A 72,089-nucleotide genomic window follows, 5' to 3' on the forward strand; every position below is an offset into this window, starting at 1 on the left:
AATTGATGTGTATGTATAATTAATGCTTGAAGAGAATTTCACAATTTGTAAAGTGCTAATACAAATTATATCATGTAAGGATCTCTCCCTATTTTATCCCAGGAAGCTGTATATTGGAGTGCTGCATTTCACTGAAGACAATGAACCTCAGAGAAGTTAAATAATTCAACCCATGTCATGTGTCTGGGAGGTAAAGGAGTTGTAGTTTGAGCCCTGCTTCCTGACACCAAATTGGGTACGATTTCTAACACCCCTTGTGGCCGCGTGAATGGCCACAGAGTTTGGTATTTGAGAACACAGACTATCGGTGTGAATGTGGGCAAGTTATTGACATTATCTGTGCCTGGTGTGCATACCTATTAAATAACAGAATCCACTTCATGAGTAGATTTTGAGGACTAAGGGAGATCACGTGTATAAAGTACTGGAAAAATACTTGATGGTGGCGCATCATAATTCCACAAGAAAAGTTAGCTATTACAGCCCTATAGCAATATATGTCATTTAATACTACATATGATTTGCGCTGAAAATTTGTCTGATGAAAGGTCGTTGTTAGAGTTGTGTGGTTAGAGGAGCGGTGGCTGTTTATGAACCATTGGTTACCAGTCTTTAACAAGATAAAATTTAGAAACTTTTATATCAATTTAGTATTGCTCCAACATCCAACAACATAATCAGTTAGTGCATTTTGTTTCGATTGTATTATTTTGATTTACAAAAGTATCAGTTTGTGGTAGATGGCAGGAAGAAAGTTTCTTCACCACAAGATAGTTTGGGAAACACTGGTGCAGGGAAACTCTCTCATTTTAGGGGACCCCCCAAGATTCAAGCTCCAAAACGCAAGAGAAAAGGGAGAAGTAGGAGTGAAGAGCCAACAGTAGCAGGGGATGCATTTTGAGGGGCACTCAGAGGTTTTCAGTGGAGGTGTATGTCAGGAGATGCTTTAAATTGCGGGTCACAGACTGAAACCCCCAAAGCAGCCAGACGGGTAACATAAATGCATAAATGTGTCTAAAAATAGTCCTCTTTATTTTCGTCTGAAATGTGTAGGAATATTTTTCTTGTTTTTCTCCAACTCTATGGCCTTTCCTCTGATCATTTTCTCAATTTTTAATAGAAATGTTTGCATAGAAACAGTTCAATTCCCTCTAAACTCCATTCTGAAAAAGTTAAGAGTGTTATGCTTGATAATAAATGACAAATTGGCTCTCAGCCAAGCGCAGTAGACAGGATTCTGGTTTCTGCCTCCTGTTACATGGTCTGGATAATCTCTGGGACTGTGATGGTGATGCGTCATCACTCTCATGATTAGGTCATGTCCTACAGCACACCTGACTTTAAGAAAGGGAGAGTAACCTGGGTGGGCCTGAAATAACTAGGTGAACTCTTAAAGGGGACAGGGTTACCTCTGGCAAGAGATCAGAGGCATGAGTGGGATTTGGTGTGTGGCAAGTTCTCCGTTGCTGGCTTTGAAGAGGGAGGAGATCACGTTGTGAGAGATGCAGAAGGCCAATAGGAATTGAGAGTAGCCCTGCTCAGAACCAGGAAGGAAATGGGGAGCTCAGGCCCACAAACACAAAGACCTGAATTCTGCCATAACCATATGCTTGGAAGAGGATTCTCAGTTCCAGATGGGAATGCAGCCTGGCTGACACATGGTTGTCGGCTTTCTAAGACCCTGAGCAGAAAATGCAGTTGTGCCAGGTCTGGACTTCGGACCCACAGAACTGTGAGCTAATCTGTGGGTGTTGTTTTAAGCTTCTAAGTTTGTGGTGATTTGTTACATGGCAAGAGAAAACAAATATAGCTAGGAAAGAGATAACAGAGTCATGAGAAACACTGAAGGGCTCTTGCTTTGTCCGAAAGGAATAGCCACCATTTGATTTCAGCCCCATGTTGCATGTGAAAATATGGATGCAGTGTTGGCAGATCTTCTGTATGCTCCAGATAACCCAGGGATCTGGATTTTTGTAAGGAAAAGTGTGAATGTGAATATGGGCAGTTCTTGAAACACACACACACTCACACACACTCACATACACACTCAGGCCAAGCAAAATATGTTCATGCCCTGAATTTGCAGGTGAATTTCTCAGTGGTGTTGGTATGTTTCCTTAAAGTTTCAAGTTTCTTTTCAATATCATTAATAGCCAAATAAAATTCAAGATCTGACTTTGAGAAAGGCTTTAATATAACTGGTTCTTGGTATCTGTTGAAAACTTTCTTGGCTAAGAGGTCGGTTTTCATTTCCTTTAGTTTAAATGTAAATGAAGAAAAGATGTCTCAGAGAATCCCTTCTGCCCATATTATACTTTAGTCTCAAGAATTTGTACTTAAAGTAGAATGCGTGAATGTGTGGAGTAAAATAATGCCTCTAATAGATCCACAGTACTTTAAAGCTAAGCTGAAAATCGCTCAAATTCTTTATGTTGTTTTAAAGTCTTTGTGAGGCTGTCATTTGTTATTAAAATAGCTTTTTACTTCATCACCTTGTAATATCATTATTTGTTATTACATGCTGCCCTCTAGTGAAATAGCAAAAGGGCTGTGCTGGTGATTTCAGATTCTGTGCTTTTTGCATCTGAATTTTGGTTAAGTATCACGATTCTCCCTAATTATATAGAACTTTAGACTAAAAACATTGCTACAGGAAAGATTTCCTATAAATAGAGGGTCTATATAATAGACATTTTAAAGTCTTTTTTTAACACATAGGAAGTTGCTTTGTTAGATTTTTGGAAGACTAAAATAAAATTCAAAAGCATGTTATATATTTTTAAATGTTTTATACTTATACATAGCTTGCTTTGTTTTGAAAAATGGTATGTTTCATTTGTTAGAGATATGGAAGTTCAAAAAAAGGGGATTTTTCGGGATAAAAGTCATCATTAGTTTGAGTGTTTGAAGAAAACTGTTCCTGCTCCACCAGGCTCCATCCTAGAATTTTCTAACATCCATTCCCTTGCCATCATTACCCTTTACCACACCTTCTTGTGCTCAGTTCTGGGGATTTGTTTGTTTAATTTCTCAGCGAAGTACTTAGGATTTGAAACTCCCAACATGAAGAGCAGGTCACCTATTGCAATAAGATTTGTAGAGTCATAGCATTTTCCTCAGCTAGAAATGATCTCAGACTTTTACAAAATGTACCTCCCTCAGTTTATAGCACAATCATACACCCAAATGGGCCATGTGGTTTCCCCTGGTCTCTGGGCCTCTTCACAGCTAAGCTGAGCTGTGCTGAAGTATCTTGATGGCCACTGAGCATCCTAGACACTAGGACGTGTTCCTTGTCCTGGAGAAAAGAGCTTGATAAGGCTGAGCTGGGATGAGAAAGAGATGCGGTGCAGTAGGAGAAGTGAGATGACCCTGGTCAGAAGAGGGGGACCTCAGCTCTGCAGCCTCTGGAATGGTCTGTGGCCAACGAAGAAGTATGTATTAGGAGCATTTTATCCACCTACCCTTGCGGGGCCACATCCTCACCTCCACCCAGGGCATGCAGAGCAAGGGGAGAAATGACTGAAATTACGGGGCATGCATCTGCTCTCTCTCTCTCACAAGTGGGGCTGGCTTCGGCAGAGGGATGCTGATCCCACAGACTGACAGCTTGCTTGAATGGGGTTGAGCCCAAACCACTCTCTTTGAATCCTGAAATACCTTTTTCTATACAAGCCAAAATTTTAAAAAAGTAGTTAAAAACAATTTAATATTAGCTTGATTATTACTAGTAATTATGGATTGTTAATATATGCTTAAAATATATTAATAATTGATATTAGCTTTTTCACAGCAGTAAAATCACTGTAAGAGATAAGAAGGTCATCACCAATAAATTAAGCAATTCACGGGGAAACTAAAATAGTTCTGAAATCATCTGCATCTACCAGTGTCATTTTCAATATATTTAAACCAACATTGAAAGAATTTCAGGGAGAAATGGGAATATTCTTACTAATCACGAGAGAGTGTGACATATCTCTTTAAGAATCTGATAAATAAGGCAGACAGAATTTTTTTAAGGATTAAGGAGATTTGGACAATACAATAAAGTAAGCATAATAAAACCACCCTGATCCCATCAATTAAAGAATTAATATACACAAAGCCACAAAGTCTCAGCAAATACCTGAAAACGAATACACTATAGACCTTGTTGTTCAACTAAATGCAATCAAGTTAGCAATCAATACTATAAACAATCCTTATAGTTTTAAAAATGAAAAAAAACAATAATGATATGTATCTCAAGAACAAATTATAATAAAAATTACAAAATATTTAGAATTGAATAACAATTAAAAACTACAAATAAAGGATAATGGGGTTTAATGATTGCAATACTTTAATTTATGGAGTTAACACATTTATTAGACAGAGAAATATAAGAAATTATAAATAAAGCTATTTAATTCAACAAGCTAGAAAAAGAGTGGCAGAATAAGCCCAAAGCAAGAGAGGAGGGTAGTACCAAAGATAAGAACAGCTGCCCACCACCTAAGATGAGTTATTCTAGAAGATGCTACCAGCACTTGTGTCCTATGCAGCCCTTGGTGACTGGACCACCTTTTGGTATCAGAACATGACTGGGCAAGCTTCTCTTCAATCACCACTGTTTCTCTGAATCAGACATGCATTGAAATATGCCAGTGCCTTGACTATATCCACCATTGCCACACCTGACCCAAGACATTTGAAGGCACTGGGGAGTCTTGAATGCAAAGCACCATGTGTGTTGGAGCCTGGGAGGGAGACCCATGGACTCATTTCTTGCTGTTATTAGCAGCTCGGAGCGCAAGTGTCTCACTCAGAGTACTGACAGTGGCATTATCTTCAAATCCAGAACTGTGTAGAGGATTAAATTTACTAAGACACCGGTGGGCTCTCAAATATCCCATGGATCTGGCTCCTGGGATGTGGTTCAAGGTAATATGCATCAAACTCTGGCCACCTTTGGAGAGCCTAATAAGTGCTCTGGACAGGTCTGGGAGGGTGGAACCAAGAGGTAGCAACAGCAGAAGCAGGTCCTGATTGATACACTCTGGGACTCGGGGAGGCAGGAATGTGCCCCAGGACTGGGCTTCCTTGGAGACCATCTGAGACCCTGTCAGGGGCCGCGGACACTTAGGGTCCTGGACTGGAGACTCTGCTGTCAGGCAAGCAAGCACCTGCAGTTTTGCCATAGGACTTGGGTTCCCTGAGCCAGTAGTGCCTGTGGGAGCAAAGACCCATATGCCCTCACTTCTGTAATTTCATTTCTTGGCAGGGTGTGGGTAACCTCAGGAACAGTGGTCCCACACTGTCTACCTACCTACTTTAATAGTCATTTTCCTTTGGTATTATGTAACTGCATCCCTTTCCAACTGGAACAAGGACACTACAACCCATGTAAGTGGGCTCTAAATAAAGTTCTAAAGGAGAAATTCCAGAGCAGACGAATAAAATAAAACCAAAAACAAACAAAAAAACACCCCATCAAATTTGAATAATGGCAATATCATGGGGTTATTTGTAGCCCCAGGGGAACTACTTTGGATGCTACATAAAACCTTGTACACAGATGTCAAGAAAGTGTATTAAGGCATTATGTTTTAAATCTTATTTGCTTGCCCACATAGGCTATTTTTTCAGAAATCTTAATGTTCACATTTTACATGTTTACAATGCTTGCCGGTATCAGACTCTGCTCTAGGAAATCCACACATATGACACGTTCATTCTCCTAGCAACCCTAGGAGGAATGTATTCTTGCTCTCTCCATTTTCCTTGTAAGCAACTTGCCAAACGCCATACAGCTCTCAAGCGGAGGAAATGAGGTTCAAACCCATGTGGTCTGTGTTGGGAGCTTGGTTCTCCAGCAACTACTTGCCCAGCTCCTGGTGATGTCACGTACTCACAGGATATTTCCAAACTTAAACTGATACACAAGCAATCTTTAGAAACAGCTCCAATCTAGGAGAGGATAATGACCTTCTTTTCACCCCCTCCACTGAATGCCATGTAGATCTTACACTTCTCAGGAGAAGTGTATCAAGTTAGGTTTCCTTTTGGGAAAGCCACAGAAACAAATGCTGGTTAAGATCATCCAGAAGGGGAATTTGTTGGAGGGATTCTCTGTGGACCAGGGAATGGGAGTGAAGCTGGAAAATCTGGCCCAAGAATAGGATGGGAGGAGCCACAACAGAATCCTGTCTGCTGGGGGGTGGGGGTGGGGAAGCTGCTGGCAGGGCTCAGAATTCAGGCACTGGTGCTGGGAGAATGGGCTCCGTTCCACGTGGGTCTTGGGAGAGTAAGTCTGACTGTCCAAGCTCAAGTCCCGTGCCTTCCCAGTGGCTGTGCAGAATGGGGAGGGAAAGGTTTGGTGAAGGAGCCTTTGGGTACTTCCCTCGGAGGTAAAACGTGTGGGACTTAGCAGGGGAAGGCAAGGGCCTCATGAGCTACCACAGCACGGAATGGGGGAGAGGTGAGCACGAATGGGGAGGAGGAGGGAGTCAGAAGAAACTGATCTGAAAGCAATCATAATAGAACAAGTGGGCGGTAGTGTAGCACTTATACTTGGGCAATGGGAGAGAGACTGGGGAGACAAGAAAGGTTTTAAGAGGGTGACCGACCAGGAGTTTTCTTCTTCTTTGTCCTCCCCTGTACTTCAGGTTTTGAGCATCACCTCCTGCCCCAGGTCCATTTGGGCAACTCTGAGAGTTAAAGCTCATCTATTTCCACATAGATCTTCTGGCCCCGAGACCCTCAACTGTTGACCCCTCCCCTCAAATCCTAAATCTCATCTCAGTATCATTTTGTTCCCAGTATTTTCAATCCAAAGTCATTTTACATCTGATAGAGACCACAGCGAATATGGTTTATGGTTTATCTTTTTAATGTAAATGTAATTTCAGAAGCAGACCATGCCCCTTGATTATAGGCAAAATCAAACCTAATATTAGTTTGGATTTATTTTACTGTAAATATTATTTACCCTCGAAAAACAGACTAACCCCAATTAGCATTGTGAATTGTCTGCCCTATAATGACCAGATATCCCATTCTATTACATTACTGAAATCATTTGCATAGTAATTATGGTTTAGCTTTATGTGTGACTGGAATTGTTTCCCTCCTGGTAATGTTGTGGTCTCTCATTAATCACATGGAAAACCTTGCCAGATGGCAGAATTAAGGAAGTAGTCATACACCCCCACTAAACTCATGGTCATTGTAGGTTATAAACCAATGATTCAGTTTGCTCCGCTTTCTTCCCTCTTTTTTTTTAGTTTTTAAACCACTCCTGCAACAGGAAAACAATTTAAATTGCAAATGTGATAGATCTACAGAAATTTTATTTAAAAATTCAAGTGTGAATTACCCATCTTGTTCCTTCCCTCTTCTAGATTTCTCCCTCCTCTAATATGACAAATGAAGCCTGAAAACCAATATCATAAGATATTAAGGCAATTGAGACATATTTATCTCTGCACGTGTGTGTGTGTAATCTGTGTTAAGTAAACTAAATGTAGTGTAGGAAAACCTGGACTTGCATAACAGAACACAACAAAACAAAACTGGAGACGTAAACTTCACTTTATAAAAGAATTCTTTTAAAGAATAACTTCAAAAAATATTTTCAAATCCTAAGTGCCCCTGGTGCAATTAAAATATTAATCTGTAATTTTTTTTTTTTTCAAAAGGTTATTCAATGAAATAATCTAAATTCATGTGCACCCATATACACGTGTGTGCACACAGGCACACACACTCCCACATGCATATCCATCACCTAAACATCTGAGGCAAGATGGTATAGTGGAAAGAATGCTGGTGTAGAACCAGGGAGAGCTGGTCCATCTGTGGCTACGATTGCATGTAAGTCTATCTATCTGAGCATTAGTTTCCTCATCTGTGCAACAGCATTAAATAATACTCTATCGGTATTAGCTGGGATACAGCTTGATACTTGTAGCAAAGGTGTCGAAGCAGAAAACAAGACAGAGGGATGTCAGGCTCCTCACAAACAGCTGAAGTCAGAAACTCATGCTCTCTCTATTTGTTGCTCCTTGTCTCTGGGTGGGGGTGGTACTCTTGTTCACAAGATCCAAAATAGGTCACCACCACGTCTATATTCCAGCCTGTAGGAAATAGAAAGTATTAAGAAAGAAAGATGGAGAGTAAAAAGATGAAAGAAAGAAGAAAAAGAAGAAGAAAGAAAGAAAGAAAGAAGAGAAAAGAGAAAGAAAGAAAAGAAGAAAAGAAAAAGAAAGAAAGAAAAAGAAAGAAAGAAAAGAAAAAAAGAAAGAAAGAAAAGAAAGAAAGAAAAAAAGAAGAGAAAGAAGAAAGAAAGAAAGAAGAAAAGAAAAGAAAGAGAAAGAAAGAAAAAGAAAAGAAAGAAAGAAAGAAAGAAAGAAAGAAGAAAAGAAGAAAGAAAGAAGAAAAGAAAGAAAGAAAAAGAAAGAAAGAAAGGAGGGAGGGAGGGAGGGAGGGAGGGAGGAAAGGAAGGAAGGAAAGGTAAAGGCACCATGAGCTTTGAACAACCTGCCTGGAAGTTGCACAGACCACTTCTCTTCACACCCATTGGAGAGAACTTGGTGATGTAGTTACATCTAGCTGTAAGGGAAGCTGAGCGTCAGCAGCTTTCCTTTGTTGCTTTTGGTTTACTTTGCGCTCATTTACTTTGTGCTCATTGAAAATGAGGGAGGGCTCTATTACTAAGGAAGAAGGGGGAATGGACGTTGGGGGATGCCTAGCAGTCTTCTAATCCATGCCGCATGGTGGTTTGGAGAATTCAATGAGATAATGATGCCCAGTGTGGTCTATATTCAAAATAAATCCCTTTGCACAACCATATTCATCACAACGCTATTCACAATGGCCAAGAGGTGGAAACAATCCAAATGTCCATTGGTGGGTGAATGGGCAAACAGAATGTGGCACATACGTACAAGGGACTTATTCAGCCCTGAAAAGGAAGGACATCCTGACACATGTTACAATGTGAAGGAATGTTTTGGACATTATGCTAAGTGAAGTAAGCCAGTCACTAAAAGACAAATAGTAGGTGATTCTGCTTCTACGATGTATGTGGAGTAGTCAAAAATCATAGAGACAGAAAGTAGGATGGTGGTTGCTGAGTGCTGGGGAAAGGGGAAAGGGGAGTTGCTGCTTCATGGGGACAGAGTTGTCGTTTTGCAAGATGAAGAGTCTTGCGGGTGGATGGTGGGTGATGCTTGCAAGACAGGGTGAAGGTATTTAAAACTACTGAGTCATACATTTCACAATGGTTATGATGTTAAATTTTATGTGTTTTTGACCACAATTAAGAGTAAACAAATAAGTAAAGTAGAAGGTAAATCCCACTGGACACTGTGTTCTGTACAGATCCCCTTGGGTCCCTCTTACTGCATCTGTGAGCCCCTTTCCTGGTTTCAGAGTATTTTATTCTCAAAGCCTATGCCTAGGACTCTTTTCTGAGCATTTCCCTGGGGCTCCTGGAGGCAGCCTAGGCAGAATCCAGAGTGCCTGGGACTTCAACTTGAGAGCAGAGCTTGGATGATGGCTGAAAGCCCAGCTCCCAGATGTCTTCCTGTCAGCTCTAATGCGTAATTATCTGTCTCTATGATATTTTAGTTGGTACATATATATATATAGCACTTCCTAGTGGTCCTTAAACATATCACTTGCTTTCTCTGAACCTCAGTTTTCTGCCTAAAAAAGTGAGTAAAATACTTCCTCCAACGCAGGGTCCCCTAGGAAAGAGCTGTTGCCTAGACACCCGGAGCCCTTTGGCTCTGAGTCCAAGGTGAGACCTTTTCTCTCCTCCAGAGTCCTGAGCTTCAGGAGGAATTTGACCAGATCCTGAGGGCACTTGGAAATAGACACGGCTCTCAAACACATCTGGATACTAAAGGGACTCTGCTGAGGAATAAATTGTTAGAGCTGCTCCCTGGGCTGGTGGTTCTGCCCTGGGGTTTGTGCTGGTGGGTGGAGCTGTGCATGCAGGCCCTGTGAGGCCTGTCGCTGGTATGGCCCCGGGTCTTCGCCCTTGTGGCCTGGTCATGGCCTAATACTCTTTCTTGGCCCACTGGGCCTCATCCCAGCTTTTCTTTGCACCATAGGACCCCTGGGCTCCTGTCACTTCCATATCTAGCCTTTTGCCACAGGGGACACATAGCAGTCATTTAGCTCTCGACCCAGCTCCCTGCTACCTCCCTCTTTGAGGACAGGCAGGGACTCCTGTGTCCCATTCTTCCTACGTGGAAACTGAGGGCATCTCCATCTTTGCTCAGTATCAAATCTATCCCCTTTGCTCTTCCTCGATATCTCCACTTTGATGACGACTAAACATTTCAGATCTTACATGGACAACGGATCTTCCCCCGCCCAGAGCGACTCTATTCAATGTCTTTCCAACCTTGGGTACTGTCAGCTTCACTTTCCAGTTGCCTACAGCCAAGAACACTGGTATCATCTATGACTCTCTTTTTTCTCCCACTTCCACATCCAGTGGCACAGAAACTGGCATGGGCTCTGTCTTCAAAAGTTTCCCAAACTCAATGACTTCCCCCCGCTTTACTGCGACATTCCACTCCTTTGCCTGGATTAGCAAAATGGCTGCCAACACTTAGGCCCCCTTAGAGTCTATTCTTCCCATAGCGGACAGCACCATATTTAAAAAACCCATTCTATATAATTTATTTAGGTATCATACTTACTGTCTCTCTCCCCGGAACCTAAGCCTTATGAAAGGAGACAATGTGGTTTTGTTCCTGACGTACCGGATTAGTGTGTCTGATGTGCCAAAGGCACTCTGGGATTCTTTTTTTCTTTTTCTTTTTCCTTTTTTTTTTAATATTTTATTTATTTATCTGAGAGAGAGAGAGAGAGAGAGCACGAGAGGGGGGAGGGTCAGAGGGAGAAGCAGACTCCCCGCTGAGTAGGGAGCCTGATGTGGGACTTGATCCTGGGACTCCAGGATCATGACCTGAGCCAAAGGCAGTCGCTTAACCAACTGAGTGACCCAGGGTCCCCGCGATTATTTTTTTTCAGTGATGTCACTGGGACATCACGGGAGACGATATCTTCCCAAAGCCTCACGTGTGAGTGTGGCATGCACCCTGCTCTTTTGTTATCCCCTCATTTCTTGGATGCACCCTTCCCTCCCCCAGCCAGAGCCCAGGGAGGGGAAATGAGGACACATCTGTCTCTTTGGCAGCTTATTTCCTGGGTGGGACCAGAATGGGGAGTGGGGTGAATGTTTTATTCTTCCCCCTTCTTGTCTCTTGGGACACCCTTTGTTATGTCTAATCCAGAGATGGCAGGTATTGGTCTTTAAAATTTCCTACAGCTCATTCTCTTTTCTCTTAATCTAGCCCCGTGGCTAAATTCAGTGATGAGCAGAGTGAGTCACAAGGGTTCAGGCTTATGGAATTTAGGCTATTTACCTGAAATGGCATTGCTTTAAACTGGAAGAAATTTAGAGAACTTAACTTCATCTTGCTATTCACTGGGTGCAGTTTAGTATCCATTTGGATGCAGAAGGCAGGCATTAGACATAATAAAGTTATTTATCGTGCGTCCCCACCGTGTCTGCGATGTCCCTTCATAGACAGGCAAGGAACATAAATGAGCAAAGCAAGCAAAATGTAAAGCAGAAGAAGTGATGACAGTATTTGGAAACTGGAGAACTCATGCCCCATCCACAGAACCACTGCCAAAAAATTCATCCAACAAATACTAGTTTTCCATAATTTGCTGGGAACAGTCTTAGGTACAGGGGATACAAGCCCCGTGGGACCAATCCCCACGTTGGGCTCTGTGCTCAGTGGGGGAGTCTGCTTGAGATTCTCTCTCTCTCGCTCTCTCGCTCTCTCCCCCTCTGTCCCTCCCCCTTGCTCTCTCTCTCTAAAATAAATAAATAAATAAATAAATAAATAAATAAATAAAATCTTTAAAAAAATAAAGCAGTTCTATTTTAGTTCTATATTTCCTAGTTACTTAAAGAAGTCCTCAGCTCTTGGATCTTAAACTCCTTCTAAGTGATGCAGCTATCATGTCACAGGACGTTACCAGGGAAACCTTCACCTTGATGATTTACTGGAAGAAGCAGGGGGTGGATATTGGGCAGGTGGGCAGGCAAAAAGTTAGACTCTCTCTAGGACACAGTAAAAAGGAAAAATGGTACTAAGATCAATATGTTCTGACTCCAACTTGGAGTTCTTCCTACTACCACAGGAGTGGGCAAACATTTATTTAAAGTTGAAGAGGTAAACATTTTAGGTTTTCCAGGCCTTAATATTTTCTGTCACAGATTCTCAAGTCTGCTGTTGTAGTGACAACAGCCACAATAACATAGAAATGAGTGTGCTGTAATCCCTACCTATGTCAAAGTTGAGATAAGAATTCTGATTCTAAATCTCCCTGTTTTCTTTGGCCTATTATTCAATAGTAATATTGAAGATGGTATTTACACATTGAGAAACCATTACACCAGAAGTTCGGAACCTTAGCTTCATGTCCTGGATTTCTGACAACTTGCCTGTGAGATTTTGGACAAATCTTGTCACCATTCAGGACCTCGGTTTCTTGACCTGCAAACTGAATGAGTTGTAAGAGGAGACCTCGGATGCCCTTTGTACTTCTCAATACCTGTTAATTTACTTCTTTTCTTTGGTAGAGAGTAAGTTCATGGAGGGCAGAGACCACATCTGTGTCGTTCACCTTTTTATCCCAACAAATGAGCAACAGTGGTACATAGTAGGTTCCCAACTGATTCTTGTGGGATGCACAAATGCACTTCCACTCTGGGTCTATCTGCTTCAGCTGCCAGGTTTTCCTCCATCACTTGTCTCTAAATTCCTTTCATTCTTTGGCTTTCTTGAGACGCCTATCGAACAATAATAGAGTGAGTTCCAGTATTGCTGTCAGATTGACTCTTTCTACTTGAATCTTGAATAATACTCTGAGCTTCAGTTTCCTTGCCTTCAAATTGGTAAAACCATTCCCACCTCAAAGAGTTGTATTACAGAGTAAATTTGATAGTGAATGTGAAAATGTTTTGGTAACCCTCCCCAAATCACACAAATATGAGTTATGATTATAACGATCTTGACTATTGAAAAGTTCTTGGCATAAGCAGTGAGTTCTAGGTTGAATTTAATTTTATATCCATTAATAACAAGCGTCTTGAATTATTACTGAGAGGTAATGATGACAACAGTCTTTCTTCCTTAAATAAAAAATGGTTACTCCTTCAGGCAAAATGTGAGCACTAAAGACTATAAATAAATAATTTCTTTTTATTCTCCTAAAATATTAATGAGAATCACTAATATGATTTTCCATTCAGAACAATTGAAAGACTGCAAAATTCTAGGCTGGGTTCTGGAAAATGAAAGAGAAAGAAAAATCAGTTATGTTAGAACAAGTAGAAAATTGTAGAAATATACAGAAAATTAAACATTGTAAAAGACAGTATATTGTAAAAGCCATTGACAATAATGCAGTTCAAATAAATAAAGAATAGTGATGTTAGTGACAGATAATACCACCCTTCCTAGGGTCAGATGGCTGGTACAGCGTGGAGCTGAACTTGTAATCCACCATCTTAGCCACTATGAATTGCTCAGTGTTGTCCACATGGGATAATGCTGGAGGTTCTGAGAGACCTTACCTGTCAGGGAGAATAACTCCTCTAATTTCTCCTTCAACTGCAGACAAATGCTGTCATGTCTTAATAATTAGGGTTTATATTGCCTTGTAATTTCATGGTTTTATTTGATTCTTAAAGCAATCTTGGAAATTGTTTTGGCAAACGGGAGTGAATACTCTGAGTGAAATTAAGTCAGTGTTGCAGGATCACACAGGAAATAAATACTGGAGGTAGAACTGAAACTCAGGCCATTTGATGGTAGGTTCAGTGCACTTTCTACTCCAGCAGAGCAGCCAATGAATCTAAAGATTAAATGCAAATACCCATGGGAAGTTCGGGACAATACAGGCACATGTAGATTGAAGTAAAAGTGATCCGTGACAAAATGGGAATGGGGGAAAGACCAGACACCAAGCCTAGAAAGAGGGGGGTGAGGAGGTGGTAGAAGGAGATAATGCTGGAGACGCCAAAGATAGACTTTGCCAACTTCGAACTCTTCCTAGAAAAGGTGTGACGGATGCCTGGATCGGGGATTGCGTGTGTGCCCCACCACTTGCCCCTCACATCTGATGGCAGGCATAATTACTCGATCATGCTGGGACCCCAGCATTCTCGTCAACACAGAGCTGTAGGCAACCACTGTCATTCAGATATTATTGTGTGGAATTACATCAAGTTGCCATCCCTACGCTGAAGGGTCAAAAAATAAAATTTGCTGGGTTTCAGCCAAGAAAAGAAGCTCAATGTGATCAAGAAAAGAAGCTCAATGTGATCAAGAAAAGAAGCTCAATGAGAGAAATCTTGATATATTCTGAGAGTACTGAGGCTTTTTACTAAAGTAGCTAAGGCTTAGTTTCCTCATCTGTAAAATGGGGATAGCAGTACTCACTTCAGGGGGCTGTTGGAGGTACTAAAACTATAATCCCTACATAGCATTTGGTGTGTGTGTGTTTTATATTATTATCACTAGTACTCTTGTTATTATTACTAGTTATATAGTAACTGGGCAGCTACTGTTTCCCAGCAATATCCGTAAGTACACATGTAAGAAGAAAACAGAATCTATTCTCTAATTTGGTTCCCAACATAGAAGCAAACTCATTCATTCATTCATTCACTCATTCATTTGAGTTAGTGAGTACGTGCCATGTCGCAGGTAACTTGTTGGACATGGGAAATACAATGGTGAATAGACAGGCTGGAGTTCATTATCTTTCCTACAATTAGCTTCAGGGGGAATACGACTGTGTAACAGACTGCTGATTCGGACTTTTTCCTTACCCTCTACGGTTGGTAACTAGGATCTGAGACTGAAGACAAAAAAGTATGGAGCATGCTCCATTCTAAAGAGAGCTGCCAATCATTGATTTGGGTCTGATGGCTCCCATCAGGGATTACGCAGAGGTGGACAAAACAGGCATTACCACCATTGGCCATGTTTCACCCCTTGACATAAGTGAAGGGCTCTTGGCTGTGTTAGGGAGAAGAGGCATACCTCCCTCCTCCAAAAGCCCACCCAGAGGATGCTCCAAGAAACCACGTGTAGGGATCAGAGGTATCTGCATGAAGGACTGCCATCTTGCTTCCCTGCCAGTAGCTTGCTGAGGTGCAGCAGACTCTGCAGGTTCCCTAGTACTGCCATCAGAGTGTAGTGCACAGTAGTGAGGAGTTCTTGGGACAGCGTGACATGTCCCCTGAAGGATGTTCGTTGTTTTTTGCTTCTATATTCCTGAAGGCTAGAGACTTGCTTGAGTCTACTGTGCCAGCAGGACAAGGACCCGGGAGGAAAAGAATGAGAGGGACACCTACCCCCATTTCCTTAGACGATGATCCTGAGAAGAGGGACCTATGCCCTGTTAGGCTCCACGTGAGGGAAACAAAAGTCAGAGAATAAGGCAGGAGCAGAGGGACTCCCCCAGGTTGTCAGTAAGGGGACCCTCACTCAGAGAGGGGGCTGGGAATCTCTCCCTGCAGCAAGTATCTTTCCTTCCTGCTTTCCACCAGCCTCAGGAGAACAACACCAAAAAGGGGAGGGAGAGTGATCTTGTGTTTCAGGGCTAATCACAGCCCTTTCTGCTTTAAGGGCTCTAGGACTGAGGAGAAAAGAGTGGCTCATGCCCCACACTTCTATCCTAATTTCTTTCTTACAATTTAAATTCAATTAATTATCATATAATGTATTATTTGTTTCAGGTGTACAGGTCTGTGATTCATCAGTCTTACATAACACCCAGTGCTCATTACATCAGGTGCCCAGCCCAATGTCCATCACACAGGGACCCCATCCCCCCACCCTCCTCCCCTCCAGCAACCCTCAGTTTTTTCCTGAGATTAAGAATCTCTAGGGCTTGTCTCCCTCTCTGCTTTGTCTTGTTTCATTTTTTCCTCTCTTCCCCTATGATCCCTCTGCCTTGTTCTTAAATTCCACATATGAGTGAGATCATATAATCCCAATCCCTTATGTCACTGATCTAGCCTGAGTTGCTTGGTGGTGAGGAGGGTGTAGAGAGGAGATGAGATTTAAATAGTGTTTAAGTCTGAAGTTTTAAACTAGTCTGGACTTTTTAATACCTGAGTATGTCTAGAAAGTTATGGAAATCTGCCCAGATGCCCCTGAATATTTCAAAAGACACTCTAAAGAGCATAATTGAAGGCAATAATTGTAGAAAAATACATGTTTAAAAAATAAATGTTTTTAGGTTTCTATTTTTATATCCCACGGAGAAGATACTTCTGATTAGTGTATATTGAGGTGCACATTGAATTGCTGTAATACCAAGAATCACCTGTAGGTGGGGCTGTACACCTTTCCCAGAACCCTATCTTTTTGAGTTGGGAGAAAACTTGGAGCAGATGATGTCAAATGTGTTTGCCTTTTGGGGGATTTCCTGAGAGACTGTAAAAGTATGGATTCCTGGGCACCAGAATCTCAGAGATTCCAATTCAGTAGTTCCACCTTGGGTCCTGGTGGTAGAGATACAGTTGGTGATAAGCTATATTTGAGAATCACTGCCCTCAGAGGGCTTCCATCTTCTAACCTTGGGGCTGCCTTTGGGAGACAGATCACTAATTCTGCCTGATGAGTTTACTTCTCATTCTCCACGAGGCACAGGATTTTTTACTTATGTTTCTTCACGACGCCAAACACCGTCCTCAAAAATCTTTTGTGCTTGGGGCGCCTGGGTGGCTCAGTCGTTAAAGTGTCTGCCTTCAGCTCAGGTCATGATCCCAGGGTCCTGGGATCAAGCCCTGCGTTGGGCTCCCTGCTCGGCGGGAAGCCTGCTTCTCCCTCTCCCACTCCCCCTGCTTGTGTTCCCTCTCTTGCTGTCTCTCTCTCTGTCAAATAAATAAATAACATCTTAAAAAAATTTTTTTTTGTGCTTGATTTTAGGTTTTCATAAATTGGGGCTGACTTCTTTTTTGATTAAACCATACCATTGGTTGTTTTGGATGATAACAAAAGAAAGTGTAAGACCCCAGAGACTGAGGACAGCCAAGGAGTTTTGTTCTTTTGGTTCATGTTAAATAAAACTTCAGAATCTGTACTGTTCCTGCTTTCTACCAGAAGGTGGTGTGGGACAGTAGAAAAAATATTTTTATGTTTCTACATGGCTAGGGCTTTCTGAGTAAAGAAATGAGACTTGGTTTAAGGACCAGCCTGGGAAGTGTGATTGAGTAGCCAACAGACCTCAGGAAGGATTTAGAAACTTGTCTTTCTCTGCGTTTATACCTCAAAGGGGGATAAAAACCTTGGTTATAAACTCCAGTTGTCTTACCTACTCTATGGAGCATTTATTTATATTTTGAAGGGTACAAACTCAGGAACTTTCCCTTTCTCTTCCAAAAGGGAATACATAGACATTAAGGAGATTGGGTTTCCTCTCTTCTCTGGAGTGGGGGACCAATATGTATATAAGCTCTCAGCTTCCTATTTTTAGGGCTCTCCCCCTGCTGGGGAGGGTCTCATGGTACCACCTCAGAAGGGGGAAGAATTGGGGCACGGGGAATGGAAACAGTTATTGCTGTAAGTAATAACGATTGTCTTGATCCAGAAACCTCATGTTTGCATTCAGGATAGTATAAAGAAATATAAACATATTTATAATATTTAAATATTATTATTTATAAATAAATATAAATATTTAAAATTTATCAGCTGGTAATCTGAAGAGTGTTAGGGCTCCTGAGATGGCATATTTTACTCACTGAAGGAGGCAATGAGCAGATGGGTTGCCCAGACTTATGGCTGAGCCTCTGTACACTGTGGTGTAATATCCAATGTAGGAGTGAGATGGCAAAAGAAGGACATGTTCTCACTCTTTTTTTCTGTTTCAATCAGCAAAGAAATAAAGAGTCCATTGTGATAAATCTAATCTTTCTTTGCTTTTTTTGTGTGTTTTATGTTTATTTGGCATGTGTGGCCTACAGGGGTGTGCTGGTAACTGTTTAACAACCGGCTCTCTGGGGGAAGGGGTGGGCAGGGAAGCCCTGATTTGTAGTGTTTGCCAATATCTGTGGTGTAAATACTCCTACCATGGTTGATTTCAGGCTGCCAAGATATGTCACCCAGCTTGCAAAATTCTTGAAAATTTAACAATAGGCTTTCCCATGCTGATGGGAGCCAACTGTTTCACACCACTGACATACGGTAAAAATAAACCAAACCAAACCAAATGGAACATATACATCAAAGAGCAAGCAATAAAAGAGAATACCAAATAATATATGTGAATGGTCCCCCTTCAAGACTTGAAGTTTAATCTCCACTCCCCTTCCTTGCTACCTATTCAGTGTGGGTTGCACTCAGTGACTATTTCCAAAGAATAGCACAGGGTAAGGGAAAAATAGTGTCTTAAACAGTGGAGAAACCCGACAAACCCTAGTTTAACCAGGTGGTGAAAGTTAACATCACCATGTCATCTGATACAGTGTCATGCAAATACGTACCCCCTCATTTGATGTAATTAGAAGGGTAATTCACATCTTTAGTTTCCAGGAAACCCCTCTTTTTCAAAAAACCTGTAATCCCAGGCTAATCATGAGAATAACATGAGACAAACTCAAATTATGGGACATTTCATAGATTACCTGAATGATTGTCCTCAAGACTTTCAAGGTCATGACCACCAAGGAAAGACCGAGAAACTGGCACAGATCAGAGGAGACTTGGAAGATATGACAGCTAAATGCACTGTGGTTTTCTGGATTGGATGGTGGAACAGATAAAAGATATTAATGAAAAAAAATGATGAAATCAAAATAAAGTCTGGAGTTCAGTTAATAGCAATATACAAATGTCAGTTTCTTGGTTTTGACAAATACACCCTGAAAATGTAGCGTGTTCACAATAAGAGCAACCGGCTGAGGGGTATACAGGAACTTTATGTAATATTTTTGCAACCTTTCTGAAAATCTTAAGTTATTGCAAAATAAAAAGCTACACTAAGATTTGTTTTTTTGAAGCAAGCATGACAGGGGAGAGATGGATGAACAGGTAGAGCCCAGAGAATTTTTAAGGCAGTGAAACCATTCTGCATGAAACGGTGATGGTGGATACGTGTCATTCTATGTTTGTTCAAACCCATGGAATATAAATAACACCCAGAGTGAGCCTTCACGTAAACTGTGGACTTTGGGTAGTTGTGACGTGTCAGTGTAGGTTCAACGATTGTAACAAATACACCATCTGGGGGGATGTTGACAATTGGGGGGAGTGCTTTGTGTGCAATGCAGACAGGATGTGTATAGAGACTCTACTTTCTGCTCAATTTTGCCATGAACCTAAAACTGCTCTAAGAAATAGTCTATTAAACAACAATAGCCAGGCAAGCATGATTTCTGAACAGAAAGCACTTTTAATGGCATTATATATATTTTCCCTCATTGTAGGTATATATGGTCTACCACTCAGAAGGGGCAGTGTTCTTGGTGTCCTTGTTCAGAGGCATCAGTCTTTTTTTTTTTTTTTTTTGTAAGAGAAAGCAGTGGCTCTCAGAGCTCTCAGGCCACACATAGAGGTCTTTCTTTGAAGACCTTTTAGAACCCCTTCATTTTTTTGAAGTAAATTCCCTAAGTCAAAAGAGCACTAGCTTCTTCTTGCATTCCTTCAGATGTTTTCAGAATGTATTCATTTTTTATACAAGTAGAAGGTGAGACAGAGTCCAATTGTGTTTTTATACATCTCCTGTTAGCATCAGGCAGATAAGACCAACTTGATTTTAAATCATTTCAAATGGGTTAGCTCATCTCTCTGTGAGCTAAATAAAGGAGAGGAAATAAGAGCAAAATTTCTTAGAGAGTTAACTCCTTTAAGTTCTCTGAGAAACTAACAGAGATATAATGCATACTCATCTTCACTCCATGACAAGCAAACACTACTTCATGTTAAATCTGGTGAGAATTGAACCATATGTGGGTCTGACCCCTGGTTTGACAGAGGAAAACTGAGGCTCAGTGATCTGCTCAAGGTGAGTCTGTTAGTGACAAAGGCCAGGACTTGGGCATCTTGTCTCCCACCCCAGGGTTCCTGTCATTACATGCAGCTGTTCAAAGTGCATCACAACACAAGGAAGAACCACAACAGAGTTGTCAACTGAATAATGCTGAAAAGAAAAATGAGTATCTCCACGGCACGTTAACAAGAACCTTTTTGTTTTCAAAAATAACCATGTCTGGGAAACCATCATTTATCAATATTCTGACTTTTATATAGCTGCTTAGTCTTTCTTGAGCAAAATCTTTAAAACATACTTTAAAACTTTGCTTTTAGCTTTAATTACCTATCCACCTGCCTCCATTTGGGTGGACTGTAAAACTCCTTTTTTTTTTTTCCCTTTCCTAATTCAGAAATGGCTGGTGAGCTAAGGGTTGGCTTGCATGCTGAGGTTCTAGAAAACAATTTCAGGCAGAGGATGACTCTGTGTAGATATCAAATTAGCACAGTCTATGGCTCCGTCCTTGAATACATCCTTTGAAATGGATGAAGTGATAGAGAAGGTGGTGGCTCTGGGAATGTGAAAAAAAAAAAACTATAATAAACTCCCAAAGGGAAAATCGTGATTGGGCCACAAGATGGAGGGAAAATGGCAGCTCAGGTGGACAGGATAGGCAGTGTAGATGAAGGGAGTTCTCTTGTGTTTATTTCTCCCATGTTTTCTGCCAATGTAAATCAGAAAACCAGTAGCAAAAGCTAAGCCCTGGTTAGAGACCAAAGAGAAATGACACTCACATGCAGTTGGGGTGGGAAGCAAATAAGAGGTGAGGGCAGACCTCCTCTTCATTCCCCTCTACATATCAAAGAGCAAATGATTTGATTATAATATTGTAGCACTCAGGGCACAGGTTCATACAGGTTCTTTGAAGGCTGTGATGGGTTGTGGGTGTTTCAAAATTCATATGTGGAAATCCCAACCCTCACTACTCCCCAGAATGCAACATTATTTGGAAATAGGATCATTGCAGATGTAATTAGATAAGATGAAGTAATACTAGAGTATAGTGAGCCCCTAATCCAGTGTCCCTGGTGTCCTCATAAAAGGGACGTTGGGCATAGGCACACACAGAGGGAGAATGCCATGTGAAGATGAAAGCAGATATTGTGGGGGGGGGGAGGCTTCTATAAGCCAAGGAACATCAAAGATTGCCAGGAAACCACCAGAAGCTAAGGAGGAGGCACAGAAGAGATTCTTTCTCATAGGTCTCAGAGGGAATCAGCCCTGCCCATATCTTGATCTTGGATTTCTAGCTTCCAGAACCATGAGACAATAAATTTCTGTTGTTTAATCCACCAAATCTGTGGTACTTTGTTAAAAACAACCCTAGGAAACCAATACAGAGGACAGTGTTGCCTGGTGAAAGTGGCAAATAGGAGAGATTGAGAACAATGTGTGATGCCAACGATCCAGCATTCTGAGGTACAGTCCCCTCTCCTCCTTAAACTCACCAGGAGAGCAACTAAGGACTGGACTTTAGCCTCTCCTCCTCCTCTCCAAACATATTTGGACCCCCAACTGTGTGCCAGGAACTGAACCAGTTAGCCAGTTATAACCATCCACATAACAGATTGAACAGTGTCATAAACTATTAGAACTAATAAGAGATATCAGTAATATTAGCAAAGACCATTCAAGCTTTAGCGTCCCTCTATTACCAGCAATAAAAAACTAGAAAATATAGTGGAAAATAACATGATAACAATAAATTCATAGCACATCTGGGAGTTTACTTAACAAAGAATGTATGATATCTTTATAGTGCATAAAGTTTTGTTAAAGGACAGAGACAAATTTCTGAATATAGGACTATACAATTATGTTCACAGATGGGATGACTTAAAATTGTAAAGGAATCAAATTTCCTAAAATTAATTTATAAAGTAAATGCAATTCAGAAAAATTCCAGCATTAATTTTTTATAAAATGGAAAGACTAATTCTCAAATTTGTGACTAATATCAAAAGTCAGGTCAATTTTTGAAAAGATGAGCAAATACAGCGGAATTCCTTAGCAGATATGAAGACATACTATGAAGCCATGGTAACAAAAACAGTACTGGTACAAGAATAAGGAACTACAACAATGGAACAAAATGGAAAATTTAGAGTAAGATCCATATGTATCTAGGAACTTGATATATGATAGAGATGACAAGACAAATAAATGGAGAAAGGACAGCTTCTTGAGAAGTTGATCTTGGGAAAGACAAAGTGAGATCTCTACCTCACACCATACACAAATTAGATAATTTGACACTTAAATGTGAAACATAAACCTGAAGGTAATGAAAAAAATAGGAGAATTTTTAAATAGGATTTGTATCTAAAATATGCAAAGTACTCCTGCAAATCAACAACAAAAGGAACGAATACCAACACAATGGTTCAGACTTGAGTAGGGGAGCCAGAATGGGAAACTCAAGTGACTCACAGTATAGGAAAAGAGTTCCACTTCACTCATAGTCATAGAAATGTCCAATTTAAGCAGCAACAAGACACTGCATTATATCCATCGGTTGACAAAAATCAAATTTTCAGAGAATATTAAGTGTGGGAAGGATGGCAAGGATGTGAGGAAACAGGAAGGTTTCAGGTGGTGGGAGTATTAATATTAACTGGATCAACATTCTAAAGAATGATTTGGCAAGTAATATGGCAGAACTCAGGAAGATAGTATGATTTTAATTATAAAATAAACAGAATTTTAATTAAAATAATGAAATTCTGAATGGATTTTTTGTGCAAAATACAATCCTACAGGACATCAGTGAATTTACATCAACAGTAGTGAGCACCTCCATGAATGACAGAAGTCCAGGCTCATTCTCCTCTGGCAATGTCATTTGGAAGAAAGGACATGTCTTTTGGAGTAAGACCCTCTACCTCCAACTTCAGTGCCCTTTCTACTGCACCATGGACAACTTGTCAATACTGTTAAAACCATGATTGCCACGAGACTGACACCAGCCACAGCAGATTACTCTTGTTAACTGTCAGCTCAGACTGAAAACCTAGCTCATAGGCCTATATAAAATATTGCTTTAAAAAATTACTTACATAAATATTGTTAATACAATAATGTCTCCTGGGTAGGGGCATCTCAATATCAACTGAGAAATGTCAAAGATTGGACCTATTAGAGCAAAATGCTGATTCATCTTTGTATCTCTAGTACCCAACTCAGTTCCTAAAATTTAGGGACTTCTTCGTCATTTTTTTTCATTGAAAGACAGGAAAAGCCACTTGTTCCAAAATTGGAGGAAGACATTTTTTGGAGACAGTGACCTCAACTCTTTTCCTCCTCTGAGGGTCCTTTTATTAAAAACAAAAAAAAAAACAAACATATTTGGACCCTCAACTGTGTGCCAGGAACTGAACCAAGTGTATTACATGCATGACCTCATTGAAGCCTTCCAAGGATCCACATGAAGGAGCTATCAGATCACTGGGTACAAACAAAGAACCAAGGCTTGGAAACTTTAACCTTGCTCATGGTCATATTGTAAGGCATAGAGTAAAAAAGTAAACCAAGTCTTTCAACTTCACAGATATTAAAGGAACAGCTACAAGGGAGAGCCCTCCCTCTAGTATTATAGAAGCTGAAAAGATAAATAGAACGTGCTCTCTTTTCTCAAGAACTTACTCTCTACTTAGTCATTTGTAAACTGTGGAAAGTCTGAAATATTTTATGCAAAGAATTTTTAAAAAGGTCTAAGAGATAACAAAAGGAAAAGTTTAATTCTCTCTGATTAGGGAGTGGCTTCCCAAAGATGGTGGCATATGAGCCAGGCTTTAAAAGGCTCTGAATTTGAATGTGTCCAGAAGCATGATTAAAGGCTAAAAGGCAAGATACTTAGATCAGGAATAGTGAGGGAGGTTGGAAACGAAGGGCTGAAGATAGAAGGGGATATGGTTTCTGAGATACATTTTCGTAGATGTGATAGCTACAAGTCTGGGACTCCATCACATCACTGAAGGTAATGCTGCAAAGCCAATATTCCAAACACGGAGTCAGCAACTTGGTGAATCCCCTGAAATTTTTGGCAAAAATGAATATGCATGTGTGTGTGTGTGTGTGTGTGTGTGTGTGTGTGTGTGTGTACGCACGTGTAACAGAAAGAGAGAGAGAGAGAGAGAGGAAAATGTGTGAGGCAGAATGGTGATATGAGTGTTATTTTCTGAAGAGAAAGAGCACAGTCCATAGCTGATCATTGGTTCTCTATGGATTAATAATCTACAAAAAGGTGAAGAATCTCGGCACATAGAATGAGAAGACAAAGATCAGATCTTTGGAGTTACATAGATAATGTGGATTTGGTGAAGGAGGCTAGAAGGAAATTGTCAGACCCATGAACATCTGCTATTACAGAGCGCCAAGAGAAAAAAAAAATAACTCAAAGCATGGGATGACTGGTCAACCACTCCTAGCAAGGATGAGAGATCAACAAACATTTTGGTTCTCCCAGGTGTGATCATCTGTGCTTTCCTGGGTTATCAGGAAATATTTGCTGCTTTTAATGGATGCTTTACATGATTAGGAATAATCAAGCCAATGCAATCAAGGCTGAAAACCAAAACCCTATTTAAAAATGATCCACAAGATGGCACTATGGGCCAATAAGAATATTCATCGGGCCTTCGCAAATGAAGTCTGTTTACCTTCCTCTCCTTTTTTCTTTATCCTTTGCTAGTATACTGCAGCCTGATCCCCTGCATTATTTGTCTATTAAAAATACTGGCATTTGGAAATAATATCCCTACCTTTCACGATTCCCACGTACTCTTTATGTAATCATCGGTAGACTTTGGAAAGACTTAACTTGAACCTCAGTTCTAATACAGGAAGTTGGATCTAATATCTAATTACTAAAAACCCTGAGAAGGCTGTGTGTAGTCATTGCTGGCATTTATTGGTCCTTGGGGAGCTTCAAGATTGGGAAAGACAGGAGGGAAATAGGAGTAAAAGGAGAGAGAGAGCTCTCAGTTTGATCAGAAAAGCAAAGAACACAAGCTTCCGCCATGATTGGCCCGGCCAGGGAGGGAGTAAAGCAGCCCAGAAATCCAGGAAGCTACGTCGCTTTCCAGAAAAAGACTCTCATTATCCTAATGTACATATGAGTTGGGACTTTCGCTTAAAAACCTGTGTTTTAAAAGTTGTTATTATTATGCAGATATGCAGAAAGAACAAATGGCTTAAATTAGACACCAAGAAGAAGTATTAAAATTTATCCTTTGACCAAAGGAAATCATGATACAATTCTACATTTATATGGCACTACCAGTTTATGAAGTGCTAGTCTACCTCCATCCTCTTGTATAATTCTCAAAACCACCTAGTCGGTGGGCTGGTAACCAACCCCACTTCACACATCAGGATGCTGTGACTCAGAGAGGTTCAGAGCCTTGCTCAAAGACACACAGCCACCAGCTGGTGGAAGAGCTGGTATGAAAATCTAGGTCTTTAACTTCCTTATCTGTGAAAGGAACTGATGACACTTACTGTTGCAAAGATGTCTTAAACATAACCACATAGTAAAGGTCTAGTCAGAGAGTCAGTATATGTTAGTGAGTTTCATTATTTAGAAAGAGTAAGTTAAAATGCCTATTTCTAATGATACATATGTTAAGGATCTTTGGTTGCAACAACAGAAACCAATTAACTTGTTAATAATCTGCTAAATTATCTCTTATTACACCGTGCCCCCTCCCCAATTGTGCAAAAACAGAATTTATTGGAAGAACACAGCATAGCTGCAGAATCAGAGGAAAAACAGAAGTACTTTGCAAGTACAGGAGGCAGGAGAGCTCGGGATTGGCCCACTTAGGACCCCGTGGACACTCCATAGCTAGGGGAGGCAAGGCTGACACAGCCCTGCCAGGTGAGGGCAAGTTATCTGAACTGGAAATTGGGGTGCTGTCATAGAAGAAGAAATAAATACCTGGCAGGAAAAAAAAAACATCCGATGTCATTGCATAGAATATTTCTAGAATGAAGATCTTAAATACTTTATGCAGAGCTAATAGTAACAGCCTATATTTCCTGAACACTTATATGCCAGGCACTATTACATTTATTTACTTGTTTAATCCTCAGATAATCCTACAAAGAAAGTGGTAACATTAGCACCATTTTGCAGGGAAGGAAACTAAAGCATATTTGACCAGAGTGGCAGAGGTGAGTTTCAAACTCAGCTAGAGCTCATCACACCAGAAAACAACAGTCTTTAGAGGATTGTGGTCAAAATCAAAAAAGTTGTTATTAGATGGAAACATGAATTGCTGGTCTTTAGCCTTTTTGCGCCTGGAAACACAGCAGTTTCCTATGACTTCACCTTATACATGTACAGCACTCAGAACAGTGAATGGAATATAGTCTGTGTCCAGGGATGCTTCTCATTATTATTAGATGATCCTGTCCATCTACAGGTAAGTGGGCTTTAAAAGCTAAAATTGAGCAGGCACATTATTGTTTAAACTGGATTGGGAGTAAAAGGCCAGGAGGGTGTCCTTTGATTGGTGCCACATTGAAGTTCCTGAAGAAGAGAGCTAGACATTGTGCTTATTCTTTTCCACTTATGAGCTCTGTGTATCTGTACAGTTTGCTTCTCGTCTTTCTTCTCAGATGTCGGTTTATAGTATATTTCTTGGGACTGAGGTCAACACAGCCACCCAGGCAGAAGCTCAGGCCTCATCCTCTGGGGCTTGGTCCCCCTCCCTCTCTGCTCCCTCCCACCCTGCTTGCCCTTCAGGCTCTGCAACTGAAACTACCCTGAAGAAATCGTCTGTGTGACCCAGAGCTGGAATGGTCTCTAGGAGCTGCTTTGCTCAACCTTTGAGACGTTTATCAACAAGGAGGTGGGGGCAGCTAATCATCCTGTTGCGAAAAAGGTGGCAAGAGATGGCCCCTGACGAGGAGGAGTAGCTGCCGCCAGCCAGCCCTGGAGACGGCTCGGATTCTCAGATAAGGTGGGACAATCAATGACTCCACAATTCACTGCAAATCCACACACCACCTCTGAAAGAGAAAAATAATTCCTGAGCACAATTCCATGCTTCTCCTTCAAACACAAGCATCGCTGCAATCTGCCTGAAGAAGCAAGGTCCTGCATGAGCCAAGGGTTACTTATTTTCTGGAAGGATAAATGAGGACCTGTTTTCAGTGAAACTGATTTCCAAGAAGCATGTGTCTTCTTGACTGCTGACCCACTTCTGGATTCAATCCCGGTGGCTGCACTTTCGAGAACATCATCAGGGTAACTTCCTGCTCTGAGTCCATGTTGGAACTTACATGGTCTTTAAAAGGCACAAATAGCAGCATTGCATAATGTAACCTGATGTTCTGACAACCCCACTTATACTCAGGCTAAATTTAAAGGTCACCAACACGGGGAAATAGTGGCAAGAGAATGAAAGTGCCTTAAACACGAATTTCACAGACGGTTTCTCGTTTTGAGAGTCTTGCACTGTAAAATAGAGGCCAAATTGCCGGAGAGCTTAACAAAATATACCAGCATAGAATCCATTTCTTGGGAACAAGGTAGCTTTAGGAAAAATTGTAAAATAGGTAGACACAAGTGTGAAATGGTCCAAGTTTGTCTTAGATGTCCTCTGGAAGATCATTCATTCTTTCCCCTTATATTCATCAAGACTCAGCTAAGCCCTGTGAATCAAATGGTACACAAAACAAACATAGTCCGTGATAAGCTCACAGCTTATCAGGGAAGAAACACACACAAAGATGTAATCACAATAAAGGGAAAGAAGGTTATAAAAGAAGAAATTGGGAACATTTGAAAAGCAGTGCGTGGACAAAGGTATGGACAGCCCTTTCCCCAGGGAAGTAATGGTTTAGTTGGGAACTAAAAGATGAGCAGAAGAAAAGCATTTTAGAAGAGAAAGGATAATACAGCTAGGGGGAATAGTACATCCAGAAGCTCAAAGAGGAGAAAGAACAGCTGTAGTGGACACTAAAGATAATCTAGGGCAGGCTCAGCAAATTATGGTCCAGCCTGCTGCCTACTTTTGTAAATAAGGTTTAATTGCAATGCAGCCACATCCACCTGTTTCCTTGTTGTTTATGGTAGCTGTTGTTCTACAATGGTTCAGTTGAGTCGTTGTGACTGAGAATGTACGGCAGCCAGCTCTTAGTAGGCTCTTAATAGTGCCTGTTCTCTTACTGCATTCTTCTAATTTATCGATGAGAACATTGAAGTGAAAGGGCTTAAGGGGGAATAGAAAGTTCCTATCTTCCTAGGAAGGGGCTCAAGGTTCTTTGGCCAGACCTAGTTTTAAACCGATCCTAATTGATCAATAACAACTTGGCATTAACACCCACAGTGCTGAAAGTCATTAAGTCAGCAACACTGTCACACAGTCACCCACAGCCAAAGGTCAACCAATCTTTGAACACCCATCTGAAAAATCCATCCATCTCTGATTTCTACTCTTCCCAAATATCTCTAAATATCTCCAGCTCTCAGCTTTGCTTAGAGAGATCAAACCTTACAAGTTGTTACTTGTCTCCCTAGCTATGATGGCTTCATTTTTGGAGATGCCCAAAGTAAGAAATGTGTCTGAACCAGGATTCAAATCCAGGCATATCTTATTGCAATTACGTGCTTTCTTGTCCACCCCTATATTTCTCAGGTTTGGAATGCAAACCCCTGGTGTTAGCTGAGATGATAGTAGGTAGTACGCAACCTTGGCATTAAATAACATCACGTCACATAAGGAGGAAGTCATTTCCTTTTCCGTCTTCCATTGTTTCACATAGCAATGAAGAAAACAGGCTCTGGAGGAAGACCATTCTGTGTTAATTATCTTTTGCTGTGAAACAAATTAGCCCCAAACCTAGAGACTTAAAACACCAATTAAGATGTGTTATGTTTCATGGATCATGTGGGTCAGACACTTGGGAGCAGGTAAGCTAGGTGGTTCAGACTTGGGGTTTGTCAAGAGGTTACAGCCAAGGCGTTAGCCAGGGCTGCAGTCATCTGAAGGATCCTCTTTCAAGATGGCACACTCACATAACTGGCAAATTGGTGCTGGCCGCTGGCAGGAGACGTCATATGGACGTCTTGCCTTGCCATATGGACCTCTCAATAGGGCTGCCTGAGTTTCCTTATGATATAGAAGCAGACTTTCCCAGAGCAAGTGATCTGAGAGAATAAGGTGGAGACAACAGTATCTTTTCTGACCTAGATTTGTGTTTTAATCAGTTTGGGCCGCTACTGTAGAATAACACAAATAGGGTGGCTTATAAACAACAGAAATTTATTTCTTATAGTTCTGGAGGCTGTAAGTCCAAGACCAGGGTGCCAGCAAGGTCTGTGTCTGGTGAGAGCCCTGTTCTGCTTTGTAGTTGGCCATCTTCCTGTTGTATCCTCACATCATGGGAAGAGGGCAAGTGAGCTCTCTGGAGGGTCTTTTACAAGGGCACCAATCCCATTCATAAGGGCTCCACCTTCATGACTTAGCTACCTCCAAAAAGCCTCACCTCCTAATATCATCATAAGATTTCAACATATGAATTTGGGGGGGACACAAATGTTCAGTCCATAACATCTTGAAAGTCACACATTATCACTTCTGCTGTATTCTTTGGTCATACATACTAATGTTGATACGAAACAGCAGCCAACTACAGAAAGGTATGAATACCAAGAGGCCAGGATCACTGGGGGCCTCTTTGGAGGCCATTTTGGAAGCTACCACTGCCACTTATTAACTGCATAATATTGGATAAATTATTAAACTTCACTGTGCCTCAGTTTCCTTATCTATAAAATGAGAAAAATATTACCAACCTTTTTTGAGAATTAAATAGGTAATATCAGTAAAGCCCATAGAACATTGCTCAGAAATAGAACATACTGAAAATTGTCCACTATTAATACTTTTATACCTCTTTAATTCACTGCTACTTAAAAAGCCAGTCTTATCAGGAAGTAAATGTTAACACAAGAATGTAAACCAATGCATTGATTCCTTCACTGAGGGAGTTGTGCTAGCAAAAAAAAAGTCAGTTGTAAATTAAAAATAATTTTTAATAATAAAAAAAGCCCACTGAACACAATACAGCGTGTAGTGATATAGATGACTTACATTCTGGAGCAAGCTGTTAACTGCTTGTAGATCGGGAGAGCAATTTGCAGACCAGCAGCCAGTCCACAAATCGCACTTTGAGTAGTGCTTTTCTTACTTTTGATCATCTCCTTCTTTAACCACAGGAGTGTAAGCAACAGGGATTAATGCCATTGTGTTCTTTTCTCTTTTCTTCTCTTTTCTCCTTCGTTTCTCAAAATGTAGAAGGAGGTAGGTGAACTGCAGAAGAAGGAAGGAGAGAAGCAGCTAAGATGAGTAGGTGTTGAGGGGTGGAGGAATCATGGAAAACAATGGAAGGGTAGTTACCATCTGTTTAATGGCAAATGTTTGTTTTTCTCCACTTACAGATTTGTTGCAGAATTTCTTTTTAAATAAACTCATGTCTTAGCCTGGGTTCCCTAAAAACAGAGCTGGAGACAAAGACTTGCCTGTAGGCTCTTCATCTTCCAGGGAGTAGACACCAAGGAGAAGATAGGGAAGCAAATGCTAGAACAAACTGTTGAATTGACCATTGCTTCAGGCTCTGGTGTTTTGTCTCACCAGGATCTTCTGAGAGCTTTTTGATATTCCTGTCTCCCTGGGATTTAAAGGGAAAAACATTTATCCACAGGCTTCTTTCCTTTCTTGGTCTTAGCTCTCCTTTACTTCAGGGTTGCATGCTGCATTGTAAGTGTTGCATGGCTTCCTGAAGGGAGTTGAGGGCTGTTTCAGAAAAGCTCTAGGCTAGGAAACAGGAAGTGTGTGATGTAGCTGGAGGCCTCGTGCTCTGTGCTTATTCCTTTGCAGACCTCCTTGAAGTCTACTACTTGGAACGTTCACAGCAGCATCTATAGCAAAATATAGGCCCCAGAAAGTTTCTGTGGATCACAAGAAAAATCCAGTAGAACGCACTGAAATAAAGAAGTGTGTTTTGAAAAACAAACAAAGAAATAGTAAGTAGAGACTTTAAGTTTCAATTCAAACATGTAAAGAGCTTAGAAGCCATTACTCCCATCCTTATAAGGAAAAGCTGGATAAATTAAAAATCAATGACTTTTCCCAGACCCATAAGAGAATTAAAGTTGGACCTACCAGAGAAGTGTAAATATGGGGCAAGTTGCCAGCTCAAGGTGAAGAGAAACAAAGAGTGGCTTACCTAGAGAGAAGCTGCTAGAGCCATGACCTGGTGGGAACATCAGAATGGTAATTTTAGCAAATTACTAGATATGGAATATGGACTAGTGTGACCATGAGAAACTGCTGAGGACCATCAGTCTTAGGGGTCCCCCAAACTTTCCTGGGCTTTCCCTCTAGGAGTCCTGTCAGGTTCTCATGGGGAGATCTGAGAAAAATCCCCTCCTGACTCCGGCAACAACTGTGAAAGAAGTCCAGAGCCTCCTTTTCTAGGAAAAGACTTTGCTAGAGCCATGTTCCAGATGGAAGAAGAGAGTTCCTTCCCCCTTCAGTCTTCCTGTGCCCCCTAAGGGAACAAACAAACAAATTTCATCAGGGAATGACAGCAATGTCACAAGGGACAGGAGGGAGGAATTAATACTGGGTTATAAGATACCTGCACTGCCCATGAAGTGGTAAAGTGTTTTGTGGGCTTAGATTAGTATTGTGTGGTAAGCATATATCACAAACTCTGGTGACCACTAAGAGAGCAGATAACCTGAAATCGTACTTAAGATCATGAGGCCATAGACCTACATGTAAAATGCAGAACTATAAAACTCCTAGAAGATAATGTGGGAGGAAATCCAGGTGACCTTGGATTTGGTCATCAAAATAATTAAGAAGGTGATAATTGATAAATTGATAAGTTGGGCATCATTACAATTAAGCACTTCTGCTCTTTGAAAGACTCTGTTAAGAGAACAGAAGGGCAAGTCGTAGACTGGGTGAAAATCTTTGCAAAACACATACTTAATAAAGAACTGGTAATCAAACTTTACAAACAACTTTTAAAACAACAATAAGAAAAAACCTCAAAAAATCAGTAAAATTCCTGAACAGACACCTGAAAAGATGCTCAACCTCATAGCTCATTAGGGAAATGCAAATAGGAATAACAATGTGACACCACTACATGCCTATTAAAATGGCTAAAATCCAAAACACTGGCAGCACCAAATTCTGGTTATGATATGGTACAACAGGAACTCCCATTTTTTGCTGGTGAGAAATGGCATAGCTATTTTGGAAGATAATTTGACAATTTCTTAAAAAACTAAAAATACTCTTACCACCTGATCCAGCAATCATACTCCTTGGTATTTATTCAGATGAGTTGAAAACTTATGTCCATACCAAAACTTGTACATGCGTGTTTGTAGCCACTTCATTTGTAATGCCAGAACTTAGAAGCCACTAAGATATCCTTTGATAGGTGAATGGTAAAACAAAGTGTGATATCCATACAATGAAATTATACAGTAATGAAAAGAAATGAGCCATCAGGCGCCAAAAAGATATGGAAGAGCCTTAAATGCATATTGCTAAGTGAAAGAACCAATGTGAAAAAGCTATGTACTAGATGATTCCAATATATTACATTCTAAAAAAGAGCAAAACTATGGAATTAGTAAAAAGATCAGTGGTTGCCAGGAATTTGTGAGAGGGAGAGGAAAGGATGAATAAGTGGAGCACAAGGAATTTACCACGGTGAAACTGTTCTGTGTGATACTGTAATGGTGGATGCTTGTCACTATACATTTGTTAAAACTCACAGAATGTACAACACAAAGAGTGAATCTTTTTTTTTTAAGATTTATTTTTTTATTTATTTGAAAGAGAGAGCATAAGAGAGAGAGAGAGCACATGAGAGGGAAAGAGTGAATCTTAATGTAAAGTATGTACTTCAGTTAATAATAGTGTATCAAGGGGCGCCTGGGTGGCTCAGTTGGTTAAGCGACTGCCTTCGGCTCAGGTCATGATCCTGGAGTCCTGGGATCGAGTCCCACATTGGGCTCCCTGCTCAGTGGGTAGTCTGCTTCTCCCTCTGACCCTCTTCCCTCTCGTGCTCTCTATCTCTCATTCTCTCTCTCTCAAATAAATAAATACAATCTTTAAAAAAAATAATAATGTATCAATATTGGCTAATCAATGTAACAAATGTACCACAGTAAAGCAAGATCCTGGGGGTGGGAGGAAGTCTATGGAAACTCTACTTTTTGCCCTATCTTTCTGTAAGCCCATAACTGTCCTAAATAAATAAAACCTATTAATTAAAAAATGTCATCATATAAAACCCTCAATCAAAAGCAGAGAAGGCAAAAAGAGAGGGAAAAGAAACCAAGAACAAAAGCAGTGAGTAGAAAGCAGTTACAGACATAAAAGATATTAACCCAACAATACCAATAATCACTTTAAATGTGAATAGTCTAAATACATCCATTAAAAAATAGAGATGGCATGACTGGCTATGTAGAAAATCCCAAAGAATCTACAAAATACCCCAACAACGCTTGGAACTAATAAGCAAGTACAACAAGCTAACTGGATACAAGGTCAATGTACAAAACTCAAAGGCCTTTCTACGTATCAACAAGGAACAACTAAAATCTGAAAAGAAAATACCATTTACAACTGCATAAAAAATGTAATAGATATAAATCTAACAAAATATCTTGCCATTTGCAAAGACGTGGACGGAGCTAGAGAGTATACTGCTAAGCGAAATAAGTCAGAGAAAGACAAATACTGTATGATTTCACTCATATGTGGAATTTAAGAAACAAAACAAACAAAAAAAGGAAAAAGAGAGAGAGAGACACAAACCAAGAAACAGACTCTTAACTATAGAGAACAGACTGGTGGTTACCAGAGGGAAGGTGAGTGGGGGATGGGTTGAACAGGTGATGGGAATTTAGGAGGGCACTTGTTTTGATGAGCACTGGGTGTTGTATGGAAGTGTTGAATCACTAAATTGTATACCCTAAATTAATATTACACTGCATGTTAAGTAACTGGAATTTAAATAAAAACTTGGAGAAAAAAATAAAAATAACAAAATATGGGGCATCTGGATAGCTCAGTCAGTTATGTGTCTGACTCTTGATTTGGGCTCAGCATGATCTCAGGGTCATGAGATCGGGCCCTGCATGGGGCTCCATGATGAGCGTGGAGACTGCTTAAGATTGTCTTTCCCTCTCCCGCTCCCCTCCCCCTTCTTCCTGCTTACCCAGTCTGTCTCTCTAAAATATATATATTATATTTTAGATACATATGCAAGATATGTCTATGGAAAACTACAAAAGACTGATCAAAGAAATAAAAGGAGATTAAATAGGTGAAAAGGTATTCTGTGTTTATAGGTTGGAAGAGACAATATCACTCAGATGTCAATTATTCCCAACCTGGTCTATAGGTTAAATGCAATTCCAATCAGAATCCCAGCAAGCTATTTTGTAGATATCAACCATCTGACTCTAAAAAAATTCAGACTCTACATTTTTACATGGACAAGCAAAGGACCTAAAATAGCCAGCATAATACTGAAGGACAAAACTGGGGGACTTGCATTACCAAATTCAAGACTTACATTAAAGATAAAGTGTATGGACAAAAGAATGGACACATTGACCAATGGAACAGAATAGAAAGCCCAGAAACAGAATCACAAAAATATAGTCAACTGATTTTTGACAAAGGAGCAAAGAGAATTCAATGGAGAAAGGATAGTTTTGTTCAACAAATGGTGTTGAAACAATTAGATGTCCATATATAACACAAAAACCTAGACACAGACCTTACACCTTACCAAAAATTAACTCAAAATGGATCATAAACTTGAATGTAAAATGCAAAACTATAAAACTCCTAGAAGAAGATATAGGAAAAGCCTCTGTGATTCTGGATTTGGCACTGAGTTTTTAGATACAACACCAAAAGCATGATTCATGAAAGAAAAAATAGGTAAGCTGGCCTTTGTTAAATTAACAACTTTTTTCACTGAAAAAAGACACTTTTAAGAATATGAAAAGGCAGCCACAGACTAGGAGGAAATATTTGCAAACATAACTGATAAAGGACTTCTATTCAAAATATGCAAAGAACTCTTGCAGCTTAACAATAAGAAATGAGAAACTCAATTAAAAAATTGGCAAAACATTTGAAAAGACATCATCGAATAAGATAGACAAATGGAAAATAACTGTAGGAAAATATGTTCAATATCCTCTGTGTGGTAGGCAACATAATGGCGCCCCAAATATGTACACATTCTAATCTTCACAACCTGTGCCTATGTTACCTTTCATGGCAAAGGGACTGCACATATGCTTAAAGTTAAAGATCTTGAGAAAGGAGATTATCCTGAATTATCCTGGTGGATCCAATCATGTGAGTCCTTAAAGCTGGAAAAATGTCCCGGCTGCACTCAGAAGGAGATGCATGACAGGAGAAGGATCACAATGATGCTCTGTTGTTGGGTTTGATAAGGGAGGAAGGGGCCAAGCGCTAAGGAATGTGAGCATCCTCTAGAAGCTGGGAGTCAAGGGAACAGATTCTTCCTCCCCTGGAACTTCCAAAAAGGAATGTAGCCCCACTGACACCTTGAGTTTCAGCTCAGTGAGACCAGTGTTGGACTTCTAACCAATTCTATTGAAATATAACCCTTTGTGTTATTTAAATTCACTTAATGTGTGGTAATTTGCTACAGCAGCAGTAAACAAATACAATTGCCATTGGAGAAATGCAAATTAAAACTACAATGAGATACCTCTGCATAGCTATTAGGAGGGCTAAAATAAAAAATTGACAATACTAACTGCTGGTTAACATGCACAGCAACGGGAACTCATTCTGATTGGAATGCAAAATGGTACAGCTTACTTTGGAAGACAATGGAAGTTTCTTACAAAGCTAAACTGTGTTGTCATATGACCAGCAGTCATATTCCAATGTATTTATCCAACTGACTTGAAAACTGACATCAACAGAAAAAGTTGTATTTGAATGTTTATAGCAGTCTTATTCATAATTGCCCAAAACTGAAAGCACACTGGTACGTCCAAAAATAGATGAATGGATAAACAAACTGTGGTATGTCCATACAATGGAATATTGTATATTCAATGACAAAAAGGAATGTGCTATCAAGTCATATAGATACATGGATGAATCTTAAATGCATACTGTAAGTGAAAGAAGCCAAACTGAGAATTCTAAATACTTTATGATTCCCTTTATATAACATTCTGGAAAAGAGAAAACTATAGAGTCTAAAAAAAAACCCAAAACAAAACCAAACAAAACAAAACAAAATGGTGGCCTCTAGATTAGGGAAAGGGATGGCTGAATAGGTGAAGCACTTGTGATTTTTTTTTTTTATAAGTGAAACTATTCTGAATAATACTGTTATTGTACCATGTATATGCCAAAACCCATAAAACATTAAAGCGTGAACATTAACATTACCACTTAAAAATAATCATGAGGTTATTTTGGAGGTACCTGGGTAGCTCAGTTGGTTAAGCATATGACTCGATTTTGGCTCAGGTCACAATCTTGGGGTTGTGAGATTGGGCCCTGCATCAGGCTCTGTGCTGGGCATGGAGCCTCTTGGGAGTCTCTCTTTCTCCCTCCCTCTGTCCCTCTCTCTCTCCCTCCCTCTGTCTAAAAAAAAAAAAAAAAAAAAAAAATCATTTAAGAGGTTGGGACAAGGGACATACCAGGGTGGGATGGAAAATATTATAAAACAATCTAACTATATTGCAAGTGTTTGAAATAACCTCATTGAAGGAGGTGGGAGGAAATGTACTGATCCTAGTAACTGGAAAAAAGTGGAGTCTGTAAGACTACAGGCAGAAGAAACTGCACATAACTGCTGCACTTTAGTTGATAAAGTTATCTCCCACAGGGGTAGTTAACAATTCTGATACTGCTAACATGTATATGGGAATTGAATAATGAAGTAAACGGGTGGTGGGTGGTGGAAACCAGGCTTCTCACAGTTGGAGTGGCAGGATACAGACAGGCAAGGGAAAAGGCTAGAATAGTTTCTATGGTAACAAATTAGAATTGGAGACATCAGTATGAACTCATGTTAAGCTTAAAATTGATACCGATGGTTATATATAGAAATGTTTATAGATATCTGTGTATCTCAGGTTAATATACACACATATATTTCCTTGCTCTGTCAGCTGAAAGGGGTGACAAACAATACCCAGTAACAATGAGCATATCTAGAACACAGATCTTATTTCCTAATATCATTCTCAAAAAAGGAACCAAGGCTCATTAGAAAAATGACTTATTCTATGACTGGGGCAGGAAATATATGAGATGAGCCTGGAGCCTCTTATAGTGTCAGAAAGTAAGGAAGTGCTTAAGAAAAAAGAGAAAACTCACAATATTGGGGGCATATCAAAGAACATAGGAACCAACTGAAAGAACTCCTAATGACTAAAGCTGCAACAATCTCAGCAGCAAAAACAGATAAAATAGTATTGGGTTATAAGAATAGACTAAGTATCCATGTGCCCATACTGATATAAATAAATGAATAAATACATGGGAGAGAATAGGTAAATCTCTCATGCAGAAGAATTCCAAGTAATTTATGTAGATAGTTACCCAGTCCTCAAATTGGTGGAGTATAACTCCCCCACTCTTTAAGTGTGGGCTGTGCATAGTGACTTCCTTCCAAAGGGTATAATACGGACAGGGAGAAAAAAGAGTAACTTTGCCATGGAGGATCCTGACACACATTCCTGCCAGGTGATCAAGGTCAATATCAACAGTCAAAAATCATGTTGACAGCATGTACCCTCAATATGATGTGATGACAATGGTCCTTTGCCTCTTTGATCTTTCTCTCTCAGACCCATGATCCCATTTTAATCATAAAACCATCAAACAAATCTCAACTCAGGGGCATTCTACAAAATACTTGACCAGTACTCTTCAGAACTGTCAAGGTCATCAAAGACAGGGAAAGTCTGAAAAACTATCATGGTCATGAGGAACTTATGGAGACAGGATGACTAACTGTAATGTGGTATTCTGGATGGGATATTGGAAGAGGAAAAAAAGACATTAATTAAAAAGATTAAGAAAATCTGAATAAATTTATGGCATTTATTTAGTAATAATATACCAATAGTGGTTCACAAATAGTGAGAAAGATACCATACTTACCTAAAATGTTAATAACAGGGAAAACTGGATGTGGGAAATATGGGAATGCTCTGTACTAGCTTCACAAATGTTCTGTAGATCTAAAGCTATCCTAAAATAAACAAATACAAAACAAAGTGAAAAGTAACACAGACATGACTATACAAGTCACAAAATTGACACTCAAATGGCTAAAGTTTGGGACACCTTGCTTTTTACGATGCTATCTCTTTATCTCTACAAAGCTCAAAAGGTAGAAGAAAAAAGATGAAGACAAGAAGCTGGACGCAACGTAGTGAGTGCACCTGGGAGTGTTGATGTAGAGTGGAGAGAAGGGGCTATGAATTAGATTTCATAGCTTGGGAAGTCAAGGAAGAACATGGAAGCATTCCAAATAAAAGGGAAAAGGCTGAACAGAGTTATGGAGGTGAAATTTTCCCTGTTTATGGCAAGTAGCTGGGCTAACCAGAAGCCTGGGAGCTATCTTGGTGTTTCTCCTTTGTCACCCATTTCTGATGCTGTTGATTTACTCCTATGTGATGTCTCTTGAATTAATATTGTCTTCTGTACCTCTCCCAAGATTACTTTGGTTTGGCCCACTGTCCTCTCTCACATGGCAATGCTAGTTAAGTAACTTGTTGAAGTACTGAACTCGAAGGTGTTCAGAATGGTTTGATCCCTATTCAGCTGAATTCCTGAGACCAGACGAAATCTAGGTCTCCTACTCCTCCGCCATCTTGAAGTACTGAACTCGAAAGTGACTCAGTTCTTTGTGTCTTGGTTTCCACATCCTTTAAAATGGGGATAATAATACTATGTAACCTCATAGGGTTTTTGTGAGGATTAAATTAGTTAATATAAGAAAAAAAATCTTAGGATAGTGCCTGGCACAGAACACTATGTAAGTGTTAGCTGTTATATTAGTATTCCCTTTGTTTTCAATTTCAACCAAGAATTATTTGGAACACAAAACATTAAGACACAAAAGCAATCTATATGTATATACACATACACAAATATATGTATTTACCTTGGCCTCATTTCTTTTTGATTTGATAACACCGAGGCAATTCAACTGACACCAAATCTTTCATTCCTTAGCTTTGAGTGTATTGGTGTTGGATGCTGTGTGTGTTGGAGGGGAGGTATATTTGAAAAATAAAGTGATGGAAAGGCCTACTATCAACCAAAAAAGGTAAACCTGAGGTTTTTCAAAGTCTGGTAGGGAGGGGAGGAGATCTTGAAATTACAAAATTGATATCAGCGGAATTCGGACATGTCAGTGGAATAAGCCCCATTAAGGGAGGCAGATACAGCAGATGGCTGTGATCCCATTACCACGTATCAGTGAGCCTGCAGAGGTCATTCTGGGCCAGAAGAATTTAGAGATTAAAAGAGTAAACTCTGGGGAATAACAGCCAAGTTTCCCTCCTCTGTTACTTGCTTTCTCTGGGACCTTGGGCAAATTACTTAACCTCTGGGCCCTAGTTTCCTATCTGTAAAGTAGGCATGATAACAGTACCTGCTTCCTTAGGGTCGCTGTGTAGTTTACATGAGTTAATGGAGTAGCCTTGGCACATAGGGAGAACTTCCTGAGGAATGGGAGGCCTTGGAGAAGTTAATGCCCTGGTCTTGCCCCATTCATGTAATCCCATTTTCCAAAGCTGTTCCTGTGAGGCCATGTGGCCATGCTGTGATGCCGGTCACGGCCACAGAGAGAGCCAGAATCAGGGCTCATCAATGAAGGAGTCCTTGCTGTCATCGGTGGTTAACCTCTTGGGCATCTCCAATGACAAACGGATAGTGGCCCTTAGATTTGGATTGTTCTAGCTTCACAGTCCTAATGACCAGATGGGAGTCCCCTCCCACCCCCAATATGAGTTGAAAGCTTCCTCCTGTTTGTTCTACCCACTGACTATGGTTTCACCCACTGGGCAGGGTGGACCGAATCCTTCCCCCTGACACTCCAGCAGAGGCCCTAGAGTCAGCCATCAAAGCCACTGTGAGTCTTTTCTTCTCCTGCCTAATTCTGGAACAGTAAGAATATCTGAGTGCCTTAGTCAGCTGACTCCAGATATCTGAAATAAACAGTCTGTTTTCTTGAAGCCATCATATCAGAACCTGGGTGCCTCTGCAGTCCTCAAGGGCCAGCTCCACCAAGCACGGTGCTGTGTTTGGGAAGAAGGGGTGATTTTTTTTTTTTTTTAAGATTTTATTTATTTATTTGACAAAGAGAGAGAGCACCAGCAGGAGAAGCGGTAGAGGGAGAGGGAGAAGCAGGGAGCCCGATGTGGGGCTTGATCCCAGGACCCTGGGATCATGACCTGACCTGAAGGCAGACGCTTAACCAACTGAGACACCCAGGTGCCCCAGGGATGATTTTAAAGGCATTTCGTTAGCAAGTCTGCTCACCTAAGGGCCTGCACGCTCTGATTTCTTCCAAAACCCTCGAGAAGCTCCATCTCCCAATGACGGGTGGTAAAATCCCCAGAACAGGATTGGTCGTGTGAAATTTCAGATTTTATGCAAGTTCATAGCTAGAACCCGTGCACAATTACTGCTAAGAGTTGATTTTGTCACTGTGAAAGCCCCGCGGATTAGGCCTTTCAGAAGAAAGGACAAAGCCGCTTCTGAACTTTTAGCCTCCATTGGCTATTCCATGATAGAATAGTCTTCATAGTGCCAGTGCATTTACAATGTAAACGTTTTCTTTTCAAGGTCAGGGTTTTAGAGCCCAGGGCCACTATTGAAACTGCAGGGGCAGAGCCGGAACAATTCAGCTGGCATTCTAAAAATAAGGCGCTTTATTTTCAAACTGCAGGATGTGGTTTAAAAGACAGTCTCAACAATTTACTTTTTTGACTGCCTCTTGGATCCCTTTCTGTCAATTTGGCCTGAGAGAAAGAGACTGGTCCCTTACAAAGGGAACACCAATTTCTGAGAATTGCATAAGATTAACTCTTCTGGATTCTCCAAAATTCCCCTCCCTCTAGGGCCCAGGTGATGAGCGGTTAGATTCAGGGTGGCTGAATCCTAAGTAGGATCAGGCCTCCATCAGACACACCCAGCAGGGAGGAAATTCTTCGTGTAAACCAAAGCTGCAGTGACTGACAGAGCTGGAGCACTGAATGCTGTTCTAGAGGCTGAAATGTGCATATGAGGCAGGCTGAGATTCTTGGTCCTTTTCCTTCCTTCTCTCTGTTTCTCATCCTCAGTGGAAAGGAGAGAGTGTCCTTCAGCATAATAATGCAAACAAGGCATTCAGTAAGAGGGCACAATAGTAGCACCCAGAAGACTTGCTTGTCTTGAAGATGTTCCCCCCCAACCCCTGGTGAAGGTTCTAGAAGACCCTCATAAAAGTCAACCTTGCCCTCTCCAGATGCTGATCTTTGCCTGGCCGTATTGGACTCAGGCAGCATGAAGCTGAGGCTCTGAGGGATGGGTTTCCTGGGGGAAGGGAGGCAGAGGAGGTTGGAGAGTCTGGAAAAAAAAGTCCAGGGATGAAGGGCACTGCCCTATGAGCATCTAAGTCCTGAATGTATGTGGATGGAAAGCTGAGCCCACAAGATCAGCAAGCACATGCCAGTCTTCTTACCTGGTTCCTGTCAGTAATCAGGAACACTGCTTACGTTCTGTTAATGGACAGCACCAAGAGGCCCATCCAGACCTTTGCTGGGCATAACAGCAGCCTTTCATATACTTTAATATAATATATATAACGAATTATATTTATTACATATACAACTGTATATAATACATATGAGTGTGTACATATATATGTGTGTGTGTATATGTATATACACACACACACACACACATATATGTATATTTTCCCCCCCAGCTCCATGTTATTCATAAGATTTCCCTTGAAATCTTGATTTTGACAAGATTGAAGTGACCGTTTTACAATCATCCTAGCCAACATTCTCTTTTCCATCATTCTTTTGGGACTTTTGAGTGACATTTTTTTTTTTTTTTAAGTATCATTTAGAATTGCTTTTATGGTGCTTGAGAATCCTGAGTGACTAGGTAGGTAGCTCTCTAAATGGAAGTCGGGTTAATATGCATTTGAGTGCTTTTCTCTGTTCTTTCCAACTCCATAGCTAAATCATGTTATCTGCCTCTTTGCTGGAGTCATGTCACAGATTTAGTGTATCTATGGAAGTTTAACATGTAGGAGTGTATATGTAGGAGTGTATACAAGAAACATCATGGTGTAGGAAGAGCTAGCTGGCTGGCCATCAAGAAGGTGACCTTTATTCATGTTGCCCAAGCTATGTGGTCTTCTGAAAATAATTTTTCTGAATCTCTGTTTATGTATCTATATAACGGGAAGGTTAAGCTGGCTCAGTCGTGGTCTATTATTTAAATATAAGATTTGAAATGCCCTCTCTCCCTTTCTTTGACTTTTTCTATGAATCCTTTTCGGATATGGGGATTTGCCCTCATTGGTCCCTGCTCCTATATTCTTATTTCCCCGACTCTTCCCACAGCTGGCTCATTTTCATTCGCTAAAATTCCTGGCTCAAAAGTTACCCCTCAGAGAAGCCTTCCTGGACTAGTTGGTCTAAGTCATCCTGTCCCCCAAATTACCCTGTTTGTGTATATGTTGTATATATTTTCTGTCTCTCCCATGACAGCTGGGATCTTGTGTGTCTCATTCACTGCTGGACCTTCTAAACTTGAAGAGTGCCTGGTGTATAGCGAGTGCTCAACATCTATGTTAGGGTAAAAGAATAATTTATACTTTTCACAGAATTAACCTCTTCTGTGCATACTTTGCTATGATAGGGTTTAATGTCTTAATTGCCCCAACTTTAGAGTTATGAGAGGTGGGAGGTTATGATGGCTCTTGTGTTCTTGCCAGTTTGGCTCACGGTCTCCTGGTTGAGGCTAAGTGGGAATCCCTGGAATCTGGGAGGGAGGCCAGGCATGACATGTGGGCCATATATCCAGCTGCCTTCCAGCTGCTGTGAAGCACAGACAGAGCACTTCAGTGACCATCTCTGGGTGGAGATGGAGGGCCCAGCAACCATCTCTAGTGGAGAAGTCACTAGAAGAGTCTGCTACGGTTCCTTATGTCAAACGATCAGTTTAAGTGATTCAGAATTCACCCCATTAGTGTTTGAGGGGAAAGAAGGATGCTAGCATTACCTATGTACAAATCTCATACTAATAAATTGAGGTCAGGAAATAGCTCTTTTCTTCACTTCCTCAGAGAAAGTTCTGCCATTCTTTGAAACTGTACTATACATAGCAAAGTATACCAGTCAACCAGCAAATATTTCTCACACACTAACTTGCCAAGTGACATGCTGTGATGTTGTCATAACCTCCCTCAACTTAAAAGCACCCATGAAGCTCTTCGTGGATAGATTTTAGAATGATTAAATGGGATCCCAAGTCAGGCTTTAGTACAAGTGTTGAATTTATCAAAACCATCTATCATTCTTAAATGGTGTCACAAAGTTGTCACTTTCTACCTTTCATTTTTCAAATCAACACCTAAAGGGGTTTGTTCACCTCTTAAAAAATTGGCTCGTGAAATGTAATCCTCTAGTGGCAGCTTTCTAAGGTCACGTGGTCCAAGTATTATGGCAAAAATCATAGGCATTCTAGTCTGAGATAAGAGATTAGTATCTTTCTCTTAAGTTTTTTTTCTTTAATCCAAATGCGTTCTCTTTAGTAAAAAAGCACGTGCAAATCTCAAGGAAACTTACAAAGTTCACACTTCAGAGCAAATCATTTCTTAATAGCAAATTTCTATTTTTTAAGGAAAAAGAATAAAACCATAACATACAACTGGGTACTTTCTTTCTACTACTTGGTGTGTATTATTGTAGAAATTACGGTCTTTTTTCTATTAAGATCACGAGCTCTAATCAGCAGTAACCTGGAGTTTTACAGCTTTGGCAGTGGCTTACCCAACCTCATGCCCTTTCTACAGAAGGAAAGAGCAAAGGAAAACACTATGCAATCTCAGAAGCACAAGACAAATTGCGAGAAACGTTTCCAACTCATGTCCCAGACAAATGACTAATTAGGAAACTGTAAGAGAAAGAGCCGGTGTTAGAAAACCTTCACTTCATGTCTCTCCATTCCTCTGACACCACTACTGCACTCACAACATTTTTGATGTGTTTTTGGAGTAGTGTTGTTGGGGTCTGGAGCCGATGGCCAAGAAAGAATTCTTGAGACATCTTCGGGGCAAAAAGGTGATTTTTATGAAAGCACAGGACAAGACCCCTAGGCAGAAAGAGCTGCTGCGCTGGGATTGTGAGGGGCAACTGATTATGTACTTTGGGGTTGGGGGAAGTAAGCATAAGGGAAGTTCCAAAAGGACTTTCATATGCTAAAGAAGACTCACAAGATCCTGGAGGCCTTGCTATTGTCAAACTAAGGTTGTTTTTCCCTCTAGCAAGGCATTAACATTAAGACCTTGGGAGCTTCCTGGAAGAGCATTATACTCTGCCTGCCTCAAGTATTTGTCAATGGGCTGCAGGTTATAAGGACATTTAATTTTATCTACATTTCCTTCTGCCTTTGTTCCCCACTTTACTCTGACACCAGGTGTGCCACAATTCATCAACACCAACTGGGTGTCCTACAATTTAGCTCAAATCCGATGCCATCTACTGCGGGAGAGTGTCACTTCCCATAGGGTAAGGGCTCAGTCCCAGGAGACCACCCCCTCACCCACCCTTTACGCACTAGTCCCAAGTCCAGCTGGTCACCTCTGCTTCTGATTCATTGACTATAAATCAGAGGTTCCCATGACCTCCTCTTTGTGTTCGATTAACTTGTTAGAGGGGCTCACAGAACTCAGGAAAACTGTTTATGCTTATTTAAAAAAGCTATGATAAAGGATACAGATGAACATCCAGATGGAAGAGATGCATAGGACAAGGTAAGTGGGAAGGGCACGGAGCTTCCACATCCTTGCCAGACATGCTGCTCTCCCCACACCTCTGCAGGTTCACCAACCTGAAAGCTCTCTGAACCTGTACCTTGGAGATTTTTATGGAGGCCTCATCACATATGCATGATCCACCATTCATTCCCTTTTTACCCCTTCCACCCTCGGTGAGGAATGGGAGGTGAGGTTGAAAATTCCAAGCTCTGAATAATTTCTGGTGACTAGCTCCCATCCAGGAGCCCACCAAGAGTTCCCTCATTAGAACAAAAGACATTCGTATCACCCAAGAAATTCCAAAGGATTTAGAAACTTGGCATCAGGAAGCAGAATCAAACCAAGTATTAGAACAAAGGATGCTCCTAGTGCTCTTATCACTTATGAAATTGTAAGGGTTTTAGGAGCTCTGAGCCAGGAACTGAGAACAGAGACCAATATATATGTTTTCTATTATTTCACACTCACGATCCGAAGACAAATGGGCAAAGGATGTGAACAGATAGAAAAAAAGATATAAATGGAAATATAAAATATATGAAAATGTTGTACTTACATAAAAAGAGAAATGCAAATTAAAACTACCCAGGAAATGTCATTATTCACCTACTAGATTGGCAAAAACCCAAAATTGGGAGCCACGGGAGAGCAAGTACTTTTATATGTACCTGGCAGCAGTGCAAATTTGCACAACTCTACAAAAGACAATTTGGAAGCAGCTGTGAAATTTACAAATGCATGCATTCTTTGACCTGGCACTTCTACTTCTAGGAATTTATCCAGCGTTATGTTCCTATGGGGGAGAAATGCTGCATATACAAGGTTATTCTTTGCATCATTGTTTGTAATTGCAGAAGATCAGAAACAACGTAGATGTCCATCGGAAGGGGACTGTTAAATACATTTTTATTCATCACAATGAAGAAGTTCTTCAGGTATATTTATAGGAAGATTGCTAAGATGTATTAAGTAAAAAAAGTAAGATTCAGAAAGTGTATAGTAGTCTACCATTTGTTTCAAAAAAGGATAAAAACTTTTATGTATGCCTGTATTAGTAGTAGGTAGTTAAATATTTGCTTGTATGCGGCCAAATGGGTAAAAGTAGTCAAAAGGTATAAAATAAATAAGTAATGGAAATGTAATATGCAGCAGGTGGCTATAGTTAATAATACATCTTGCATATTTGAAAGCTGCTAAGAGAATAAATCTTAAAAATTCTCATCACAAGAAAAAAAGTGCAACTATTGTGGTAATGGATATTAACTAGACAAATTGTGGTGATCATTTTGCAATTTATATGTATATCAAATCATATTGTATGCCAGAGATCAACATAATGTTATATGTCAATTATATCTCAATAAGAAAGAAAAAAAAACTAATCCTGTGAATCGGGTATCTTATTCACCCATTGTACAGATAAGAACACTGAAACTCAGAGAGGTGAAGCTATTTGCTCAAGGTCACACAGTGGGAGAGACGTAATCTGAGTTCAGATCTGTCAGATGCCTAAAGCCTTGTTCTTAAATATTTATATACCACATTGCAAATTGTGTCACTCCTCTGAGACTCAGTTTGTTCAATTCTTTCAATTGTTACATAAGGACATGGATCCATCTCACTGAATTGGCATAATTAGGTAAAGGTGTGTTGGTGAGAGCTGAGCTTGGTGCTTGGTTCATAGTAGGTGCTCAGTAAGTACTTCTTTCTCCCATTACTAAGATCCTAGAACCCTGAGTCTAGGCTTTCTGAGTTGGCTAAGGCCTTACCTCTGAATCCTGGCTAAGATTGTCTGGAATGTGATAGTATATTTTTGAAAAATAAACTAGATTTCTAAAAAATACAAAGAGTAATATACGCTCATAAAGAAAAGAAGCTCAAGTGTCAAGCAATTATCTTCTCACAGATATAAACACTGTTGATATTTTTGCACACTTCCAGAAAGTTTCCATATTTCTTTTTATCATTTAATAAGTTGGGGACATCTTTCCAGCTCAGTACATGTAGCTCTCATTCATTGTCATAGTTGCATAATATTTCATTATTGTAATTCATCCATTCATTTAGCAAATATTTACTCAGCCCCTGCTCTGTCCAGGACCCAATGTAAGCACCAAGGGTATAGCCATGAACAGACATAGTGGTCTCTACCAGTCAGGGAGCTCACATTTTCTATTTAGCAGCCCCTACTCATGAAGAGTCAAGCTGTTCCTAGCCTGTTTGCTCCAAAGACAATGGTGCTGTGACCCCTCCATGAACCTGTGAGCATTTATCTGAAGCATGGTTCCTGGAAGGGGTACGTTAAGTCAAAGGGTTCATGTGCCTTTAGGATCTTGATGGATGGTGCAGTCCCCCACCCTACCCCAATACTGCAGGAAACACCCACAAAAGTTTTATTTGTATGTATGTATGTAGGTATATATGTATGTATGTATGTATGTATTGTACATAAGTAGTTAAGCATTTGCTTGTACATCCTTGAAATATCTATGGAATGAGGAATTCACTGCATAAACAGTGAAAGAGACAGAGGAGAAATGATTCTCTTACTGTGCAGAATGTGATAATGTGGAAGAAAGTATACGGTACCATGGGCATCCAGAGACAAGAATGACTCTTTCTAGGAACTGGTAAAAGGAAGAGTAAATCTTGATCTAGAAGGTGGTTCTCCAGATAGTGAGGATGGAATAGGATACTCCAGGTAGAAAAAGTGTTCAAGGGCTCAAGAGAGAATGATGTGATATTTGGTGCTCAGTAAGAAGTGCAATGTGGCCAGAGTTTCAAGTGAACTAAGGGAGTGTGTCAGGTAAGGCTGACTCTAAGTCAAGGGAGCAAGATGGGTGAAGATGCTGGGGTCAGAAGGAGATTGGTGAATGACACCAGCCTCATTTTGGCAGAGCTGTAGCTTTGGGCCATCAGAAATACAACTAAAGATGCAAGAAAGAGCTCTGCACAAACTACTTAGCCTCATGACACTAATCCTTCCTGGAAAGCCTGGATGAAAATAAACCTGGTTCTTACTCCTGCCCTGCCCCAGTACACTGCGTTGACAGTGTGATTCCTGGTGCCCAGATCAAACTGTGCCCACCACTGACTTGAAATGCTTTGAGCTGCTCCATGGCTCTCAGAATCAAGTCCAGATTGCTCAGTGAATCACATAGGCTCTGTGATGTGGTTCTGCCCTCATCTCTCCCAACCCTATCTCCCTGACCATGATTCTCCAGCTATCCTGTACCACTTGAGTCTGGCTGACCAACCTAATGCTGTTCCATACCTCTGAGATTTTCTTCTGCTGTGGATGCCCCATCTCCCCTTCCTTCTCGCTCATACCTGCTCAACATTTCAGGCATAGCTCCAATGTCCTCTCTTTTGGGCAGCCTTCCTCAAGGGCCCACTCTGTCCTATCTTATCCCAGGCTGATTTCAGTGCTCTCCTCTATTCTCCTGAACTATACCATATATGTCTCTGGGAAAAGCGGGGGAAAAATTTAAGTTTGGTGCCAGAGAGAACTAGTTCTCTCTTATTCTATCTGCTACTCCAAATCTTGATGGCTTTCAGCCAATTAGTGCACCTGGCTATACCTCTGTATTCTCTTCTATAAAATGAGGCTAATAATCTTATTTCGCATTATTGCCATGTGGCTCAAATGGGATTATGTATATAAAGCATGATTCACAATGTCTGACCCCAAATACACGCTCAACCAGAGCACGTCTTGTTGTGGGTATTACTACAGGTGCTCTCCTTGCTGTTGCCATTGCTGGAGCATTCTTATTTCCCCCAGCAAAAACATCTGTTTATGCATTTTGTTCCTTTGGTTTTCCCTTTGCCACAGAGGGACCATCTTCCAAGCATCTCCTGTGCTCAGTGCAGAGTGTACCTCCTATTAGGTACCCAGAAGATATTTATTGAAATCAACTAATTAACTATAAAACACATAAATATATAGTATATAATACCATACCCTAGTCATAATAATGGTGGTGATGGCAATGTGCATTTGCACAGCTTTGCGGCTTAACAAAGCACTATGGCATACTTTTATTAAGTTCTACTCCTTATTTCGTTTCTTGTTACCAAAGAGCATCATTATTTACCAATGCTCTCACTTAAACAAAGGATGTGTTACTTGCTGCATTAGTTTAAATGTTCCTAAGAAATGTACCTGTGTGCTATCTCTTTGATGAATTTGACCTATAATTTGATTATATAAGAAAACATCTCTGCAGGGGCTCCCTGAAGAAACAGGAAAGAACACAGGAGATGAGGAACAGCTGATGGTGAGGAACTCAGCTGGGTGCAGGGAGGAGGTGGTGTTGTTAATAAAAAAAAAAAAAAAGGAGGATTTTCATCTAAAATGAAAAAAGAAGAGAGAGAAAAGCAGCTGCATTTATACAAGATAGTATGATTTGCTTCCATTTATGGGCATAATGGGAAAAAATAACTTGAACATTGGGGTTAAAATTGGGTTGAATTGAAAAGAAATCCAGCTGGATAAAATGGCAGATCTGAACTGAAATGTAAGGTATCCTTGAAATGACATTAGATATGTGAGGAAAATGGTTATACTTTAGGATGGGTGATTGCTCGGCAACCCGGAGGAGACTGAGGCATATGTTCATTTCAAATTCCCTGGTTTCCAGCCTATTAGAGCTCACAGAAACCTCAGTTTCACCAGTCTCACCCTGTGCCAGTTAAGTGGAGGGCTGAACTGGCCTTCTGGGGCAATCTGTGGATGAGGACGCCTGTGCTTTTGCGCCAGTATTTTTCAATCCTGGCGATGCAGCAGATCGGTATAAATTGAAGCCCCATCTACTTCACCTCCATGCTGTCGCTCAACTTGTCATTACCTGTCACCCAACGGTACCACAATTCCCCATCTACCCAAGATAGAAACCTTGGCGTCAACCTCTTCCCTCCTCTTCTCTCAACTTCCTTATCCAGTCCATCAGCAAGTGTGTCAGTTTACCTCCTAAATATGTCTCTGATCTGAACACTTCTCTCCTTCTCCACTCCCAGGCTGCTAGTCCAAACTCCTAAAATCTTTTACATCTAACTGGTCTCTCTGCTTCCCCTCATGCCTTTTGCATACCCAGTTTCCTAACAGCAGCCCAAAGGAGCTCTTAAAACTGAAGTCAGACCTTCAGTGGTTTCAAAACCAAGCCTCCATTGGCCTACCAACCCTGAATCATGTGGCTTACATCTTCCACCCTCAACCCTGCTCCTACTGTTCTCCCTCTCATCTAACACACTCTAGCCCCAGCCTTCACTCGGGGTTTTCATATGGCCATGCATACTCCATTCATCAGTGGCCACCAGGGTCCCCGAGATTTTCTCACCCAACCTCTCAAATCCTCAATCTTTAAGTTCCATGTGCATAATTCCAAGTTATCTCTCCTTGATCTCCAATGTTCTGACTCCCTCAAACACCCCAGAGATGTGGTTACCTCTGCCTGAAACACCTGTCCCTCCCCCTCCATGCCCTCTTTGCTAGAAGGGTGAAGAGAGACAAATCTAGACCACCTCAAGGCCCCATTTTCCCCCCATATAGAGACTTGCTAGCAGCTAGCATAGTAGGTCTGCCTTCCTCTCTCCTGGAACAGCTGCTGCTGTAGATCCAGTCCACCTTTGTGTGTGGGATAATGAGTGCTGGGAAGATTGTGTGCCTTGTGCTACTTCTCCATTTCTTAGCTTCTCCCCAAGAAGCCCATTTCATGTATTTACAATGAATGGCCTTAGTATGTGTGCCTGATGACTGACTTCATCTCATTCCCATCTCTAGAATATACACACCATGGGGGATGGCACCCACCTGGCACATTTACCTCCATCTTCTCCCTTCCTCCTTGAGTAGTGCTCAAGAGTGCTGACTCTGGCAGCCAACAACCTGTGCAGAATCTTAGCCCCAAAACTTATCAGATGTATCAATTTGAAAAAGTGATTTTAAATCTCTGTCTCCTTTTCATCTTTATAAAATGGGAAAACTAACAAAACCTGTGTCATAGGTTCTTGAGAATTCAACTAGTCAGCATTCATCAAACATGTAGGACAGTGCTAGGTATTTGGAAGGTCCCATGTCAGTTTGGATTACCCTTTTTATGGTAGATGCTCAATAAAGATAGGAAAGAATGAATGGAAGAACTATGTAAGTATCAGCTTAAACAACACCTCTTCCATGAGGCCATCCCTGAAATCCCAGCTAAAGCAGGTTCCTCTGCATCAAGGTACATTGTCACAGTTTGTCTTGTCCTCTGTTGTCTTAGTCTCAGGGGTTTTTCTCCCTGAGTAGGTGTGAACACTCCAAAGACCAGCCCCTGTTGGCTTCATTGGGTCATTTTCTCATGTGCCCAGTACATGGTGTTGCCCAAGATTAAGTACTTAATGAAAGAATGGAACACAAAGATGGAAAACCTGTGGAGTGTGTCCAAGTGACTGTGTGTTCCAGAAATGCAGACCATTGGAGGCCAAGGTTGGATACCCTGGGATTGTATGCACATGGACCACATGGCTTTAGTGATCCAAGGAAAGCTGGTTAAGGGAGCTTTGTGGACCCAGATGCCAAAGATTAATGGAACTGATAAATTTGAATGTCCATGTGTCTACCTTTCAAATCAGAACAGAATCACATGTGGCTAAAGTCATGGTCTTTGGAGTCAGAACTGGTTGAGAATCTTGGTTCTGCCGCTTGCTGGGCAGGTGACTGAAGGCAAATGCTTCAGCATTTTTGGGCCTCAGTTTCTCTGTCTGTATAATGAGGATCATTACCATTCATCTCAGAGTTGTGAGAATTAAATCAGAGAATGCATGTGATTTGCTTAGGATATATGACTATGCATCTTATGTGTATCTCAGCCTCTATCTGGGTCTCCACTAAAAAGAAAGGAAAGGAATAAAAGAGAAAAGAGTGGTGCCTGGGTGGCTCAGTTGGATAAGTGTCCAACTTTTGATCTCAGCTAAGGTCTTGATCTCATGGTCGTGAGTTCAAGTGCCACGTTGGGCTCCACACTGGGTGTGGAGCCTACTTAAAATTAAATTAAATTAAATTAAAATAAATTAAAATAAAATAAATTAAATTAAATTAACAGAAAAGAGAGGAGAAAACAGTATATGAGGAATAGCCACAACTATTAGAGGTGCACAGAGGAGAGTTAAATGGCACAGCAGAATAGAGGAAGCAGAGTCTCAGTGACTACATGGAGGCATGAGGGCATGAAGAAAGCCTGTGTTTCCCCAGTACAACCCAAGAAAATTTGAAGACTTGGAAACAACATGAACTGCTAAAGTCTGACACAGAACAGTGAGACCACTTCTTGCTGGCAGGAGACAAGCCCCTCTTCCCTCCTCCATGGACTTGAGGTTTCGTCTCAAGTCTTGAGGACACTAGTCAGAGTGGAGTGGAAAACAGACGCATCAGGTTGAAATAAGAGGCATCAAATGAAAGTCTGCAGACTGAATGATGAGACATAGCAACCTGCCTCTGGTCCCTGCTTCCTGATTCACTTCCAGAACATCAGCCTCCTATCACTGCCAACACACACAGGAGATCACAGATTCTTCTTTGGAGATATGGAATTACTGAAGAGAAACTGCTACAGATCTTGACATCCTGGCCATGCAGAGGTATCCCTGATGAAAAACCCAGTTTGCCTACAATGCACCTCAGTGAGGCTTGCCAGAACAGAGCAGCCACTCATGTCTCAGTGGCTCATTCTTACATGTACAGCATCACTCGATACTTGAAAAATTCCAGAAAGATGCCAACATGAAAGACAGAGATAACAGAGAAAAAGAAACTCAGAAGGAATAAAGACAAAAAAGAGAGCAAAAGAACATTTAAAAATTGTATAATTAACATCTTTAAGGATAAAGGCAAGATAGCGAATCCATGAAAAAGACAGGATGACTTAAAGGAACAATAAGAAAGGAAAACTCTTCGATTTTAAAAACATGATAACTGAAATGAAAAATTAAATAGAAAGACTGGTAGAAATGTCAAGAAAGTCTTTCAAAAACTGGAGCTAAAATCAAAGAGATGAACAATAGACTAGAAGAGATAGGAAAAATTAGAGACCCGATTTAGGGGATCTAATATCCAAATAATGGGAATCCTAGAAAGAGTAAAGAGAAGAAAAATTGGGAGGAAATTATCAGAGAAATAGTACAGAGAACTTTCTCAGAATAGAAAGACATTGCTTTTCAGATTGAGAACAACCCTCCCATCCTCATCACAGTGAATGAAAAGAGATCCACAGCAAGGCACAACATCAATAAATTTTAGACTACCAGTGAAAATGAGAAGAATTAAAGTTTTTAGATGAAAAATCGAGTCAATACAAAGAAATTAGATTCAGAATGGCATTAGAGAATACAATAATGACACAATATGCTGGAAGACAAAGAGCAATATCCTACAAATGCTAAAGGACTTTTATTATTTTCAACAAATAATTCTCTATTAGTCATTTTTCAATCAAGCCTGAGTGTAAACTAAAGCCATTTTTAGACAGTAAAGGATTTAAAATTTTTATCTCCCATGCACCCATTTTTATGAAGCTATTGGAAGATACATTTCAGCAAAAGAAGGGAGTAAAGCAATAGGAAGACATAGGGAATCCAACAGAGAAGCATTGGAAGGGAGTTCCAGATCATAGCCATAGAGCAGTCTTGGGGATTCATGCAGTCTATGTTCAGATTTCCAGCCATAGCACTGGGAACGGGAAGCCAGGCAGAGCCCAGTATGCTCGAGGAGTTGAAGAGACAGAGGTTCTCTGCCCTGTCCCAGGGGTTCCTGGGAAGATGAGGCAATTAAAGGTCACAGGGTATAATACCAATGAGGAGCATGCTGCCTAGAGAACTCTGGAGAGTTACAGAGGGTCTTCTCCCTCAAATATACAGTTGAGTAGCAACCAATACAAGTCTGTGTGGAAGTCATTCAAAACCAAAGAAAGAGCCACCCAAAAGGATTAGAGGGAACAGTGTCCAGAGCCTATACAGGGATAGGAATGATGCCTTTTCCCAACAGCCACAGCCGAAAACTTCGTAATTCTCAAGGTATTCATGAATAAGAGTTTTGCAAGAATATCTGTCACCCAGTCAAAAATTATCAGGTATGCAAAGAAATAAGAAAATGTGACCCATAATTAAGAGAAACATCATTCATTTGAAACTGATACAGAAATAACACAGATGAGGGGCCCCTGGGTGGCTTAGTCAGTTAAGCTTCTGACTCTTGATTTTGGCTCAGGTCATGATCTCAGGGTCTTGGGATCCAGCCCTGCGCCAGGCTTCTCACTTAGTGGGGAGACTGCTTGGGTGTTCTCTCTCCCTCTCCCTCTGCCCCTCCCCCAGTGCAGGCACACACACATACTCCCTCTCTCTCTCTAAATCCTTAAAAAAAAAATAACACAGACGATAGAATTGGTAGATAAGTCATTAAAAGTTGCTACATCTATATTTCATGTGTTTAAGAAGCCAGAGGAAGGAGTGAACACATGATGTAGAGACACAGATTTTAAAAAGACCCAAATCAAAATTCTAGAGATGAAAATCATAATGTCTGAGATGAAAACCACACTGGATAGGATTAACAGCAGATCAGGCATTGTGCAAACTTACTCAAAGATAATCTTGATTATGTAATAGCTACAACATGTTTTTAAAATCCTGGAGGAAGCAGTTCCCTTACCTTAATTCTCATTTATAATCAACACCGGACTTTCCTATTGACAGTGCCTGTAAGTTAATTAAGAAATAATTTGGCATTGATGTTAAGGAACCTGGCACATCCTTCATCAAAATAGACTCTTCTCAGGCCATGAGGATAAATGCTGCCTGTTTAATGATACTAGGTGGTTGGCTCATTAGCTTGTCAGGAATAAATTCTCTTTTCCAAATACCTGCATGCTATGTTTTTAACCTTTTGTGCTACAGATAAGAGAGTCTAGTGGGAAAGGCTCAGGATTAGAAGCCCAGTTTTCAGTGACATTCGGTAAATATGTACTGAATGTGTTCTGTATTCCAGGCATGGTGTGAGGTACTGAGGATCCACTGATCAACAAGCCATTGCATGATGCTCAGAATCTCATGGCAGGAGACACACAGGAAACTTGTTGTTACGACAGCATGATAAGGCTAATATGGGAGAAAAGAGGTGCTCATGGGAGCGTGTAGGGAGGCATCTTTTCAGATTTGGAAGCCAGAGAAGACTTGCTGGAGGAAATGAGGTCTCCTATGGGAGCAGAAAGATGAATGGGGCTTCACACATTGAAGAGCTGGAGGAAGATGGTTCTGGAAGAGGAACGAGCCCCAGGCTCAGTCAAGAACAGGCAGGGCATCTTTGGGAAACACTCAATGTGGTCAGAAGTTAGAGACTGGACTTGGGGAGAGCTAAGCCAGGGGAGGTTCAGTTGAGATATTGTCCTGAAGGAAAGAGAAGGAATTGAAGGTATTTAGAATGTGATAGCACTTGCTTTTTAAAATGTTGACTCGGCATATAGTGTCAGAATGGAAGAGAAGGCCCCTGCCATAATCCAGGTGAGATGGGGTGTCAAACCCAATTTGGGCAAAGGCTTCAAGCACAGGGAGAAATGAACATTTTAAAAAAATTATTTTAAGTAATCTCTATACTCAACGTGGGGCTCGAACTTAGAACCCTGAAATCAAGAGTTGCTGCTCCTCTGACTGAGCCAGCCAGGTGCCCCTGGAAATGGACACTTTCAAGTGAAATTCAGAAACTGAGTTCAACAGAATATGGTGATTATTTGCTTATGGGAGGTGAAGAGACAAGGAGGAGTCATAGGCCCTTGTTGGCTAGAGCAACTGTAAGCCCTATCCCTGGGTCGGTCTACCTGGCCTTCTCCCCTGAGTGCCCACCTGGCTCCCGGTCACTACTGCCAGTGTGGACCAGTGTGTGTTAGGTTCCTGGTCTTTGAACTCACTTGGGTTTTCTTTTCTTTTCTTTTTTTTTTTTAAAGATTTTATTTATTTATTTGACAGAGAGAGACACAGTGAGAGAGGGAACACAAGTAGGGGGAGTGGGAGAGGGAGAAGCAGGCTTCCCGCCGAGCAAGGAGCCCGATGCGGGGCTCGATCCCAGGACCCTGGGATCATGACCTGAGCCGAAGGCAGATGCTTAACAACTGAGCCACCCAGGCGCCCCTCACTTGGGTTTTCAATGTTTCTCGTAACACTTGTGCATTTCTTGGGTCAGCTCTCTTTCCAGTTCTGTGTAGTGCTTCACACCTCCACTCTTCTTAAAGCTCCCACCCTATCATCATCCCTTTTCAGTTCACAGACTCACCTCCTGTTTTCTAAAAACAATCAAGGCCAACCAAATTGATGTCCTTTATCTCCTCACCCCTTTGTGCTCATCAATCCTCACAGCCTTGCCTTCAAGGATTCCCATGCTCTGTTGCAAGGATAAGCCCCCCTGCCTGTGTACCAGATGGCCTCTCTTCCCACCTCTGTCACCTGCTTTATGGCTCCCTCAATTATCTACTCCCTCTTTAGATTCCCTTCTCTTCTGTCTCTTTCCCATCAGCACCTAAATATTCCCAAGCCTCTGCCATCTTGGAAGCCCCTCTACCCCCGCCTTGAGTCTTTCTGGTTTCCACAGCTTTCTCTTTCTATTATGGTTTCCGAAAGATCTGGCCACCCTCTCTCTCACCACTTGTGATGTCCTATTGACTCCTCAGCCTTCTGAGGCCACCAGGGCCTTTCGTGGGTTAGGCCCAATGGGTATTTTCTTAGCCTTTATATTACTTTTCATTCTGAAACTATTGGATAGTTTCCTCTTTGATGTCGCACAGGCCCTGGAATTCATGCTTTTTCCCACCTTTAGGTCTTTGCACACTTTGCTATCTTGGTTTGAACACCCTTGTCTCCTTTCATGAAGTAACACGATCTTCTTTGTCCTTTAAGACTCAAGGCATGTGTACTCTTCTCTAGGAAGCTTTTTTCAGATGAGTTTTCATATATTCTAGAACTATGCCTATTTTAATTTTCATTCTGTACTATAAATGCCTGTGTTCATCTGTCAACTTTCTGGGTTTAATTACTCCTTGTAACCCCAGTGTTTGGACCAAGACTGGTACATAGTAGACACTTAATAAATTTTTGTTAAATATATAAGGTCAGAAAGAATGGTCTTCATAGCCAGCATTTATTTTTGAATCTGTCTTTAAAAAAGTGCAGCTGCCTTTAGGTTTCCAATCCAGGAACTTCCAACATCTCCCCACTGATATAGTCTAGGAAGAGGGTATCACAAATTTGATTTCATGCCAGCTTTCTGGGGGTTGTCCAAAGATTTCAGATCCTGTCAGATGCCTTTCTCCTTGCCGTTACTCACTCTAAGATCCTTGTAAGTTCACCTTCCCTTTTCCATTTTAGACTGAGAGGTGTACTGCTCCTGGTTGTCACTAGGTACAAGTACTGCACTATTCCTTGTTGGATAGTCTATCCTTGCCTATCTGTGCAAATATTCTCTTTATTATCCTCTTGGTCCTCAATATTTAGACTGTATCCCAGCACTCATTTGATGTTTATGGAATGAGTATTGAATATTCTGTGATAGAATACTACAAAAGTTGTAGTGTCATGGGGTAATCATGGAATATAATAACTGGGCTTGATTTTAGCTATTTCCCAGCTAAGATCCAACATTTTATCTAAGAGGACTATTGGTGTGGGTTGTGGCAGCCCTGGAATGTGAAATAGCAGGCTGAGAAAAGACTTTGGAATTGCATAGGCTTGGGTTTGTATCCTCGAGCCACCACTTAGTGGCTTGGGGACTTGGGCAGCCTCAGTTTTATCAATTGCAAAACGAAGATGATATTATGTCACTGAGTTGTTTAAGAAGATTAGATGAGCTACTGCATCTGAATTCCCAGGCACAGAATGTAGCACTTGGCACTCACTGACTGTTATTTTTAGCAGAACCTGGATTTCCAGTTCAAGGTATGAGTTCTACTCCACAATTTGGCCAATGAAACTGAAAAGAACATGAGGTAGTTCCGTAGATAGAGAGGGTTTGAGGTGGCCCAGCTTCTAGTGTGAACTTCCTGGCTGTTAGACTGGTGATAAGGTGCAGGAGGCTTGCAATTTGTTCTCAGCCTTCTTTTCCTCCAGACCCTGATTTGATGTTTGTGGCTTCTCCTCTTTCCTCCTGCCTTTAGAGTTGTTTTTGTAACTATAAAATTCTCACTTTCACAGAACACAGAAAAGGAAGGGAAAATGTGGTTCAGGAGAGCTTGATACTTCCTCTGAACGTTCTTTCCTTCCTAACACAGGTTTCTTCCTGGGAAGGTTCTTCCCAAGGTGGTGGGTGCTCGATGAAACAAATGTCCTATGTGAAGGCTCTAGGAAGCTCCTACTTTCAAGGATAAAGTTTGTGGGTCTGCAGTCCTAATCCAGCAAATCTCTTGATATAGCAAACATTTCCTGTATTCTTATTTCCTTCCCGAGTATTTTGGAGTTTGTGAGCTCAGATATAATGAATGAAGCCATTAGAGTGAACAATCATTCAACAGCATAAGTTATTTTAATGGGCCCATCCCTTGAAACTAAACTTCCACCATCTGTTCTATCTTTTAACTGCAAATGCAAAAAGAACACCATCCCCAATGGCATCATAAAAAGTTAGATATAAGTGATTTAAATGCATGTTTTGGTTCTGTATTCAGTGCAATATAGATCTGAAAGAAGGCTCATATTGGATTTATTTTTTTATGACAAAATCAAAATTCTGAGTAGAAGAGTTTCTCTGTTCTCACAAGAGTGGCTTTTTAGTTGGCATGGAATATATTCTACCATGTGATTCATTCATTCATTCATTCAGTCAGTCAGTCAGTCAGACTTTTTTCCCCACAAAGTACTTATGGAATGCCACCATGTGCCTGGCATTGTACTAGACACTGAGAATATAGAAGTTAACAGTGATAATTGGCAAGACCCCTGGCACTTCCAAAGGAAAATAAAACAGAGCATTTCTTCTAAGTAAACATAAAGGTCATATAAAAACCCAAACATAAATTTTGTTTTCTGCTTCAGAATGGTGATGTATTAGAGTGGAAAGTTTGCAATTAGCCAGGTCTTGATTTTAAGCTCCCAATTCCTCCACAGTGGGACCTCTCTGAGTTTGTTTCCTTATCTGAGATTTATTTACATATCTGATTCTATTTCCTCATCTGGAAAATGGGAAAAATAATATCTTCCTTATGGGTGTGCTGTGATTGAATGAGTTATATATGCAAAGCTGCCGGCTCATAGTTGGCACTCTATTTGATTCTCTGTCTACTTTCTAACTTGCATATTTAATAGATTTTGGGAAGTTACTTTTCAGACATAAAATGATAGACTCATGGAAAACCAGACTAGGAGAGGGTCTAAGAAATACTCAGCTCTACATTCAATGTTCCTTATTTATAGACAATCAAATTTAATTTGCAGTGGTGTCTAAAACATTCTGTCTATAATGGTGTCTAAAACAATTCATATACATGAACCACTTTATTAATATATCATGTATCTTATAAAAATATATGTATTAGAAATAAAGCATGAGGTGATGATGAATTGAATATTTGTTGTTTCACGAATATGATGGCTTCATACTATGCTTAAGGCATACATCTCAGTCTCTCAGGGAATATTACATACTTAGGTGAAGTTCATTATTAATGTGAATTTTTATTTCCACAGTGCAACACTTTAAAAAATATTTTTGGGGGATTTTTGCTGATTTAATTATTTCTATCTTGTGATGGGGCTAAGACTTAGTATCGGGAGGAGAAAATTCAGACCTACAATTTTCTTATTTTTCTCTTGTACTTGTATAATGCTCAATCCAGTTTCTTTGCTGGGGTATTTGCAGTCCTTTCTCCATTTTGTGATTATTAGGTTGATTAAACTGGACAATAAAATGCCCAAATTCACTTAGCCAGCTGCATGTTAATATGCTGACAGTGAATTGACATATGAGGAAGCTGCTCTGTCTCTTATGCATACTGGAACTTGCATCCTGGACCCTTGAGGGTTCCCTGTGGACATTGTGTAGCAGGCACGTGAGCCCTCTAACAGAAGAGCCAAAACAGGGTGAGAGTGTCAGTCTGTATATCAAACACCAGTAAGGCTTTTCAGATTTTTTGAAGGTAAATAAATAAATAATTGCCCTAGTATTTTCTTCTTATATCTGAAATGATGATCTTGCCCATTTCACTTTGAAGGCTATTGGATTCATGGAAGAGAAAAAACTAGAGTCTGAGTCTACTGATTTCCCAATAAGGGTTTATTCCTTAAAAAATATAAAGAAGCAAATAGCAAAATTTGTAATTTTAGTTAGTATAACATGTGTTCATAAAATTGTACATGCTATAAGCGTACACCTTTGTGCATTTTCCCCAAAGTGAACCCGCATGACTAATCATGAACGTCAGGGATTAGAACCTTGCCAGCACTCCAGTGTGCTCTTGTGCTTCCTCCTTCCCCCAGATAACACCTATCCTGATCTGGTTATAAACTTTATATAGAGAGAATCACACAATATGAATTATTTTGAGGCTGAATTTCTTGTATTTAACATTATCTTTGTGAAATTGATCTGTGTTGGTAATTGTGGCAGAAATTCCTTAATTTTCTTTGCTGTGTAGTCTTTCATTGAGTACACTACTATGTATTTATCCATTCTGAAGCTGATGAATATTCAAGTTGTTTCTAATGTCTGGCTATTAGGAATAATCCACCAATGAGCATTCTTATACATTTGGTATTTATATGCCTGCATTTCTTTTGGATATATACTTAGGAGATACATGTAGCAGTGACATTGCTAGGCAGACATATGTTGAGTTCCAGTATATAGAGCAAATATCAATCAACTATTATTTTAATAATGTTAAATAATTAACCACATCAAAATGAGTTGTATTTAACAGTAAGCATTTAATACAAATCTCTGTGTTGGCTGGGGTGCTGATGAACTAAGCTGAACTCAGCTGGACTTGGATCGAAGCTGGACATTCAGTTCAGATCTGCTTCATATGTCTGTCATCCTTCTTGAACCAGTGGCTTGTCAAAGTACTTTTCTTACGGCCAACCAAGCCTCTTCTCAAGGCTGGAAATAAGATGGTATTAACTTCTAAAGCACACTTTGAGCCTCTGCTCACATTATGTCTGCTAACATCCATTGTATAACACAAGTCACATGGCCAAACCTGAGGGATGGGGGAAATTTGCTCCAGCTACCACGAGGTATTTGTTAGTGTGTGGATATAGAATTAAATTCTATTGCACAGGAATGAAGAATTAGAACCCATAATTCAAGTGACCATCTAGTCTTTTAAAGTGTAGCAACATACATGCCAGCAGTGGTTTCTGAAAGTTCTCATTACTCTGCATCCTCAATATTTGGTATTTTCAGTCTTTTTAAAGGTCGTCACTCAATGTCATGGCTTAATTTATATCTCCCTAATGATTAATGAGGTTGCATACCTTCTCATATGTTTATTGGCCTTTTCTGAACTGCTTGCTCAAGCCATTTACCCAGTAAAATATTAGGTTGCCAGTCTTTTTCTTACTGATTCATAAGATACATTTTGAAATGAAATCTTTGTTGGTTATCTTTTTCCACTCTGTGTCTTGTCTTTTTACTCTCATGATTGTGTCTTTGCACAAGCATTTTTAATTTCCATGTAGTCCAATTTATCAATCCTTCCCTTTATGATTAATGCCTTTTATGTCCAGTTTAAAAAATCTTTGCCAACTCTGAGGTCATGAAGATATTCCCTTATGTTTTCTTGGAAAAGCTTTATTGTTCTTTTCATAGTTAGGTCTACAATCTGCACTAGACTTTAATGTATTTTATGAGGTAATAGTTCAGATTCACATGACTATGTAAGTGACGCAATACCATTTATTGAAAAACCATCTTTTCTCCACTGCACCGCCTTGTTATTCTCATGTCAAATGTCCATTCTATGTTGTTCATTCCAGGACTCTCCATCCCATTTCATTGGCCTATTTGTCTGTCTTTATGTCAATACTATGGTCTCTTAATTAATGTGGCTTCGTATTACATCTTAATAGCTGACATCATAAATCCTCTAGCTTTGTTCTTCTTTAAGGTTGTCTTGACTTTTCTTGACCCTATGTTTCCATTAAAAATATTTAAACCAGCTTGTCAATTTTTATAGCAATCCTCCTGGGTATTGATTTAAATTACAATGATTAACTTGTAGAGAGTTAATCATTACAGAATTTTTTCAATCAATGAACATGATGTATTTCTCTATTTTTTAGGTTTTTACATTGCTTTTCTCAATAGATTTCTCTATAGAGGGCTTGCATCTCTCTCTCACACAGTTTTTGTCTCTTTTTTGCAATATTATTCTGAATTATTTGATATTTTTGATGCTAATGTAAAAAGTATCTTTTTAAATTTAATTTCTTAGTAGTTTGTTGTCAGTATATAGAAATAAAATTGAATTTTTATATTAAGCAATTATCCAGTAACCTTGCTAGGTTTACTTATAAATTTTAATATCTGTATTATTTTATATTTTCTATATACACAATACTGTTATCTGTGGATAATGACACTCTTGCTTCTTCTTTTCCCAACCCTATCTATTTTATTTCTTTATCTTGCATTGTTACTTTGAATATCTTACCTTTAAGTAAGATGTTTTCTGAAGTTTTTTTTTGTAGGTACCCTTAATCAAGTGTAATACATTCCCTTCTAGTTCTAGTTTGCTGAGAATTTTTAGTGGTGAATTTTATCAAATTTTCGCATTATTAACATGTTCATATAATTTTCTTATGTTATTCTATTAAATACAATAGATTATATTTATTGATGTTTGGCTGTTAAGTTGATCTTATGTCCCTGAAATAAACATGATGTGGTCATAATATATTATCCTTTTTATGTGTTGCTGGATTTATTGTGTTAATATTTTGTTTGCTATTCAAAAAAAAATTGTTTATGTTAATATCGGTCTCTAATTTTTTTCTTGCAATGTCTTTGTCAGGCTTTGGTATCAATGATGTATTGGCCTCATATAATGATTTGAAAAATGTGCCTTTGATGTACCATCTTTGTCTATACCATAGAAGAATTTGTATACCATTGATGTTATTTTTTTTTTCTGTAAGTGTTTGGAAGAAATCACCAGTGAAGTTATCTTGGTCTAGAATTTCCTTATGGAAATATTTAATTACTTTAATATCTTTAGTATACACAGGGATATTTAGATTATTTCTTCTTGTGTCAGTTTTAAGTTGTTTTCTAATAAATCATTTGCTTAAGTTTTCACATTTATGGAAACAAATTGATCATATTTTAGTACTTTTAGTGTCTGTAAGATCATTTATGTTTTTCACTTATATTACTTTTTTGCAACTTAGCATTTTTTCCCTTGATTTGTTTTGTGATGAATTTACCAATTAAATGAAAATTTCAAACATCAATGTTTGGATTTATTGATTCTCTGTATTGAACATTTGTATTATATTGCATGAATTTAACATTTTGTTTTCATTTTTTTCCTTCTTGACCTGTCCTTCTTGCTATCATCTTATATCACTTACCACTAGCCATTCTTCTTACCTGATAGATTTAATTGAGGCTATACGTTTTACTATATGCATGGTTATAGCCACATACCATAAGTTTTAATATCTTGCATTTTTATCATCATTTAGTTTAAATTATTTTTAATCTCCATTTTGATTTATTCTTTGACTCATGAGTTATTTGAGTGTAAAGCTTAAATTCAAAATATTAGACTTTCCAGCTAGCTTCTGTTTTTCTGTTCTTGTTTAATTTCAATGTAGTCAAAGAATATATTGTAGTTTAATCATTTTGAATTTGTTAAGACTTACTTTATAGTATCACATATGACAATTTTGGCAGATCTTATATGGGAATCCAAAATAATATATTTTCTGCAGTTGTTGGATGAATTATTTTATATAAGCCAATTATGTTCACTATTCCATATATGTTCAAATCTTATATTTCCTTAAGGATTTTTTTTTTTTGATGGCATGTTCCATCAGTTACTGAGGGAAATACGTGAAAATCTCCCACTTGGATGGTAGTTTTACATATTTCTCCTTTGAAACTAGTCTTTTTTTTTCTTTATATATCGTGAAGCTATGTTATTTTGTGCATACAAACTTAGATTAATTTTTGTTTTTCTGGTGGATTGACTCTTTTATCATCACTATCTATCCTTTTCTGTGCCTAGTAATATTCCATGCTTTACAGTCTGCTGTTTCCTATTTGTTGCATAATACACGTTTAACATTCTTTTACTTTTACCTTTTTGTATTCTAATATTTAAGGAATAACACTTGAGAGTATCATAGAGTGTTTTTTTCTTTTAATCCAATTTGACAATCTTTGTTTTTTCTTTTTTTTTTTTAAAGATTTTATTTATTTATTTGACAGAGAGAGACACAGTGAGAGAGGAAATACAAGCAGTGGGAGTGGGAGAGGGAGAAGCAGGCTCCCCGCCGAGCAGGGATCCTGATGCGGGGCTCGATCCCAGGACCTGGAATCATGACCTGAGCTGAAGGCAGACGCTTAACAACCGAGCCACCCAGGCGCCCCACAATCTTTGTTTTTTCATTAGAGCACTTAACTTATTGACATTTTATGTAATTACTGATATATTTGGATTTAAATCTACTATCTTACTACTTGCTTTTCATTTGTTCTACTTTGTTCATTTTCCTTCCTTTCCTGCCTTTTTTATTGCTTAATTTTTTTTTTTATTATTCCACTTTCCTCTATTTGCTTATAAGTTTTACTTCTTTTCTAAGGATGGTCTCCCTAGAAATACAACCTAAGATGTGGATCTTTTTCAAGTAAAATTTACATAAATTTTATATCTTGAGTCCCCTTTCCTCTGGCTTCCAGTAATCAATTCCTCGTTTCCATCTGTCTCTCACTAGAAGTACGTTTAACATCATATTTCTACCAAGAGCCTGTTCATGATGATGTAGGTGTTCTCTAATATGATATGTTTTCTCCCTCATGATTTTTACTTCCTTCGGGTCCTCACTAACAGAGTAATTAACATCAGTATTTCTACTACCTCTTTTCAAAGCAAACCAGGCTTTTTTTTATCATGCTCCTCAAAATTTTTCTATCCCTTACCCATTGCACAATTCTAAAGCCACACATATTTTTAGGTATTTGTTTTAGCAGCACCCCATTTCCAGGTACAAAATTGTTGCTGTAACAAATTGTAATAAATTTGGTGATTTAAAACAACGTAAATTTATTATCTTATCGTTATGGAATTTCAAAGTCTAAAATGGGTCTCACTGGGCCACAAGCAAGGCACTGACAGGGCTAAATTCCCTGTGGATACTCTAAGGGAGAATCTATTTTATTATTTTTTCCAGCTTCTAGTAGTGGCTCACACTCCTTGGCTTTTGGTCCCCTTACCCCATCTTCAAAGACAGCAGTGACCACTCAAGTCTTTCTCATATTGTAACCCTCTGACTCTTTTACCTCCCTCTTCCACATTTACAGACCTGTGTGGTCACACTGGATCTAAATAATCCAGGATAATCTTTTTATCTTAGGGTCAACTGATTAACAATCTTAATTCCCTCTTGATAGGTACTGTACTATAACATTCTGGGGGTTAAAATTTTTGGGATTAAGATGTGTACAACTTTGTGGGGCCATTATTATACCTACTTATTTTTGTTACAGGTTTGTGTATCTTTTAACAAGTAGCTTTTTATTAATATTTCCTTAATAAATTAAGGAAGTGTCTTTGAAATTTCAGGAGACACAGTTGTATACTCATTCATTCATTTATTCATTCATTGTGAACATGTTTTTGAATGTCAATCTTGGTTTTGAGTACTCTGGGAGGAGGTTTCAAGATGGAAATTGTCTCTAAGAGGCAGCAGTGCATTGTGGGTAAGCCCACAGATTCTAGAACTTAACTGCCTGGGCTTGAATCTAGAAACTCCGAAGAAACACTATTGAGCTCTCTGATTCTGGGGCTGTTTTCTCCCTGCATGCCTTAGCTTCCTTATATTAACAAAGAGCTTGACATAGTGCCTGGCATATATAAACAATAGATAAATGTTTGCTTTTTATTTATTTATTTATTTATTACTATTAAAAAAATTTTTTTTATTAACATGTAATGTATTATTTATTTCAGGGGTACAGGTCTGTGATTCATCAGTCTTACACAATTCACAGCACACACCATAGCACATACCCTCCCCAATGTCCATCATCCAGTCACCCCATCCCTCCCACCACCCTCCACTCCAGCAACCCTCAGTTTGTTTCCTGAGATTAAGAGTCTCCTATGGTTTGTCTCCCTCTCTGGTTTCATCTTGTTTCATTTTTCCCTCCCTTCCCCTCTGATCCTCTGTCTTGTTTCCTCAAATTCCTCATATCAGTGAGATCATATGATGCTTGCCTTTCTCTCATTGACTTATTTCACTTAGCATAATACCCTCTAGTTCCATCCACATCGTTGCAAATGGCAAGATTTCATTTTTTGATGGCTGCATAATATTCCATTGTGTGTGTGTGTGTGTGTGTGTGTGTGTGTGTGTGTGTGTGTGTGTGTATACTGATCTTCTTTATCCATTCATCTGTTGATGGACATCTTGGCTCTTTCCATAGTTTGGCTATTGTGGACATTGCTACTATAAACGTTGAGGTGCATGTACCCCTTCAGATCACTACATTTATATCTTTGGGGTAAATATCCAGTAATGCAATTGCTGGGTCGTAGGGTAGCTCTATTTTCATCTTTTTGAGGAACCTCCATACTGTTTTCCAGAGTGGCTGCACCAGCTTGCATTCCCACCAACAGTGTAGGAGGGTTCCCCTTTCTCTGCATCCTCGCCAACATCTGTAGTTTTCTGACTTGTTAATTTTAGCCATTCTGACTGGTATGAGTTCGTATCTCATTGAGGTTTTGATTTGTTTTTTCCTGTTGTGGAGCGATGTTGAGCACTTTTTCATGTTTCTGTTGGCCAGTTGTATGTCTTCTTTGCAGAAATGTTTGTTCTTGTCTTCTGCCTATTTCTTGATTGGATTATTTGTTCTTTGGGTGTTGAGTTTGATAAATTCTTTACAGATTTTGGATACTAGCCCTTTATCTGATATGTCATTTGCAAATATCTTCTCTTATTCTGTCAGTTGTCTTTTGGTTTAGTTGACTGTTTCCTTTACTATGGAAAAGCTTTTTATCTTGATGAAGTCCCAATAGTTCATTTTTGCCCTTGCTTCCTTTGCCTTTGGCGATGTGTCTAGGAAGAAGTTGCTGCGGCTGAGGTCTAAGAGGTTGCTGCCTGTGTTTTCCTCAAGGATTTTGATGGATTCCTGTCTCACATTTAGGTCTGTCGTCCATTTAGAGTCTATTTTTGTGTGTGGCATAAGGAAATGGTTCAGTTCCATTCTTCTGCATGTGGCTGTCCAATTTTCCCAACACCATTTGTTGAAGAGACTGTCTTTTTTCCATTGGACATTCTTTCCTGCTTTGTTGAAGATTCATTTACCATAGAGTTGAAGGTCCATTTCTGGGCTCTCTATTCTGTTCCATTGATCTATGTGTCTGTTTTTGTGCCAGTACCATACTGTCTTGACGATTATAAGCTTTGTAATAGAGCTTGAAGTCCAGAATTGTGATGCCGCCAGCTTTGCTTTTCTTTTTCAACATTCCTCTGGCTACTCGGGGTCTTTTCTCGTTCCATATAAATTTTAAGATTATTTGTTCCATTTCTTTGAAAAAGTTGATGGTATTTTGATAGGGATTGCATTAAATGTGTAGATTGCTCTAGGTAGCATAGACATTTTCACAATATTTGTTCTTCCAATCCATGAGCATGGAACGTTTTTCCATTTCTTTGTGTCTTCCTCAATTTCTTTCATGAGTATTCTATAGTTTTCTGAGTACAGATCCTTTGCCTCTTTGGTTAGATTTATTCCTAGGTATCTTACGGTTTGGGGTGCAGTTGTAAATGGCATTGACTCCTTAATTTCTTTCTTCTCTCCTGTTGTTGATGTATAGACATGCCACTGATTTCTGTGGATTGACTTTATATCCTGTCACTTTACCGAATTCCTGTATGAGTTCTAGCAGTTTTGGGGTGGAGTCCTTTGGGTTTTTCACATAAAGTACCATATCGTCTGCAAAGAGTGAGAGTTTGACTTCTTTGCCAATTTGGATGCTTTTATTTCTTTTTGTTGTCTGATTGCTGAGGCTACGACTTCTAGTACTATGTTGAATAGCAGTGGTGATAGTGGACATCCCTGCCATGTCCCTGACGTTAGGGGAACAGCTCTCAGTTTTTCCCCATTGAGAACGATGTTCGCTGTGGGTTTTTCATAGATGGCTTTTATGATATTGAGGTATGTACCCTCTATCCCTACACTCGGAAGAGTTTTAATCAAGAAAGGAGGCTGTACTTTGTCAAATGCTTTTTCTGCATCTATTGAGAGGATCATGTTGTTCTCGTTCTTTCTTTTAATAATGTATTGTATCACATTGATTGATTTGCAGATGTTGAACCAACCTTGCAGCCCAGGAATAAATCCTACTTGGTCATGGTGAATAATCCTTTTAATGTACTGTTGGATCCTATTGGCTAGTATTTTGGTGAGAATTTTTGCATCCATGTTCATCAGGGATATTGCTCTGTAATTCTTTTTGATGGGGTCTTTGTCTGGTTTTGGGATCAAGGTAATGGTGGCCTCATAAAATAAGTTTGGAAGTTTTCCTTCCATTTCTATTTTTTGGAGCAGTTTCAGAAGAATAGGTATTAATTCTTCCTAGTTTTGTTGATGTGTTCTACTGTTTTTTTGGTTTCTAGTTCATTGATTTCTGCTCTGATCTTTATTATTTCTCTTCTCCTGCTGGGTTTAGGCTTTATTTGCTGTTCTTTCTCCAGCTCCTTTATGTGTAGGGTTAGGTTGTGTATTTGAGACCTTTCTTGTTTCTTGAGGAAGGCTTGTATTGCTATATACTTTCCTCTTAGGACCACCTTTGCTGCATCCCAAAGATTTTGAACAGTTGTGTTTTCATTTTCATTTGTTGCCATGAATTTTTTTTTAAAGATTTTATTTATTTATTTGACAGCGAGAGCAGGAACACAAGCAGGGGGAATGGGAGAGGGAGAAGCAGAAGCTTCCTGCTGAGCAGGGAGCCTGATGTGGGACTCGATATCAGGACCTGGGATCATGACCCGAGTTGAAGGCAGATGCTTAACAACTGAGCCACCCAGGTGCCTGCCATGAATTTTTTAATTCTTCTTTAATTTCCTGGTTGACCCATTCATTCTTTAGTAGGATGCTCTTTAGCCTCCATGTATTTGAGTTCTTTCTGACTTTCCTCTTGTGATTGAGTTCTAGTTTCAAAACGTTGTGGTCTGAAAATATGTAGGTAATGATCTCAGTCTTTTGGTACCAGTTGAGACCTGATTTGTGACCCAGGATGTGATCTCTTCTGGAGAAGGTTCCATGTGCACTAGAGAAGAATATGTATTCTGTTGCTTTGGGATGGAATGTTCTGAATATATCTATGAAGTCCATCTGGCCCACTGTGTCATTTAAAGCCTTTATTTCCTTGTTGATCTTTTGCTCAGATGACCTGTGCATTGCAGTTAGGGGGGTGGTAAAGTCCCCTACTATTATTGTATTTTTGTCAATGTGTTTCTTTGATTTTGTTATTAATTGGCTTATATAATTGGCTGCTCCCATGTTAAGGGGATCTACCAATTTAAAATTGACAGATATTTTTGTTGGATAGACCCTTTAAGTAGGATATAGTTTCCTTCCTCATCTCTTATTATAGTCTTTGGTTTAAAATCTAATTTGTCTGATATAAGGATTGCCACCCCAGCTTTCTTTTGGTGTCCATTAGCATGGTAAATGGTTTTCCACCCCCTCACTTTATTTTTTTTAAAGATTTTATTTATTTATTTGAGAGAGAGAGAATGAGAGCCAGAGAGCACGAGAGGGAAGAGGGTCAGAGGGAGAAGCAGACTCCCTGCTGAGCAGGGAGCCCGATGTGGGACTCGATCCCGGACTCCAAGATCATGACCTGAGCCGAAGGCAGTTGCTTAACCAACTGAGCCACCCAGGCGCCCGTCCACCCCCTCACTTTAAATCTGGAGGTGTCTTTGGGTCTAAAACGAGTCTCTTACAAACAGTGTATTGATGGGTCTTGTCTTTTGATTTGGGAATTTAGCCCATTTACATTCAGGGTAACTATTGAAAGATATGAATTTAGTGCCATTGTATTGCCTGTAAGGTGACTGTTACTGTGTATTGTCTCTGTCCTTTTCTGGTCTATGTTACTTTTAGGTTCTCTCTTTGCTTAGATATTTCTTGTAGGGAGAGTTTGGTGTTCACAAATTCTTTTAGTTTTTGTTTGTCCTGGAAGCTTTTTATCCCTCCTTCTATTTTCAATGACAGCCTAGCCTTGCCAGGGGCCCGGCTAAGTAATCCACTCAGGTTTGCTCTCAGGTAGCTTTTGTTCCCTGCAAGCTTTCCGTACAGCTTTGGAGGATGAGAGTGAAAATGGCAGCCTCCCTATCTCTGCCCCAAAGTAGCTGAGAGCTTGGGGCCCCACTCCTCAGTGAGCCCCCAGAGAAAAGAAGTCAATCACTCTTTTCTCCCTGGTTGCCACCCGCATTCCGTGCTCCCCCGGCCTGTGACCGAGCATTTCTATCTCTGGTACACGACCCCGTTTGGAGTCTCCAAACCCCGAAGATTCCTGCAGTGCGCTCCAGCGCTGTTCCTCCCGGGGAGGAAGGGGAGTCCCCCGGATCTGCTGCTTCTTGGGTCCCTGCTGGAGGAGCAGTGGCCCGACTGTGCCATGGATCATGGTTTATGGCAACCCCGAGCTGAGAGCCCACTAATCGGCTCCGTCTCTGCAGCTGGCTTCCCCGCTCCGACACCTGGGAGCTCTGCCACACTCAGGCACCCCCGGTCTTTCTGTGACCCCGAGGGTCCTGAGACCACACTGTCCCGGGAGGATTCCACCCCCCGCTTAGCCACTGGAGTGACGTCCCTCAGCGGAGCAGACTTCTAAAAGTTCTGATTTTGTGCTCTGCTGCTCTATCACTTGCCGGTAGCTGGCTCCCTTCCCCCGCAGTCTATCTTCCCAAATATCACCTCGGATTCACTTCTCCACACGTCCTACCTTCCAGAAAGTGGTCACTTTTCTGTTCAGAGTTGCTGCTATTCTTTTCTTCAGTCTCCTGTTCAGTTTGTAGTTGTTCAGAATGGTTTGATACCCATCTAGCTGAATTCCTGGGACCAGATGAAATTTAGGTCTCCTACTCTTCCACCATCTTGCCAATAAATGTTTTCTTTTATTATCATTTTCATTTTCTCCCCTCAAGGAGCTCAAGGTTTGGCTGTGGATTCAGACAAATAAACAAAATATTATTATTTCCATGATTGAGGCAAATTTGGGATACAGTGAGGCCTAATTAATTCTGGTCACACTATAAAGTCAATTTTTCTGAACATAAGCAAATTATTTTCTCTTCCTCCACTCTAATTTGCACTTTCTCCTGTGTTGCCTCAGGAACTACCACGGTTCTCCATTCATCCATATTAGAAATCTAAGTGCTCTCCTCTCTTCCCTGGCCCCCATCCCTCACATCTTATTGGTGGTCCAGTCCTGTCTATTCTCTCTTTAACATCTAACCTTCCTCTTCCTTCTTGCCATTCCTCTTGTTATCTCCTCTTTCAGGCTTTCATCACTATTGGCCTTGATGATTTTAACATTAGCCTTGATGCCTGCCACAGCTCCAGACACCACATCCATGTTCAAGTCAGGGAAAAA

General features: G+C 40.1%; 1 long non-coding RNA gene across 1 annotated transcript; it reads right to left on the minus strand.

The window, feature by feature from the left end:
• Window positions 1-13,289: 13,289 nt before the first annotated feature.
• Window positions 13,290-35,621, minus strand: LOC113924171. Its single transcript, XR_003520563.1, has 4 exons — window positions 35,467-35,621; window positions 30,234-30,452; window positions 18,725-18,837; window positions 13,290-13,368 (listed from the first exon to the last, which is right to left on the minus strand). It is a non-coding gene; the product is annotated as an uncharacterized LOC113924171 (long non-coding RNA).
• Between the last annotated feature and the right edge of the window lie 36,468 nt (window positions 35,622-72,089).

This window comes from Zalophus californianus, chromosome 2 (genome assembly GCF_009762305.2).
Source record: "Zalophus californianus isolate mZalCal1 chromosome 2, mZalCal1.pri.v2, whole genome shotgun sequence".
Classification (NCBI taxonomy): Eukaryota; Metazoa; Chordata; class Mammalia; order Carnivora; family Otariidae; genus Zalophus; species Zalophus californianus.